Source organism: Taurulus bubalis, assembly GCF_910589615.1.
Source record: "Taurulus bubalis genome assembly, chromosome: 15".
NCBI classification, from domain to species: Eukaryota; Metazoa; Chordata; class Actinopteri; order Perciformes; family Cottidae; genus Taurulus; species Taurulus bubalis.
Genome location: NC_136603.1, coordinates 19,817,361 through 19,889,449, shown reverse-complemented (window position 1 = coordinate 19,889,449; position 72,089 = coordinate 19,817,361). Strand labels below are relative to the sequence as shown.

Genomic DNA, 72,089 nt, shown 5'->3' with positions numbered 1-72,089 from the left:
CGCTATGTTGGAGTTTTCCCCGGAGAACGAGAGGGTTGCCTCCCTGCGCCTACGGGTTGCAGGGAGTAAAGCTCTGACTGTTGTTTGTGCTTATGCACCGAACAGCAGTTCAGAGTATCCGGCCTTCTTGGAGTCGGTGGGAGGGGTCCTGGAAAGGGCGCCGCCTGCCGACTCTATAGTTCTCCTGGGAGACTTCAACGCTCACGTGGGCAATGACAGAGAAACCTGGCGGGGCGTGATTGGGAGGAACGGCTTGCCCGATCTGAACCCGAACGGTGTTTTGTTGTTGGACTTCTGTGCTAGCCACAGTTTGTCCATAACGAACACCATGTTCGAGCATAAGGTGGCTCATAAGTGTACCTGGTACCAGAACACCTTAGGCCGGAGATCAATGATCAACTTTGTAGTCGTATCATCTGATCTGCGGCCGTATGTCTTGGACACTCGGGTGAAGAGAGGAGCAGAGCTGTCAACTGATCACCACCTGGTGGTGAGTTGGATCAGATGGGAGTCGGCTAGAAAGACCTGGCAAGCCCAAACGTGTAGTGAGGGTGAACTGGGAACGTCTGGCGGAGGATCCTGTCCGGGAGATCTTCAACTCCCACCTCCGGAAGAACTTCTCACAAATCCCGAGGGAGGCTGGGGACATGGAACCCGAGTGGACCATGTTCAAAGCCTCTATTGTGGACGCGGCTGCTCGGAGCTGTGGCCGGAAGGTCATCGGTGCCTGTCGTGGCGGCAACCCGAGAACCCGGTGGTGGACACGGGGGGTGAGGGAAGCTGTCAAACTGAAGAAGGAGGCCTTTCGGGTCTGGCTGGCCCAGGGCTCTCCTGAAGCAGCTGACGGGTACCGGCAGGCCAGAAGGGCTGCAGCTGCGATGGTCGCGGATGCTAAAACTCGGGCATGGGAGGAGTTCGGGGAGGCCATGGAGAAGGACTTTCGGTTGGCCTCAAGGAAGTTCTGGCAAACCATCCGACGGCTCAGGAAGGGAAAGCAGGACCTACCCCAGGCTGTTCTCAGCAGGGGGGGGGGGACTGCTGACCCGGACTGGGGACATCGTCGGGCGGTGGAAAGAGCACTTTGAGGAACTCCTAAACCCGGCTAACATGTCCCCCGGAGAGGCGGCAGCGCCGGAAGTCTTTGGGGTGGTTTCTTCCTGGCAGAGGTCGCTAAGGTAGTCAAAAAGCTCCTTGGTGGCAAGGCGCCAGGGTTGGATGAGATCCGCCCTGAGATGCTGAAAGCGCTGGACATTGTTGGGCTGTCTTGGTCGACACGCCTTTTCAGTGTCGCATGGGGGTCGGGAACAGTGCCCATGGACTGGCAGACCGGGGTGGTGGTTCCCATCTTCAAGAAGGGCGACCGGAGAGTGTGCTCAAACTATCGTGGCATCACACTGCTCAGCCTCCCGGAAAAAGCTTATGCCAGGGTGCTGGAAAGGAGGCTCCGACCGCTTGTCGAACCTCAGATTCAAGACGAGCAGTGCGGATTCCGTCCCGGTCGTGGAACAGTGGACCAGCTCTTTACCCTTGCAAGACTACTGGAGGGGTCCTGGGAGTTTGCCCAACCAGTCTACATGTGCTTTGTGGACTTGGAGAAGGCTTTCGACCGGGTCCCTCAGGGGTTTTTGTGGGGGATGCTGCGGGAGTATGGGGTGCCGGACCCGTTGGCACGGGCTATCCGGTCTTTGTACGCCTGCAGTAGGAGCTGTGTTCGTATCCTCGGTAATCAGTCAGACACGTTCCCAGTGGGTGTTGGCCTCCGCCAGGGCTGCCCTTTATCACCGGTCCTGTTCGTGACCTTCATGGACAGGATATCTAGGCGCAGCCAGGGGGCGGAGAGGATCCGGTTCGGGAGTCTCGGGATCGCCTCTCTGCTGTTCGCGGATGATGTGGTCCTGTTTGCCTCCTCGGACTGTGACCTCCAGCATTCACTGCGGCGTTTTGCAGCCGAGTGTGAAGCGGCAGGGATGAGAGTTAGCGCCTCCAAATCTGAGGCCATGGTGCTCTGCCGGAAACCGGTGGATTGCTCCCTCCAGGTGGGGACAAACTGCCTACCCCAAGCGAAGGAGTTCAAGTATCTCGGGGTCTTGTTCACGAGTGAGGGTAAGGTGGAGCGGGAGATCGACAGACGGATCGGTGCGGCTGCAGCAATAAAACAGGCGCTGTACCGGTCCGTCCTGGTGAAGAGGGAGCTGAGCCGGAAGGCGAAGCTCTCCATTTACTGGTCGGTCTATGTTCCAACTCTCACCTATGGTCACGAACTCTGGGTCGTGACCGAAAGAACGAGATCTCGAATACAAGCGGCCGAAATGAGCTTCCTCCGCAGGGTGGCCGGGCTCACCCTTAGAGATAGGGTAAGGAGCTCGGACATCAGGAGGGAGCTTGGAGTCGAGTCGCTGCTCCTTCGTGTCGAAAGGAGTCAGCTGAGGTGGTTCGGGCATCTAGTCAGAATGCCTCCTGGACGCCTCCCATTAGAGGTTTTCCAGGCACGTCCAACTGGTAGGAGACCCCGGGGAAGACCGAGGACACGCTGGAGGGATTATATCTCCCGGCTGGCCTTGGAACGCCTCGGGATCCCCCAGAATGAGCTGGAAAGTGTTGCGGGTGAGAGGGAAGCCTGGGTCGGCCTGCTGAACCTGCTGCCACCGCGACCCGACCTCGGATAAGCGGCTGATAATGGATGGATGAATGATTATATGGTCTTGACTCCCTCATATGCGTTCATGATCATCTCCTGCTCCTCAGTGGAGAAAAATAGTCTGTTCCTCTGAGTTTATTTGCCATTGTAGCGTTAGAAGATCATGGAATCTGTGCTCGACCTTTCTCTCTTTTGAAGAGGAGCATGCATGTGCAATTATCCAGATGACTGAAGTCTAGTTCGAATTAACAAGACAGTTTGAGCGCGGATCAGCCTTTGAGAAACTGACATAGCCTGACGTCAATCATCGCTGTAATTTAAGGTGGATAATAGGACATTTGATCGACTTTGTTGAACCACGTACGAGGAATGGGGCCCAGATCAGCTGTTCAGTTTTACTCTGCGCAATGTGACAGACAACCATGCACTGGTAAAGAGTACACAGTACACACAGAGTACATGTGTTGTTCTTGTAAAAACGAAACTGAAACATGCACATTGTGTTAACATGGTAAATAGTTTGTTTTTCTTTTTAGTAAATATTTTGTTTGAAAACAAAAACCGTTGTAATATATTTTTTTCATTTGCACACACCCCATGAATCTGTAGTATGAAGTCATTCCTCAGTCCCATTTTATCTCAGTCCCTCTCTAATTTTGATGAAAGTAGTGACAGACAACACTTCTACTCAAAAAATGACATTTATTGAACTCAATTCAGTTTATTTTATATAGCCCAACATCACAAATACAAGTTTGCCTTGAAGGGCTTTACAATCTGTACACATGACATCCCTGTCCCGGGACGTCACATCGGATCAGGAAAAACTCCCAATAAAGATAGTAAAAACACTTTTACAGGGGAAAAAAGGGGAAGAAACCAGAGCAACAGAGGAGGATCCCTCTCCCCGGATGGACAGAAGCAATAGATGTCATGTGGCCAGAATGAATAACGTAACAGAGTTACAGCACATTCAATGAATATGACAGAAATTATTCATATAATGAGTAGTAGGCATGGTCCATGATCCAGATAACCACGATCCATTAAGCAGAAGGAGGTAGAGAGGAGGGGTCCTCCCCCCTGGTTCCAGGCAGCCACAAATCCATGGAAAAAGAAAGTAGAGTTAGTAATGTGCATTGAAGAGACAATCATTTATCCAGAAAGAGAGAAAGAAGAGGTGAAGAGGAGAGGAGGAGTGAAAGAGGAAGAGGAGGAGCTCAGTGTATCCTAAGATGTCCCCCAGCAGTCTATGCCTATAGCAGCATATCTAGGGGCTGGACCAGGGCAAACCTGAGCCAGCCCTAACTATAAGCCTGAAACAGCCCCAACTATAAGCACTATCAAAGAGGAAAGTCTACTCTCAAATGAGGTGACCGTGCCTGCCCCCCGGACTGAAAGTGGAAGCTGATTCCACAGAAGAGGAGCCCCCAACCTACTTTTTAACACTCTGGGAACCACACGTAACCCTGCATTCAGTGAACGTAATGCTCTAGTGGGGTAATATGGCACTATAAGCTCCTTAAGATATGATGGTGCATCATCAGTTAAGGCTTTGTAGGTAAGGAGAAGGATTTTATATATGATTCTCGATCTTACAGGAAGCCAGTGGAGAGCAGCTAGTACAGGAGTAATGTGATCTCTCTTCCACGTCCTCGTTAGTACACGAGCTGCAGCATTCTGGATCAACTGGAGAGATCCAAGGGATTTACCGGAGCAGCCTGATAGTACGGAGTTATAGTAATCCAGTCTTGAAGTAACAAATGCGTGGATCAACGTTTCTGCATCACTTTGAGACAGGATGTGCCGGATCTTTGAGATGTTCCGTAGGTGAAAAAAGGCTGTCCTTGAGATCTGTTTCACGTGGGAGCCAAATGACAGGTCCTGGTCAAAAATAACTCCAAGGTTCCTTACGGTGGTGGTAGATGCCAGAGCGATGCCATCCAGAGAAACCATGTCATCAGATACTTGATTTCTGAGGTGTTCTGGGCCGAGAAAAATAACTTCAGTCTTGTCCGAGTTCAGCAGCAGGAAGTTGCAGGTCATCCATGTTTTGATGTCTTTAAGACTTGCTTGAAGTTTACCGACCTGGTGGATTTCATCTGGCTTGATCGACAGATATAGTTGAGTATCATCGGCAAAACAGTGAAAGTTTATGGAGTGTTTTCTGATAATACTGCCTAAAGGAAGCATATATAAGGTGAATAAAATTGGTCCAAGCACAGAACATTGTGGAACTCCATGGCGAACGGCAGTGGTCATTGATGCCTCATCGTTTACAAATACAAACTGAGATCAATCTGATAAATACGACTTAAACTAGCTTAGTGCTGTACCTTTAATACCAATCAACTGGTCTAGTCTCTGTAATAAGATGTCATGGTCAATGGTGTCGAACGCTGCACTAAGGTCTAACAAAACAAGTACAGAGACAAGTCTCCTATCTGATGCAACTAGAAGGTCATTAGTAATTGTCACTAGTGCTGTCTCTGTGATATAATTCTTTCTAACTCCTGACTGAAACTCCTCAAATAAACTATTGTTATGTAAAAAGTCACACAACTGATTTGCGACTACCTTCTCCAGTATCTTAGAGAGGAAGGGAAAGTTAGAGATAGGTCTATAGTTAGCCAACACCTCTGGATCCAGAGTGGGCTTCTTAACCCTTTGGAGTCATGGGTCATTTTCTTGATTTTACATAATTTCTTAAATTCACTTTTTAAAGTCACTTGCATATGATAGATACCCATGTGTTTTACATCTAAAATTGCAGAACAATCTCAGCTCTCTATGTAATGAGGCACCATTGTCATAAGGCAAAAGTGTAAAGAGAAATATTACTCTAAAGCTGAAAAATGTAATCTAGATTTTGGAAAATCTTCATATCTCTTGTGAAAACATAGCTTTACTCAGGAGGTCGAACTGTTTTGGTGCTTGAAATTAGTTTACCAAAGGTCTTAGGTACGCAAAAGCAGTGGAATATATGAATACAAAAATGGTAGAAACATGTAAATAAATGTCTAAAATCAAATTTATTATTATATGGTGAGGTGATGAGCTGTGGCTGGCGTTGTGGCCTGCAGTGATGATTTGGCAGAGACGGACTGGAGGCTGCTAAAGCGATGCTGTATGTTGTCCTCTGAACCCTGGCAGCTGCTAATCCTCTCTGTAAAATACATTACTAATAGTTAGTATAAGTTCACTGAAAGAAAGTAACAGGATAGTGACAATATTTGATTATGACCAGTTCAGTCTCAGACCCATTTAGCTACTGCACCGCTACTTCCGGTTAGCGCGCAGCTAATCTAACAACATGGTCATTTCAGTCTCACAAACGCATAACAGAGATCCCACACTACTAAGCGTACTACGTTCACTGAACGAAAGTTAACAGGGATAATATTTGAACACCCACCGTTCAGTTTTTTATCCAACCTGTAGCCATATATAACCACATTAGCGATCATTTGCTCGCTCGGTAGCTCCGTGTGAGCAGCAGCTACGTAAACACTACGGCAGTAACGATTAACAGAGCTATAACACTACGAGCCCCGCGGGACACAGTGAAGGGTCCAGCCGTGTCACCCCTCTAGCCTCCAGCAGAACCTCCCTGGAGGAATATGACCTGGTGCTAAACTAGGAAGTCAGAATATGTTCCCAAAACCTCACAACCACAAAATAACTGAACAGTAAAATAAGTCACCAAGCAATACGAGATCCGACCTTAGTTATCTTATGCTTTCGGCTCGACTGTTCTCAAACTACCAACAATTAATACATTTATGATAAACTCTTACAAGGGGATTTAATACTTATTAAACCCGCTCTCTACCTGTAGACACCCAGCGGTGTCCAGCGGACAGTCAGAGGTCAACCAGTCACCGTAACTCTCTCTCTAATTCATTACAAATATGTGGCTGTTATGTAAGTGTGTCCTGTATCTTTATCAGTAAGTGTAGCCATGATGGATTAACCTCAGACAAACCTCGGGGGCTGCCGGGGCGGGTCAACGTGAAGCTCTGCCTCTGACTCTTTGATGGCTCGATGCCAAGAATTGAAGGAGATCAAAGAATGGGCTACGGACATGCAGACTTGATTTAAAGTTCGATATCAATCAATATTTATTTCACCAAAGATAGAAAAGGATTTACAAGTTACAAATGCAACCTCAAAAAATACTTAAAAGAAAACTCAGAAGATAAGAGAACGGAGGCTCTACCGAAAGGCCGCAAGGCTCACCGCAAGGCCTCACAGCTTGTTATTGGCGTCCGGAGTCTTGGTCTTCTACTCTGACACCATATAAGGACTCTTTGGGTTAAAGCTGACGGTGACAGGCCAGGGCTCCACGTTGATAAGAGATTCACATCAAAACAGCAGGCTGTCCAACACACTATACAGAAAGCTGAAATTGTTCTGCAGTGTTTGATGTAACACATGGGTGGAATTACCTTTAAAAGGTGAATTTAAGAAAGGATGTAAATCGAGAAAAAGGCCTAAGACCCTGAAGGGTTATGGTAGAAGCTAGAGCATTAACATTGATTAGGATATTGCGTTACACTTCAGCTTCCATTCTCTCCTGCTATCTTGCACTCATCTAGTCAGCTCATTCAGTGCACCTGTTAGTCACACCCACCTCATCAGCTCAATCATTCTCCCTTGTCCACTCTGCTGCACCTACTTCCTTTAGTATGTAAACCCCAATCTCACACACTAACTGGCAGATCGTTCTTCGCATTATGCCAGACTTTCACCGTTTACCGTCCGACTGTTTTCCCCGACCCTGCCTGTTTGGACTTCCCTGCCTTGCCTTGCCTTTGCCCCGGGAAACAGCCATAGCCTTCTGTCCCCGACCACGAGAATAGCCTCAGCTTCCGTCTGCCTTTCCCCTGACGGATTGGCGTTCCACCGAGTGGGTCTCCACGTGTACAGATGCAAGAATGTTTGTCTCTTGTAATCTCTGCCTGGAAAAACGCTTTGCTCAACGATTCACTGTGTCAGTTGTACTGCTTCTGGTTCCTTACCACATCAGTTACAATTTGAAATACTTACTGACTGTGCTTGGTTGGATTGTGGGGACAGGTTGGCCTCTTCACAGAAGGAGCAGGTATGGACAAATGGTCATCTGAGCTATTGCAAACCATCTGCCCTGGTAGAGGACCAGTATATCTCTCCTATCTACACCTTTTGAGGAGGGTTGAAGGTGGTCAGCTGGGTGGTGGCTGGTTTAGGGGTGATGGATGGTAAGGGGACTGGAGGAGCCGAGGTAAAAGGTTGTGTATGGTGGCCAGATTGGATGGTGCGCCACGAAGCTCACAATTCAGGGAAGAGCAAGCTGCGAAAATTCAATGGACTGCTGTAAGCGACCAGAAGCTAGTTCGCTTAAATAGCTAGCAACGGTTCTGCTGTAGTCAGGTTGCAGGGTGAGGTTCAAAATAATTGAGGAGACACAGAATTTTTATATCAAGTGAAAGGTAACAGAAATATAACCTTGGTCTCTGGGTTCAGGTCTCAAATACTGCAGTATCAGGCATATTTAGTCTGGTCGGGTCTGAAAGTTGGGTCAAATTCTGTTCTCGTTTTTAGGCCTTTGCAAGACCCTAGTTTGGACACGGCAACAGTAAGCTACAAAAAAAAAAGGTTGCCACTTTAGATGTCCAGTGCCTCGCTCTTGTTTGCGTACGAGATGCAGGTATGGTCGACGCTATTGCAAACATGTGTGTTCATATCAATGTTAAAACCTTAGGAACCCACCATCCAAACTTCATATAAAATGTATCTATCATGAATAATCAAATGACAAAAATAATTTCAATTGCAATGTTCTTTTAGGTTTTATGCATTGCTCACACAGTAGATTGCAGCACACTGAAACAAGGAGACATTGTATTTCTGAATGTTGATTGGCTGGTTTGAATTCCCAAAGCTCATGTGTGGCTGTAGTAAGAGAAGATATTAACAACTGTAAGATGAGGGAGCAAACACTGGTCAGGATGGACGTGCATAACACAGAGCAAACAGCATTGGTCTAACCATGATGCATAATGTTTCTTATATAAGTTTTTTCTTTCTTTCAGGTTTAAATGACACACTGAATTACAGAGTTGCTCTCTTCTCTCTCACTTTACTGTGCTACTGTTTCGTTGTGCTGGTAAATGTTGCTCTCATTGTGACCATCATCTTGGATAAGAACATGCATGAACCAATGTATATTCTAGTGTGCACTTTCTGCATGAATGGACTTTATGGGACAACAGGTTTCTATCCCAAGATGCTCTGGGATCTGCTGTCTCCTGTTCATGTAATCTCTTATTCTGGATGCCTTGTTCAAGCTTTCGTGTTTTTTTCATTTCTCTGCAGTGATCTGTCTATTCTTGCAGTCATGGCGTATGACAGATATGTGGCTATATGTCGACCCCTGGACTACCACTCTATTATGTCAAAGCAGAGAGTGTTACTGTTAGTCTGTTTCTTCTGGTTAATACCTCTTTGTATTTCTTCCATGAATATTATTCTAACATCTAGATTAAAGCTATGCAGCCAATATATTGACAGACTTTTTTGTGTGAATTGGGTTATTGTCAAACTTGCTTGTTTTCCAGCTGACACTATTGTTAACAACATAGTTGTATACATTACAATAATTATTTATGTATTTCATGGTTTTTTCATAGTTTGGTCCTACATGTATATCATCAAAACCTGTGTGAATTCTTTAGAAAACAGGGCAAAGTTCATGCAGACATGTGTGCCACATTTAACCTCCTTGCTCACTTTAATTGTGACCGTACTTTTTGATATCTCTAATATGCGGTTTGGTTCAAACTATTTGCCTCAAACACTTCAAAATTGTTTGGAAGTAGAATTTATTGTCCTATTTCCAATTATAAATCCTCTAATTTATGGTTTTAAATTTACAAGAATTCGGAACAGAATTCTGGGTGGTATTTCTTTTAAACTACTGAGGTGATGAATTCTAAAGCCGAAAATAATGCATTCTTTATATAAAAAAAAGATGACGTTTGTCTTAGTTAAAATATGCACTTTGCATCAGGCATATTACATGATCTGCTATTAGCTAATGGTTCTGGATACATTAACCGTTTTTGTTATTATTTGTGTGTACATCTCAGATAATCTTTGTAAATACAATAGTTTTCAATAAATATCCCTGCACTTTGATTTAAAGGCATTTTATTTTTTGCTTGTCGGCCAAGATTCTCTGGGATCTGCTGTCTCCTGTTCATGTAATCTCTTCTTCTTCTGGATGCCGTGTTCAGGCTTTAGTGATGTAAAGTGATCTGTCTATTCTTGCAGTCATGGCATATGACAGATATGTGGCTATATGTCGACCCCTGGTGTACATGTGTATGACTTATAAATTAATTGGGTTCTTGTAAAACTTCCCAGCTGAGACTTAACAACATAGTTTTATACATAACAATAATAATTTACTGATTTCATGTTTTTTTTATAGTTTGGTCCTACATGTATTTCATCAAAACTTTTGTGAATTCTTTAGAAAACAGCAAAGTTCATGCAGACATGTGTGCCACATTTAACCTCCTTGTTCATTTTTCTTGTGACCGTACTTTCTGGTGTCTATAATATGCGGTTTGGTTCAAAGCTCACTCCAACCGTTAACAATGTTATTGCAATAGAACTTCTCATCATACCTCCCATTATGAATCCTCTCGTTTATGGTTTCAAATTGACCTCAATTCAGAACAGAATTCTAGGGGGTATTACTTTTAAAATTAAACAATGAGGAAACTCAAAGGCATGTAATATTGCACTCATATTATTTTTGGAAATGAATTATTGTACTTTGAAATATGAAATTTGCATATGGTATACTTCTTTTTGCATATTTACATGTTCTGCCTTTAGCTCATGGTCTTGTTACATTTATAGATTTGTCCGAGAGGATCCTTGTGAATTAAATTGTTGGCCTTAAATATCTTTTGCTTTGCATTGAAAGCTTTTCGGATGTTCACTCGTCTCAAATGTCATTGCAGTTAGGAGTTAAATAAATGTAAATATAAAACCTGAAACTTGTCATTATATTTGTATGACACTTGTCAGTGGCTTTGCTTTGGAGACTGTATATATGTACAAAGGCCAAAAGATAGATATGCCAAAGTATAATAAATATGTAAATATATTATAATATTCAGTCTTTCAAACATGAAAGATTGTGATTGTCCATGATTGTCTGTCTGCCCTGTTCCCTGATTGTGCATTCCTTTCACCTGTGCTGCCCTCAGTGTTTCCAGCTGTTCCTCGTTACCCTCCTCTTGTATTTAAACCCTGTTTGTCTTCTGTCCCCCTGTCGGATTGTCTTTGTTCCTGTGTGTTTCATGTCATGTGCCACCCTGATCAAGTACTTAGTTTTGGAGTTTTTGCTAAGTAAAGCACATTCTGGATTTTTCCCACTCAAACCTGCCTCCAGTCTCTCCCTCCTGCACCTGGGTCTCTGCGCACCACACATCCTGCTGCCCCTTGACAAGAGAGAAAATACATTTCCACATGTTCCAATGCGCCTGCGAGAAAAGATGCAGTCATTTAATTGTCTGAAGTGGCGAGTCAGAAACACTACGTGATTCTTGACTTGCAGAAAGAGATGCAGCAGGTTGAGGAAGCAGCAGCCCAGGGGTCGGCAACTCTTTCGCACCTCTGTTGCGGCTCCCTGAGGCTTTGCCAAGTGGACAATCTCTTAAAGGGAACTGTTTAAATATTTTTTTAACTAAAATGTGTGTCACATTCTATTATGTCGCTGTCAAGCACCTTTCCCTGCAGCTGGCTACTCGTGATTCACAGAATCCGGCCCTCAGTAAACTGTCAACGGATAAATAAATAAAAAGATTAATTAGCTTTCACTGCCAACGATGCTGTCTGACCTGTATGCTTGATATGTGGCAAGAAGTTATCAAACAGCAAAACATTTAATGTTGAAAGACTCTTCCAGAACAAACACACAGCATCTGCTGAAAAGTATCAAGAGGCAGATGAGCGATTCCTCAACTGCTGCAGCAAAGTAAATATACTTTCAGGAAGTGGATCAAGTCTCCAATCTCAACTACTGCTGCTAGTTCTGTGGCAGCTCGTGAGACAGTGAGGCGTCCGTTAGTAAAGACGGATCCGTCCTCCGTTTGCGGTGCTCTAAAAGTCGAGCGGAGTGAGGACGCTCAGTGTAAACGTAGCAAAATATATGCGTTATAAAATGTAAATCTCACATGGGGATCAAACCTTTAATGGTGCAGTTCAAGGACAACCACCCCACTACATTAGTCACAAATATTGATAGGACTTTAGGTCTGCATAGTTGTGTGTAGTGCCATAGTCGACATATGACAGTATTTTTGTTCTCCTCTTCATAAGAGTTTGATAGTTATAAACAGGTTGAATAGCAATACAATGTCAATAATTGTCTTTATTCTTGTTCTATGAAACAAACTATAGTTTTTGTATATCTAATATGACTATATATACAACTTTATAAGCTGTGATATCAAATAGCTTTTGTGGCTCCAGACCCATTTTTGGGGTGGGGGGGGGGAGTCCCTACCAATGCTGAGACCAAACCTACACCCTTGGTTTCATAGCAACCAAATGTTTGCCAAAATTAGGCTTACTGGGATGGTCTAGGTCTGGACAGGTTTTTCCAAAGTCCAGTGAGCAAATCACAGCCCGAGGTCAGATTTTAATCGGCCCGTGCCATCTGTGTTAAAATGCATTTTTATGACATTCAATATGCAATTCCACTCTGTAACTGTTTGGCTGTTTGAAATGTGCTCTGACCCTTCAACTGTCTACAGCGAATGTGACGGGGCCTTAGGGGAGGAGGTGATGAAAGGGAACCGACAACGCCACCTTGGGACTTACACCCCAAGAAATATAAGTTTAACGACCCTAAGATATAGTTTTAGAATTGCTAAGGACACATTATTTACCAATATTTGGCTAGAGACCATGAAAAATAGAAGCCAAAACAAGCATAATGGAGGCAGCAAAACATCACCGTGTGTAATGAATATATAAAATATGAGTTTCACTTGTTTAATTGAAATACTGAAATACATTAACTTTGCGATGATATTCGAATTAATGGAGATGCGCCTGTACTTTGTGTTGTTCATCATTCCCTTCCTTAAATGTGAGTTTAATTTATCTCTCGACTACCACTCGAAATATAATTTATTTTACAGTGAACCGTAGGAACTTACTTGTACTATAAGAATTATGAACATTTCACCCCAAAAAAATATAAGTTTGTATGCATTGTTCATTGCTCATACAGAGTATCACAGGACGACAGCAAAAAGAGTTGGCTATTTCTGAAAGTTGATTGGTCGGTTTGAATTCCATTTCATGCGTTGCTAAACTCAGAAGATATTAATAACAGTGCATTGAGCAAACAGGACCTGTGTTAAGGATGGAGGTACACAACACAGGTAGAATTACAACGTGTTACCACGATGGCGAATGTCTCTCGAGTAACATCATTTGTGCTTTCAGGTTTAAATGTAACAAATAGCCACCAAGTTGCTCTTTTCTCTCTAACTTTAATATCTTACTGTTTCGTTGTGCTGGTAAATGTTGCTCTCATTGTGACCATCATCTTGGATAAGAACATGCATGAACCAATGTATATTCTACTGTGCACTTTCTGCATGAATGGACTTTATGGGACAACAGGTTTCTACCCCAAGATGCTCTGGGATCTGCTGTCTCCTGTTCATGTAATCTCTTATTCTGGATGCCTTGTTCAGGCTTTAGTGATGTACTCATTTCTCTGCAGTGATCTGTCTATTCTTGCAGTCATGGCGTATGACAGATATGTGGCTATATGTCGACCCCTGGAGTACCACTCTATTATGTCAAAGCAGAGAGTGTTACTGTTAGTCTGTTTCTTCTGGTTAACACCTTTTTGTATTTCTTCCATGAATATTATTCTAACATCTAGATTAAAGCTATGTAGCCCATATATTGACAGACTGTATTGCATGAATTGGGTTATTGTGAAACTTGCTTGTTTCCCTGCTGACACTACTGTTAACAATATAGTTTCATACATAACAATAATCATTTACTTATGTCATGGTTTTTTTATAGTTTGGTCCTACATGTATGTCCTCAAAACGTGTGTACATTCTTTAGAAAACAGAGCAAAGTTCATGCAGACATGTGTGCCACATTTAACCTCCTTGTTCATTTTTCTTGTGACCGTACTTTCTGGTGTCTATAATATGCGGTTTGGTTCAAATCTCACTCCAACCGTTAAAAATGTTATTGCAATAGAACTTCTCATCATACCTCCCATTATGAATCCTCTCATTTATGGTTTCAAATTGACCTCAATTCGGAACAGAATTACTAGTGGTATTACTTTTAAAATTAAACGATAAGGAAATACAAAGGCATGTAATAATGCACTTATAATATTTTTGTATATTAATTATTGTACTTTGAAATATTAACTTTGCCTATGATTTTTTTTTTTGTGTTAATTGGGTTATTGTCAAACTTGCTTGTTTTCCGACTGACAATATTGTTAACAACATGGTTTCATACATTACAATAATCATTTACGTTTTGATTTCTTTAATATGCGATTCGGTTCAAACTATTTGCCTCAAACACTTTAAAATTGTTTGGAAATATAATGTATTGTCAAACCTCCAATTATAAATCCTCTAATTTATGGTTTTAAATTGGCCAGAATTTGGAACAGAATTCTGGGTGGTATTTCTTTTAAAATTAAACTAGAGGTGATAAACTCTATAGCTGAAAATAATGCATTCTTTATATAATAAAAAGATGACGTTTGTCTTTGTTAAAATATCCACTTTGCATCAGGCATATTACATGATCTGCTTTTAGCTAATGGTTCTGGATAAATTAAGTGTTTTTTATTATTTGTGTGTACATCTCAGATAATCTTTGTAAATATAATAGTTTTCAATAAATACCCCTGCACTTTGATTTAAAGGCATTTTATTTTTTGCTTGTCGTCCAAGATTCTCTGGGCTCTGCTGTCTCCTGTTCATGTAATCTCTTCTTCTGGATGCCGTGTTCAGGCTTTAGTGATGTAAAGTGATCTGTCTATTCTTGCAGTCATGGCATATGACAGATATGTGGCTATATGTCGACCCCTGGTGTACATGTGTGTCATGACCCGGCTCTTAGGCCATAACAAATACGACAGCGGCAACAGTTTGAGGACAACAGAAGGTGTTTATTTACATAAAGAAATAGTTAACTGTATGGCGTGTAACATCAGTGATGTCAATGTGGGTGCATGAGTAATGGTGTATCGGTGTTTGCTAGTGGAACCCAAAACCAAAGATAAGACGGCAGCAACGCTGAGCAACACCAGTGCAGGGCTTTTATGCTGTTCCCCTTTCCGGACCAGGTGCTCTGCATCATGCAATCTGCCGAACCAAAGCACACCTGCTGTGATTAGGGCGGGGACCGTCACAATGTGTATGACTTATAAATGAATTGGGTTATTGTAAAACCTCCCAGGTGAGACTGTTAACAATATAGTTTCATAAATAACAATAATTGACTTATTTCATGTTTTTTTTCATAGTTTGGTCCTACATGTATTTCACTTAAACTTGTGTGAATTCTTTAGAAAACAGAGCAAAGTTCATGCAGACATGTGAGCCACATTTAACCTCCTTGCTCACTTTTCTTGTGACGATACTTTTTGTCTTTAATACGCGGTTTGGTTCAAATCTCCATCCAACCATTCAAAATGTTATTGCAATAGAACTTCTCATCATATCTCCCATTATAAATCCTCTCGTTTATGGTTTTAAATTGACTTTAATTCAGAACAGAATTCCAGGTGGTATTACCTAAATTAAATAATGTGGAAACTCCAAGGCATGTAATAATGCTCTAATATTATTTTTGTATATGAATTATTGTACTGTAACATATGAACTTTAGATATGGTATACTTTTTTTTGCCTTTAGCTCATGGACTTGTTAAATTTACAGATTTGTCTGAGATGATCCTTGTAAATGAAATTGTTTTCCTTCAACATCTTTTGCTTTGCATTAAAAGCTTTTCGGATGTTCAATGAAACTTTTCATCATATTTTAAGCACAGTTGTCAGTGGCTTTGCTTTGGAGACTGTGTGTATATATACAAAGGTCAAAAGACAGATATGCCAAAGTATGAAAATATGTAAATATATTATAATATTCAGCTTTTCAAACATGACACAGGTGAACTTGCTATCTGGAACAAAAAAGTATGTATATGACGTGAAGGCCAAAGGCAGAGGAGTAACCTGTACCTTACTCAGGCTGCAAGATAACATGCACAGTACATTATCTGCTGATAGCTAATGGTTAAATGTATAGTTTTACATTCTGTCTGTTCATACCTGATGATCCTTCTATGCAGGGAATCTGTTTACACTTTGCATTAAATGCATTTTGAATGGTTGCTTGCCTGTTTTGAAAGTTCTTAAGTGTATAATTTCATCAGTGAAACTCATGTCCTACTGAGTGGGACAATAAAGGAACAAAGGAAAGAGCATTTCGACCTTTGAAAATCAAAGCTGCCTTTTCTTTGTGATTTTTATTTTTTTTTTTTTTTTTAAGCTTCGTTGACTCACTTCATGTGGTAATTTTTCCATGTTGAAATTAATGTATTACATTAGCATTACTTAATTTCATCACAATTAAATGTAGCAACTGATTTAATTGTCTAATTTGCAAAACACATAAGCATATTATATATTCTATCTAGAATATTAACCATAACTCCCAAATATCTTTTAAAGCAATTTTTACTTTTAGTGATCTCAGAAGCTTTGTGTGACATAATTGTGGCACATGTACGACTCGAATATGTTGTCACAACATTGATAGACATATTTTGCTTTATTTCTTTAAAAAAAAAATGCAATATAAATCGTCAACAAAATTGATACATCCTTCTTTTGCTAACCACCCAACATTGCCTAGTTTTAAAGTATTTAAGTACAGTATTTCTACTTTGGTCTCGTATTTGCAGAAGAAAACTAAATTGTACTTTGGAGGTGAACGACCCCTCCTCCTCGTGGCAATGTTGGTAAACAAGGATCAAGGAGGTCACAAGGTATAATGTTGCACTATATCAGCAGCTACCACACATCATATCTAAAACTCTCTGAATCAGCCAACATTTTCTCTTCATACCCCTTAGTTGTGACATTCAGTAGTGTTTTAGCTGGTGCAATAATTCCTGCTGCGCTGCCAGGTGAAGTCTGTCCCTAGCACTTTCTTTTCAATCGCCTCTACTCGTTTGTCAGGATCCGGCAGAGTGCTTTGGAGAATCAATCGAAACATTTTGGGCTGCTTTTGCACCCGAAAGACAGACACACGGCAAAGTAACATGCACCCTTCCAAAGGAAACCGAAAAGGTACCGGTAGTCGGGTTGTATGGGAAGAACTTTGAAGGCATTGAATTGGCGTAATCGAATGTTATGCACTGCATAGTGTAGTTTGGGCTTGAAGTTAGACTATTGATGCTTGTGACAGTGGAGGCCTGGGGTGATGAAAGGTCTATGATAAGTCTCTTTCCCTTAATATTTCCTAGAAGCTACTCCGAATGGACTGCTTAAGAATAGGGGAAAGGTCAGCTAACGGGTGGACTGATTATGAATGCATTGTGGACTTACTGGGCCAGTAGTTTAGATACATAAATATAAACTTTATTCATGCCCAGGAGGAAATTTGTTTGCGGCAGCAGCAAGAAAAGTTACATAGGAGACATACAAATATTAAGTATGAAGAATACTCAATATATACAATAAAATAGTATTACATTTAAGAAAATAAAGTGCCAAAAATCCAAAGTATATACACTGCATATGAAGTGTATATACAGTTAAATAGAAGTATGTACAATGACTAACTAAACAACAAAAGCGGTGCTAGGGTTATTGATGTTGATTCAATTGAAGGAGGATCTGGACAGAGGTGATTTAATATAAAGTCTTATAGCAGTTGGCAGGAATGTGCTCCTGTATCGGTCCTGGTTACAGCAGAGCTGAATCGGTCTTTTGGAGAAAGTGCTCCGCTCTCCCTGCAGTCGTTGGTGGAGAGGGTGGTCCAGGTTATCCAATATGGACAATCATTTCTTCAGTGTCCTCTTCCCCACCACCTGTTCCGGATAGTCCTATTTGCTTGTGATGTTGATGTGTCCTTTCGTGTCGAGGCTTCGATGCGCGTGTCGAGTAATCCAGTAATCCAGATTTTGGTGAAGCGCGTATCGAGGCTTGTGTCGATGACGTATGTGGTGACGTTCGAAGCCTCGCGAGCCGGCCGTACCATGTGACTGATTCAGAAAATGGTTCATGGGTTTGCCGTGCGATTTGAAATATAAGGGGCAGCGAAACTCAATGGATTTCCCCCTTCCTCTCTGTGCCCAGCTTCATGTGTGCCTGTGAAAGGGTATTTTATAAAGCAGGCGAAATAGTCTCAAAAAGCCCAGCACTGTGGAAAAGTTCTTATTTTTACTTTAAAAAAAAATTGGACACATCAACATGGACTAGCGGAGCCGAGGCTCGAAACACCGATCCTCTACCTGAAAGTCGGATATTCTAACCACTGACCCACAGTCACATCACGACCCTCTCCCAATTTGTTTCGAGTTTTGATTTTGACCACACCATTATATCATGAAGATCGACACAATAATAATAAGTTAATAATTGATGTATTGGCGTCAAACATAATTTATTCAATTTAAAGCTTCACACACAAAAGCCATGGTGTCGTTATGATCACTCTGCCTGTTTTACATGCATTGTCCACTTGGTGGCGCAGTAGAGCAAATGAAGCTCCAGGAAGCTTCGGCCCATGAGTGAACCAATTGGATGGAAAGCTTCAATGCTTCAGAACGCTTCATCTCGCCATCACTACTGTTTGCAGGCAATGAGGCAAAAGAGTCGACTCATCCCTTTCTTGTACACAGCGTTGATGTTGGCCTTCCAGTTCAGTCTGCTGTTGATGGAGACACCCAGGTACCTGTACTCCTCCACCATGTCTACATCCTCTCCCATAACTCTTAGCGGTTGTGGAGCCGTCGTCTTCCTCCTGAAGTCCACCACCGTCTCTCTGGCCTTGGCCACGTTTAGAAGCAGGTGATTTCTACCGGCCCACTCCACAAAGTCATCCACTACTGCCCTGTACTCCTCCCGTCCATCCTTAATACACCGACCACTGAATTGAGAGAGAATTTCTGCAGATGGCCTGACCCCAACTTGTACTGGAAGTCAGTGGTGTACAAGGTGAACAGGAGGGGAGACAGAACAGTTCCCGGTGGGGCTCCAGTACACTTACCACCGTTTCAGACAGCACACGGTCCAGTCGGACAAACTGTGGTTCTGCCTGTGAGGTAGTCAGTGATCCAAGAGACGGTGGACGAGTCTACCCCCACCACTCGCAGCTTCTTCTTCTTCAGTGGTTTTTAATGGCAGCTTGCATCCTTTTGTTGCACTACTGCCACCTCTTGGTTCCCAAACTCCTACACCCTCCCCACCAGTCCCGTTGCTCGCAAAAAACCTATCAAGCACCTTCTTCCCACCTTACTTGTTCCCCACTCTATTACACTACCCAGCTCTCTTCCTTCCATCCCTTGTCCCCCCATCATGCCCCTCCTCTCTGCTCTGTACCTGCTGTACGCTTTCTGTTCCCTGGCAGTGTTTGCAGTTGGGTGCTTCCCTATCATATGCAGTGTGCCGTGCAGGTTACTGTGACCAATTCTCAGTCTTGCCACCAACACTTCCTCTCTCCTGTTTCCTCCCCTGTATCTAGCACTGATCACTTTCTTCTGAATTCCGTGTAGGTGTCTTCCCCTCGTCTCCTGGTCCCATTGCTGCTGCCCGTACTCCGACGATAAAAGTTATTTGCCAAACAACAGTAGGGATAAACTCAGACTCCCAAGCTTCTTGCTGCTGCTTCTCCTACCCATCCAAAACTAGTCTTTGGTACCGTTTGCCTTTCCCAACATGCTTATAGTACTTTTTTTGTTGGATGATTGTCTTCATGACCTCTCAGATTTACCCAATAATTAACTAACAGTTGTTTTCTGCGAAGACATAATGGCATTTCTCCTGTTTCTACTTGGATGGCGCACACCGGTGATGTGTGGGGCGACGTTGGATAAGTGGTTAGCATGCCCATCTTTCAATCAGAGGGTTGGTGATTCGCGCCCCGGCCTTGCTAGTCCCTGTCGTTGTGTCCTTGAGCAAGACACTTAACCCATAATTGCTCCCCGTTGCTGTGTGTATAGAGCAAACATGTAAGTCGCTTTGGATAAAAGCGTCAGCTAAATGAAATGTAATGATATTCTTACTGCACCTATACAAATTCTGAGGGCCCTGGTCTGGATACCAAGTGTAGTTTGTGATGCTGACCCATATGCTATCCTACCATAATCTAATTTGGCTTTGTATATGTGTATCAGGGACGCAACCTCTGCTCCCCAGTCCAACCCCACCAGATATCTCAGTACATTTATAACTTTTTTACACTTATCACCAAACTTTTAACGTGGGCTTTCCACGTTAATCTTCTGTCAAAGTGCACTCCTAAAAACCAAAATGACTATTTCTAATTTGTTTCCATAAAGATTCAACTGATAGTTTCCCCCAATTCTCCGTCTTGTAAAAAACATTACATTGTTTTTTTTCTATGAGAATTTAAATCCCCATTTCTTCCCCCTTAATTCAACTTGTTTTATCCCTTCTTGTAGTTTCCGAACAATATATTCCAAGTGTCTACCTTTTTTCCATAAGGCCCCATCATCCGCAAATAGCGACCTTCCCATATCTGGTGAGACTGCTCCAAAGATGTAATTTATTGCTATGGAAAATAATATAGGACTTACCATACTCCCTTGTGGTGTCCCATTTTCCACCTCATATCTCCTTGACCTTTCAGTTCCTACTTTTACCTGGATAGTTCTTTTATTTAAAAAGTCCCTTACCCAATTAAACAGTTTCCCCCTAATTCCCATTAAATGCATTTTTATCAAGAGACCTTCCCTCCATAGCATGTCATAAGCCTTTTCTACATAAAAAAGACACTGCTGCCACAGTTTCCTTATTAACCTGCGCCTTTCTTACCTCACCTTCTACGGTTCCCCTACTTTTCCTAAATCCACTCTGGCACCCTACAAGTAACTTGTTTCTGTACAAAATACATTCATCTTTCATTTACCATCCACTCCATAAGTTTACATATATGTGATATTAGGGCAATTGGTCTATAATTTGATGGGTCACTCGCATCTTTCCCTGGCTTTTTGATAGGGACAATAACAGCCTCCTTCCACCTTGCTGGTATGCTACCTTCTGCCCACACCTTATTATACGGTTAGTAACTTATTCAGCCCATCTCCACTTAATTGCTTTACCATAATTAAACAAATTTCATCGTTTCCTGGGGCAGTCATTCCAGCTTTATCCACTGCTCTTTTTAACTCCCCCATTGTAAATGGCACACTCACTTCATCTTCAGTATTCTCCTTCTTCCTCAAGGCCTCCCTATATTCACACCTTGCCTCTCTAGTTCGTTTCCCCACATCAGACAGATTGTTATTGCTGTGTATCTTTACAAATGTATTAGCCAATGTCTCAGCTATCTCTTTATTTGTCACCTTACCTCTGTTCCAGCTTTTAGCACAGGATAACTCCACTCTCTCCTATCCCCTCCCATCTTTCTGATCATTCCCCACACTTCTCTTATTGGAGTTGTATTTCCAACTGTGTCACAAAACTTCCTCCAGTGTGTCCTTTTTGCCTGTCTTATTGTCTTTCTATAGGCATCTCATCACTAACCTTACTCGGATGACCATCACTCTTCTATTCTATATGGAATCCTTTGTTATATAAACGTAACACAGCCTCCCCCCCCCCCCGTCCTTCTTTCTTATCTCGTCTAATTGCAACATATCCATACATTATAAAGTCCACGCTTGGCTTTAGCCATGACTCTTGTATGCACAGAACATCTGGTTTCTCCTTTCTGCTCTCTATACATTTCTTAAACTCCTGCCCATTGGAAATTAAACTTCTAGCATTCCATTGAAGTATTAATATGATTATCACCCAATTCATGAATGCTAGCTTGCCTGTACACTAAGACCGTCCCTTACGTCTTCCCATTTTAAACCTACCATATCAAGATGATTGCTGCTTTAACGATTATTTGAATTCTTTCGGTTTTTCGACTTAACCTCAGCAGTTGCATTTATCACCCCTGCTATGAAAGTCACCAGCTTCTCCTTCTCTGCCCATACCCTGATTTTATCTTTTCTTTCTGCCTCCACTGTCACTTCAGCTTTATTAATAAGCTCCTCTGACTGTTTCTCCTGCCTCACTAACTTAACTGCCTCTGCATAAGTTACATTTCCTTTCCTTCTTGTTTGTTGGACTTCCACCTCGTCTCTCGTCTCATTGCTTCACACCCCCAATATGCAACGCTATGTTTTTCCCCACAATTGCAGCACTTTGGCTGGACTCCTTCTTCACACTTTCCATATCAGGGCTCTCAAGTTTTTAAGACAGGTACGTTTTTCTGATTGGCTATTCGTGTGTAGCCCATTTCTTTTTTGATTGGCAGGGGATTCAGGGGAGACGTGATTGATTCCTCCATGGTGAGGGCAGCGCGACCAGGTCATGTTTGCGCGCTGTGGCACAATAAATAGCCTAGAGTTTTTTTTCAGCGTGAGAAATACGATGTGTGGCGGGAGGGCGTGACTTAAGACCGAAATGCGTGACACTTGAGAGCCCTGCATATTCATGTTCCCCTCCACACCTGGCACACCTTGTCTTTCCTTTGCACACTTTTGCCACATTCCCAAACTCTTGGCAGTTGAAACATCTCATTGGTTTTGGTGTAAACTCCCTCACTTTATATTTAATAAATCCAAAATATAGTTCAGTTGGAATGTCTTTTCCATCAAACTCTACCAGAATTGTTTCAGTTTCCTTTTTTTCCACTCCTCTTGTCATTCTCTTAGCACTCTTAATTGCTCTGCTACGTATTAAGTTCTCCACCAGATCCTTCATATTAACACTTAAGGTACTCCCAATATCACTCCCCTACCGTCATTTGGCCCACTTTAACAACTTTAAGCATTCTTATGTTTCCAACCTTGGACAGTGTCTTCGCTTTATCTATTTGTGCATCACTGATGCATCCAATTAAAGAGGTTCCCATCTCCCAAGATCCTTGCATACTTCACTTCTCCCAATTGTGCTCTAATTATTTTTGTCAGTTTTAATGGGTCCATTTTCTTAACTCCTCCTTCTCCTTCAAATCGTATCACTACGTTTAACATCTTGGTTTTTGGCTCTCCACCATCCTCTTCTTCACTCTCAGTTTCACCCAAACTTAATTCACAGCAAATTGAGAAGAGTTAATTTTTTGGTGTTGGTGAAATGTGAGCATATGTAGAGTTAATTTGACCATATATAGAGTCAAATCTCGTATATTTAACTCTGTTGACAAATAGTCAGTGTCAAAACCGAGTGTCTAAACAAACAGTCTGCTAAATAAATCTGTCAAAAAGTGTCACTTCAGTTTCGTTAACTCCGAATTTTTAAGTCTGAACTCCGAACCTGACTTGTGACACAGTAGGTGTTAATTCACCCCTCCCTCATGTACATTTAAGGTTATACACCGACTGAATCAAGCCAGTGAGTCTCCGAGTTCGACATGAAAGCAGAAACTTCGTCCATGACCTTGGTTTTTAAGCATAACATTTTCGGTAAGTACTTTTCTGTTAACTTATATGTTTGGAGATTGATATTTCTCTTCTGGCATGGTGAGCCACCTTTTGTACATACAATGGCTTCAGAAAGCACCTTAACACTGTGCATGAGCATCACCGTGATGAACAGGTCGATGCCAATCAGGGAGTGGCCACGCAAAGACATTTTGAGATGGAACATTCAAGTGATCAGCCAACAACGTCTCCATCCATATTTCAGGTTCCGCCTGCTACCACACAGAACTCGCTTAATTCAATGTGTGGATCAATAGTTGCTAACTTGCAGGCATCTGGTCTTTCTGAAAGCACTGTCCATACAATAGTTTGTTCAATGGAGGAAGTTGTGAATGATGTTCAAAGTAAAGCCCGAGAAGCAGTTCTCCAAACATTTTCTCCCGAAACTAAGGAGTCAGACCTTTATAAGAAAATAGAGGACAGTTTAAATCAGTTGGATAATTCTTTGTCAACATTAAACACTAAGACAAAAAGGGAAAAATATTATCAGGAAAAAATGGGACTTAGTTGAGCCTAAAGAATTCGTCCTTGGTGTGAGAATGGATACGCGTAGAAATAGAACTACAGGTGTCTATAGTCAGGTTCCTGTGACAGACAAGTACACGTATGTACGTATTTTAGGTACACTAAAATTCATTTTCAAAAACAGTGAGATACGAGAGGGCTTCTTGCAAGAGAAACACAGTGAAAAGGGGACATACAAAGACATTAATGACGGGTTATATTTCCAAAACCATCCTCTGTTCTCACAACATAAGCATGCTCTACAGATTTTGCTTTATTATGATGATTTTGAAACCGCTAACCCGCTAGGTTCTAAGAAGGGCATCCATAAACTCGGCTGTGTTTATTTTACTTTAAAGAACCTCACGAAGAGTTTTGTTTTTTTGGGGGTGGGAGGGTCAACTAGCCGCCCAGCGTTTCTGAGATTGGAGTGAGACATGGAAAAAAGCTGAGTTCGTCATCTTCGTAATAAAAGATCTTTGATATGGCGTGTTGAGTCTTGGCCAATCAGTGTTAAGGCTTCATTTCCCTCAAAACACTCCAAGTTGAAGTTACCGCCGATACTGGATCAGCAATGAATACTAGTTTTGAGGTAAGTCTTGTTTGCTAGGAACGATGTAATATGCTGTTTAACTAACTTAACGAAGGTAACTCGCCGTCCAAGTTGTGTGATCGTAATATTTTTGTCACGTTACCCCATTAAATCTTCCCCGACCTGTTTTTTAATCCAAAGCTAGTCAGCTTGATAGGACGTTAGCTAATGCTTTTGGGTCGTATGAAACTTGCTGTAACCCCGCCCGCCCGGTCACTTTTATAACTCAAAGTAGAATGAAGCAAATCACGTAGTTGGGCTTAGCCAACAACGTGATTTCGTGGTCATAAGAGGCCCAAATATTGATAAGATGTGGTCCATTTTTCAGAATGAAAGAGTTAAAGGAGGAGGACGCTCTGTATGTAGTGCAGCTTGATGCGGGGCTGAGATGCAGGTGGAGCTGGGCCTGGATGAAGTTGGAGGTCAAAACAGATGTGAGAGGAGAGCAGTACAGCTTCGCACTGTCCCAGTATTTTATAACAATTGATAAAGCAGGGTATACTAAATGCAGCCTCTGCTCCAAGGACATCAACTACAGTAAGAAGGGCTCACATGCCCTCTCTTCACACTGCCAGACAGAAGTGCACCGGCAAAGGTGTTAACTATAATGACCACAGCCAGTGTACTCCCGGTCACTACAGTCACAAGAACAGTTGCTCCCAAGGGCCCTGAAGGAATGAGAGAGAGAGTTAAGGTGCCGGTTCCTTCATTTCAGCGGATTGCAAATGCAGAGGTGTGTAGATTGGAAGCTTGCAGTTAAATCACAGCTGTTATTTTACTATTGATAAAGTACCTTAGTAGAGTAGATTATCATTTTAATTTAACTGGATTGAATGCATATTAATTGTGAATAGAAGATAGGTCACAATTCTAACAGCTGTACAGTAATAGTGGAAGTCCATTAATATTAAGCCATACAGTAACAGGGTTTTACCAATGAAAACTAATCACTCTTTTTTTTTGTTTAGGTGATGGTTCTCGCTACTCTTGCTGAACATTCGCTGCCGTTTACCTTCACACCTGTGATGGTGAAGCTGGCTCAGGCACTAGCTTCAGACAAGGTAGCTCTGAGTGGATTGAATCTGCCACGCACATCAGCAGCATACAACATGGTGCATGGATTGGGGTGCACGTTTTCGCAAAGGATCTCTGTTCCAATGGGAACAAAAAAGTGCTTTCCATCCTGGTTAGCTACTTCAACCCAGACAGCGACACCGTCGATGTGGAACATCTCGGCTCTTTAGAGGTTTAGAAAGCTAGCGCTCTCAAGTTGGAGAAGTTGCTGGTGAAGTTCTTTGAGGATAACAATATCCCATGGCCAACCTTTAGGGCAGTTGTAGCTCAGGGGGATGAGTGGTCGTCCCGCAACCACAAGGTAGCCGGCTTGATCCCCAGTCCCCCCATAGCTCACATGTCGAAGTGTCCCTGAGCAAGACACTGAATCCCCAACTGCTCCCCGGGCGCCTCACAGGGCAGCCCAATGCTACCTATCCAGGGATGGGTCAAACGAGTCCTTGAAGGACTTGTTCAGGCCAAAAGAAGAAAGTTGGTTCATGATTGATTGTATATACATTTTGTTATTATTGTTCTTACTATTCTATTCCTGTGGATGTGTTCAGGATTATACTGTGGTTTAGCCATTACCTCTAGGCCTACAGGGTGGGTATATTAAACCAATACTTTTTCTCCCCCCCCCCCCCCCAATGGTGTCACCTTTTTCACCCTTGCAGGTCTGATTTAGCAGCTCTTTTCTACACACAAGATTTAAAGACGTATGGTTTTGATGAAATACTTAAGCCTCTAATTGATGATTTAAGAATTTTGGAAACAAAAGGAATCCAACTTCCATTCATTGAAGAACCATTGTTTGGCTGTGTAATTCAAGTCACAGGCGATAATCTTGCTTTAAATGGCCTGCTAGGGTTTGTGGAATCTTTCAGTGCAACATACTGTTGTAGGTTCTGTCTGACAAATAAGAAATGCAGTCTGTATTTACCGAAAATAATTCTGGACTTATTCTGCGCTCTAGAGAGCTTCATAATGACGTACCTCAGTACGTCATTATTATACCTTCCATTTATGGTGTAAAAAAATCTTGTGTGCTCAATTCATTACAATATTTTCATAGCACTGACAACTATGTATGTTGATTATTGCATGATTTGTTGGAAGGTATTGTACAGTATGAGCTTAAGCAGTTTTTTCAGTACCTGATAAAAAGTTGTTACATCTCTATGAACACACTGTCAAACAGGATACAGAGTTTTAATTATGGCTACTTGGAATGTAAAAACAAGCCAAGTGGGTTAAAATTAGACGACAATAGCAAGAGCTTAGGTTTGAATGCCATTCAGTCATTGTGTATTCTCCGCAATACCCCACTCATCTTTGGTGATGTAGTTGAAAGGGACAATAATCACTGGAACTTTGTGCTCCTTTTGTTAAAAATTGTGAATATTGTGTTCTCCCCTATCCTTACTGATGGCATGATATGTTTCCTGAAACATTTGATCTGTGACCACCATAACATCTTCAAAACCTTGTACCCTGATAAGAAATTGATTCCCAAACACCACTTAATGATTCACTATCCGAGATGTATAAAACAAATTGGCCCTCTTATTCATGTATGGTGTATGCGGTTTGAAGCGAAACACAAATGTTTCAAAAATTCTGTAAACAAATTCAAAACATTCTAAATGTCTTGTAAAACAACAACAAAAACAATTGGCTTTTCACTTTGAAAATTATTGTTTTAAAAGGTTTGAGGTTGGCCCTTTAAAAATAAAAACAATTGATAGCTTGGAAGGTGGGGAATTATGTCAGATTCAATTTAGATGCCTGTTCAAATGTTTCAACCACAAGATGGGTCAGAAATTATGGCACTGAATATCAGATGGAACTATTCATATGTACAGGAACATCCAATGGCCTGCCTGTGTTCAAGAAAATCTGTAACATCATAATACATGAACAACGTGCTTTCATTATTGCTTGTACTATTGACACCCTATACTTTGATGACCATTTCCATGCATATTGTATAGAGGAGCAAAGCAGTGAACGTGTTCTGATTGGTCTTGACCAGGGGTCTCAGAGACGCGGCCCGCGGGCCAATTGCGGCCCTCGAGATGATATTTTGCGGCCCCCACCTTAATATGAAAGTATAATGTTAGTGCGGCCCGCGAGTTTTATATGAATGGCGCTTGACAGCGTTGTGTGCGGAGCTGAACGAACCTACCAATCACGGTGTGGTATATGGCTCTCGGGGGCCGGACATTGACCGTCACTTGCGTGATGCAAGCAGAGAAACGTTTATCAATGAGTGAAAGCGACAGAAACGTTGCCATGGAGACGAGAGTTTTCTTCCGTGCCTGGCTGCAGTCACACCGCGACACCTGTCCGTCAGTAATAACAGTCCCCGATAACCCGGACCAATTCACACCGTTATTTGAGGGTTATTATTGTTTTATTTGCATTTCCTCACACGATGAACACTACATATATTTCTATATGATGTATAATATACAGTTATCGGGGACTGTTATTACTGACGGACCATCAGTAATAACAGCGGAACGACAGTAATAACAGCGGAACGACACACATTGCGGAAATAACATTATTCTCCGTGCGTCGGCTAAACACAAATATATTCCACAACCCCAAACATGTCTTTTTCAAAGCCTGCAGTGAAGAGAAAGGTTAATGATGAGCACCGGGTTGCAAATCTTAAAACCAGTCTACTGAGGCAACAAGATTTCTTCAAGAAAGCAACCAAAACGAACGATGCAGCAGTCAAAGCTAGCTACATGGTGAGTGAGATGGTTGCTAAAGCGGGAAAGCCATTCACAGAAGGTGAATTCATTAAAAAGTGCATGTTACAGGCTGCAAGTATAGTTTGTCCGGAAAAGAAAGATCAGTTTAGCAACGTCAGCCTTTCTGCCAACACCGTGGCAGAGCGCATTTCTGACCTGTCAACTAACATTTATGATCAACTGTGCGAGAAAGCCAAATATTTCAGTTTATACTCGGTCGCTCTTGGTGAGACCACAGACATCACAGACACTGCCCAGCTCGCAATATATGTCCGTGGTATTGATGACAATTTTGAAGTGATAGAGGAGTTGCTCACAGTAGTTTCAATGCATGGCCAGACCACCGCTCAGGAGATATTTCACCAGCTGTGTGATGCCATTGAGAATGCCGGTTTGCCATGGAAGAGGTTAGTTGGAATAACAACCGATGGAGCGCCATCAATGACAGGGAGGAAAAATGGACTAGTGACACTTGTTCAAAAAAAACTGAAAGAGGAGGGTGCAGAGGAGGCCATTGCTTTGCACTGCATTATCCATCAGCAGGCCCTTTGCAGCAAATGCCTGAAGTTTCACCATGTGATGTCTGTTGTTGTCAAATGCATCAACCAAATCAGATCCAGGGGATTAAAGCCGAAGCCGAAGTTTCCGTGCTTTTTTAGAGGAAATGGAGTCTGAATATGGGGATGTGCTCTACTTCACTGAGGTACGTTGGCTCAGCAGGGGAAACGCGTTGAAGAGATTTTTTGAGTTGAGAGCAGAGGTGAAAGCCTTCATGGAGAAGGTTGGGGTGGCTGTTCCTGTGCTAAGTGATCCCAAATGGCTCATGGACTTAGCTTTTCTTGTTGACATCACACATGAGCTTAATGTACTGAACAAGAAGTTACAAGGCCAGGGGCAACTCGTCAGTGCTGCCTATGACAACGTGAGAGCGTTCTCCACAAAATGTCAGTTATGGAAAGCCCAGCTCTCTCAGACAAACCTTTGCCATTTCCCAGCATGCAAGGCACTCGTGGATGCAGGCACACCATTCAGTGCTGAGATGTATGTTGATGCCATTTTGAAGCTTCGGGAGGAATTTGATCACAGATTTGCAGACTTCAAGACACACAGAGCCACATTTCAAATTTTTGCAGACCCCTTCTCCATTGATGTGCAAGATGCCCCTCCTGTGCTTCAAATGGAGCTCATTGACCTGCAGTGCAACTCTGACCTCAAAGCCAAGTTCAGGGAGGTGAGTGGAAAAGCAGACAAACTTGGGCAATTTTTGAGAGAATTGCCTCCCAGCTTCCCTGAGCTTTCCCAAATGTTCAAGCGGACCATGTGCCTTTTTGGGAGCACATACTTGTGCGAAAAGCTCTTCTCCACCTTGAACTTCAATAAGTCCAAGTACAGGTCCAGACTTACTGATGATCATCTTCAAGCCATACTGAGGTTCTCAACTGCTTCCTCTCTCCAGCCAAATGTAGCTCAGCTATGCAAGAGGAAGCGCTGCCAGGTGTCTAGCAGCAAGAAGTAGGCAAGAGAAGCCATGTTCAAGCCATGTTCAGGTTCAAGGATTTATTTATTGTTACTTCTCATATAGTAAGTATGTGTATATAAGTATATAAGAGCAAAATTCTTTGGTTTAGAGCTCAACAACGTATCAGGAGAAACAGAAGACTGAAGAAACCACACATAGTTGCTGACTAGAGAAATCGAATTATTATTATTGTAATTATTTATGACTGATTTATTTACTTTATTCATTTTTTGATCTTATTTTGTGTTAATAATAAAAATAAAGACATTTTAAAAAATTGGAATTTTTTTAAGAAATCTTTTCTTGCGGCCCAGCCTCACCCAGACTCTGCATTCAGTGGCCCCCACGTAAATTGAGTTTGAGACCCCTGGTCTTGACCAACTGACATATGTTCGACCTTTTGATAAACAATACTCTAATGAGAGTGACAGAGCATACATTGGTCCATATTGTTGTATGTTTTGAAAACATTGTAAAATGTTTATGTGATGCACTGGTTTTAAATATGTTTTAAAACAAACATGTCCCTTTCCCTTTAACAAACTTTAATTTTCAAGTATTTCTAGTAAAAAAACACATTGACACCTTATAGAGTTAAAATGGGAGTGACACTTGTGTAGTTAACAAACCATCCCTTGAGAGTTATTTTTTAACACTACATACAAGTGTTAAAAAAAAACTAACACTGCTGAGTGTTACGAAGAGTTAAATTTAAACTCCCAAGAGTCAATAACAACACTAAATTGGTGTTAAAATACTAACTCTCCAAAAAGAGTGAAATTAACATTTTTATACACTCTTCAAAAGTGTTAAAATCAAATCTGAGTGTTAATTTGGCTCTGCTGATTCTTTTTCTCTTTTTTTTCCGATTCGCCGCCTTCTTCCCCGTCTCTTTCCACTCGCCCTCCCTCCCATTTCTTGACTCTTCCTCACTTAGCTCCATGCTATCACTCTCTCCCTCACCCCCTACCATCCTGACCGCCAGTAGCTGCGTGTAAGAATATTGTTCCTGGTTTATACAAGCCAGGTATTCTCATAGAGTTCCCCTCCAGACTAGTCAGCTGTCTGGAACTCCAAAGTCAAATAATCTTCCGTAAATGTTTGTCGCATGCGCTGGCTCCTACTCTCTCTGCGGTCCACCCTCGCTGATGTCACCGGCAGCGTTCCGTCGATCAACCTCAACCTCACCCGCAGCTTCTCCCTCAGCAGCAGTATTTGGATGGCGTTAAATGCACTGGGGAAGTCAAAGAAAGTGACTCTCACAGAGCTCACTCACCTTCTTCTATAAATTTGACTGGCGGATCGCAACCAATTTGCCTAGGTGGCGGAATGCACCGGAGTGTGCAGATTCAGGAATAACTGTTCTAACTAACTAAGAAACAAACAAAAGAATTTAAAATTTTTTTTAAAAAAAGAAACAGAACTCCCTCCAAACTCCACCTCTGTCCCAGCTGACACATTTTTGACTTCAAAAGTTCCCTTTCAGAGTTGTATTTCCGACACTTCATGATAACATGCTCCACATCCTCAGTCAGTCTCATTACAAAAATTACACTTATCTGTTCCCACCTTTGCCATTAAAAACAGAGTTGCATTCAGTCCTGTGTGTCTGAATCTTAGCCTTGATATGATTACCTCCTCTCTCCGACACTTCCCTTTGAAAAACTTAACATTTATGTATTTTTGTATATTGTGATAGTGCCTTCCTTTGCAGTTGTTGTCCCACTCCCTCTGCCATAATTTCCTCACTGCCTCTCCAATAGCAGCTTTCGCTTCCCCTTTTCCAAACGGAATACTCAGTATTTACTCCTTTTTGAGTTTAAGGGCTTTCTTAGTGATCCTGTCCGCTCTCTCATTTCCCTCCACACCTATATGAGCAGGAACCCAGCAAAAATGCACACTAGTACCCAGCCTTTGGAGTCTCAGCATTATCATAGATATTTCCAGCACGAAGTCTTCTCGTATAGATCGTTTGGACTTAATGCTGTTTAATGCTGCTGCAGAGTCTGAGCAGATGACCACTCTTTCCGGCCTGACCTCTTCCACCCATTGCAGCCCCAGGATTATGGCAGTAACTTTAGCCGTGAAGCAGTTATAATACGTGTTGTTCATGTATTCTTGTGTCTGATGTCCAATGTCAGTTTTTCCCCACCCATTTTTTCCTCTGCTCTATGAGTCCACATTGTTGGCTGGAAAAATCCACGGAGGAACATTTCCCCACATCACATTGGGACCATACTCATACTTATTTAATCCAAACTCATTGGCTATTGCATTGATGCTCCATCCAAACCCTTTCCCTTTATTGTGTGTGTATTCCCAACATTCCTGCAGCACATTGGTTGCAGGAAGTTAGCTCACTCATCTAGTCAGCTCATTCAGTGCACCTGTTAGTCACACCCACCTCATCAGCTCAATCATCACCTGCCCACTCTGCTGCACCTACATCCTTTAGTATGTAAACCCCAGTCTCACACACTAACTGGCAGATCGTTGTCTGCATTATGCCAGACTGTCACCGTTTAACCTCCGACTGTTTTCCCATTGTTTTTCCCCGACCCTGCCTGTTTGGACTTCCCTGCGTTGCCTTTGCCTCGGTAAACCGCCAAAGATATTAATCAAGGCTACAACGTTAGCCTTGAAAATAAATCGGTAAGCTTGGCACATTTGGCAGCATCCTCCTCCAATGCCTTTCTTTTTTTCAACCTGGCTTTTTCAGCCCCTCCTGCCCTCTTCCTCCCGTCCATCCTCCCTGACGCGTATCGTTGCGGTCGGGCCGGCCCAGCTATCGGTAGCCTATCTGAGAGAACTTTTTGGAAAAGACGGGCTACGGAAGGAACCAACTCTATTTGGGAGGGGTGAACATCCTCGCATGGTACAACCCATGCAGAGGCTGCGGTGTCAGAATGCGGAACATGTGTAGCCCACTTTAAGAGAAGATGGACTAACGTGACAAATGTCAACAAATAAAATTCTCGACTGGCCCAGAAGTAAAGCGGCCCACCAGGAACTGAAAATGAATATAAATATATTACCTGAAACTTTTAATCATATTTTAAGCACACTTGTCAGTGGCTTTGCTTTGGATACTGTATATATATATATATATATATATATATATATATATATATATATATATATATATATATATATATATACATATATACATACACACACAATGGTCAAAAGACAAATATGCCAAAGTAGAAAGAATGTGTAAATAGATTATAATATTCAGCCTTTCAAACATGACACAGGTGAACTTGCTATCTGGAACAACAAAAAAAGACAGTAACTGATTTAACTGTCTACTTTACAAAACGCATGCATAAGCATATCATTATATTATATATTTTATCTAGAGTATTTACCATACTTCCCAAATATCTTTTAATGTAATTTAACATTTTCAAAAACGGTTCTGGTACACGCCTTCCTTGCGTATTTGGGACCTTGTTAAATTCAACTTTCAGTTATCTCAGAAGGTTTGTGTGACATAATTGTGAAACATGTACAACTTTATAATGTTGTCACAACATTGATAGTGACATCTTTTAAATAAAAATCCAACAATATAAATAAATGAATATATCCTTTTGCTAACCACCCAACATTGCATAGTTTTAAAGTTCTTTTACAGAAAACTGAAACAACTGAGTCTGCCGAATTTGTCATGAGACTCAATGTTGCACAATATCAGACGTTACCACACATAATATCTAAAACTCTCTGAATCAGCTGACATGGTGTCTTCATACCCATTAGTTGTGAAATAACTGGGTCAACAGCGAGACCTCAGTAGGTGGGGGCTTCGGTGCGGTGGCGTTTGGCAGTTTATGATTCCCTGATTGGCTGAGCGGTGGATTTGTGATTATTCGCGTCATTGGCTTAATTCGCGCTAGACGCACCGGATTGGAGAGGTGGCATATCTCCATGTAAACAGTTATCATTTGCTCCATCCACCATGGAAGAAATAACCACTATTTCTCCAGGAACTGCGTCTGGATGATGACAAAGCTAAGAAGAAAAAGTCCAAATTTGCCACCTCACATTGCAGCTGAAGCTCCAGATTCCCCGCGATGTCCTCGATCCTTCTTGTCACGTTTCGCCTGGACAGCACAATTTTCTCAAATGCTTTTTTTTTTTTTTCGGGGCATATTTGACTCCGGTTTCACTTAGCTCTTCGTACTTATACACAATATAAAATAATAATCTTGTGACAAGATAATGTCAGGTAACGTCAATCACTTGTCTCATCACACAATGATTTACAACACGTATTGCGTCATTAGGTACACTTAAAAAACGTATAAATAAAAAAAATTATACAAGCAACAAAGTTTTAGTCCACGCGTGAAAATACTATAATGCCGTGTTCACACCGCTTACAGCTTCAGTTTACTCGCGCGAGTGACACGAGGGCGTTCACACCAAACGTGAAAGATCGCGCCCGCGAAGGCTTATCGCCGTCACTTGTCTCTGTGCAACGGAGCTTTCATTCCGCTATCAACCATGGAATAAATAACCACTAGTTCTTCTTTATACTTGTTGTGGAAGTCCCAAAAACGTCGGAACATGAACCGCCCTCGTGTTTGGGTTCATAACATCATCCGTAGCTGCACACAGCTCGGTGAATTTCACCGACTCCTCGAGGAACTGCGTCTCGCTTATCTTCGTAAAACGATACAGATTCCTTCATCCACCATGGAAATAACCACCAGTTCTGCGCTATACTTGTGTAAATTCCACATACGTCAGAACATCAAACTCCATGGTGTCTGGGTTCATAATATTATCCATAGTCCCACAACAGTGTCTGAATGACGGCCGCTAGCGCTGGTTCTGGCGGAGCAGAAGCAGTTTCATTCAGGAACGGCAAGACGGCGGTGATGACGTGCGGAGCTTCTCAACGCTGATTCTCAACGCTGATTGGCTGACGCAACTTTGCGTCACGCGATTTCTCCGCCGGAGTTGGGATAATTCTAGCAGAAGTGGACGGTGTCATATTATTACATTATATACAGACACAATATTCAATACATAAGGAGTGAGAACGGTTTGTAATATTATTGATAGATTTACCATTTATGTTTTGTAAATTGTGAGATCTCACAACAGTTTTTTGTCTGTTTCTACCAGGCTGCAACCTCCGGATTATTTTTTTTTTTTGGACGTGAAGCCATGATGCCGGAGTGACGGTGGTCTTTTTTTGTTCAGTTAGAGTTCTATTTTTTATTTTATTTAATTTGACCCTGTGTGCATTCAGTTAATAAAAATGTACTGTAACATTTTGGTCTACGTGTCTTATTTTAGCGTATTGTTATATTATAATAATTAATTCAACTGGACCCGACACAAATCGGTAACCGGACTCAAGCAGAGTTGGCAGCTGGACCCGGGCCGACGTGTTTCTTCTGGTGTCCGGCTTTGGGCCGATGCTGGCCCCGGTTAGTTTTGATTTTGGCCCAGTGACGGCAGTGTCGGACGCCGGAATCGGGCCAGTGTATTCGGCCCGATTCTGGGGGGCCATTCATGCTGAGTCTCAGCAGAGTCGGCAGCCGGATCCGGGCCAACGCGTTTCTTCCGGCGTGCCGAGCTTAAGCCGGATCTGGGCCAGGTCATTTAGGTTACCTGGGTTCTTTCAACGTCCTGTCGGATGCTACAATATGTGTATTTTCTAATTTCCATTTAACCTTACAGGGGCCGGTCAACGTCAGCCGTGCTATGCCCAGGTCTGTGGTAGGAGAATGAGAGGGCGGGGGGAATGATACTCAGCTAAAAAGATACTCAAAGCATCGAGGGGGGATTACTGTTTCGGACATGGCCTGACGCTCAATGGAGGGCATTATCCAGTACAAGCATTAGAAGGACTCTGCTCACGGCTCTAAGGATAGCAATCGTGGGCAGGGATTGGCAGACAGAGGTTCACACAGTCCCCCCCCCCCGCCCCCCCCCCTGCTGAAACTACAATGATTGAAAGGATTCTGTTTTCTGTGACTGTATGGAGTTTTGAGGATTTCAGACAGATTTCTATTCCTAACAGGAGGAGCCCAGACCGGACGGCTCACCGGACCCAACTACCACCAAAAGACTCTTCCATCCAGCCTCGGCTCAGTAGGCAACTTGTGTTTTGATCAAGCTGTAACGTAATCAAATGAAGTAGATAATTAAGCTGTTGCTATGCCCCTGAATGGTTATCCTAGTTCCTAGTCCAAAAGAGACCCTTAGAGCTTATTCCTAACTATTTAAACCTATCCTGGCACCTTACCAAGCGCCAAGGTCCATTAACTGACACAACCGAAAGCTACCAAGAGGGCCTCCCGGTTGAGTGGAGTTGTCAGTGGAAGTGGGGTAGGCGTCAGGATGGACGGCAGCCAGGCGAGTTTCCTCGACACCAGTTTAAATATATCTCCAACCATCTAGGGCGATCCAGACCCATTGAACGGAGAGCTGGCAAATTAGATAGCCCTGTGTAAGGGGCTTATCTCCCAGATCTAACAGGGACCACTATGGATGTATTGTTTGAGGAGGAGATTTACAAACTGAATTATTCATTCCTTTGTTTGTTTGGGGATTGGAATATAGCTCCATGTAAGGTTTAAAGAGGTGGTATTATCTATGCCTTGGCTGGGGAGCTCTTTACCTGGCTGGACCCCTGATTCTCTGCCTGCTTCGCATCCTGCTGAACCCCAAGGGAAACTTGTAGTTCACAGTCAACTATCCATGAGCCGGTAAGACTCCCGTCCAACTCAAGAACAAAGCGTGGTCAAAGGAGAGGTCAATAACACAAGCTGCCCAGCGAGCCACGGTCTCAGCTGATCTGCTGCATGGGCAGACGTCTCTCCAGGTCCAGAGCTGGGGGCCCGAGCCAATGTGTTTCCAGTTCCTGCGTCAGCGCCCGGAGCGTCACCATTTCCTGTATTGGCATCCCAAGCTGATGTGTCTCCGGTTCTGGGGAATTCCAGTCCCCAGAGCCTCAGGCCTTATAGCCTCAGGTCTCAGCGCCGCAGTCCCCAGAGACCCATTTGCAAGTGTCTGGTCCAGAAAACAGCAGCCAGGCCCCTTTCTGGAGACAAATCTTTTGGTACCAGCCAAACTTCTACACCAAGCAGCCAGAGGGCCGCTGCCCTTGTCATCAGCCTCTTTAAAGGTCCTGCTTTTCTTTCCAGCATTTTGGTTGTCCTCATACCCGTCCTCCGGAGCAACTCCGTCAGCTTGGTCTCCCTCCTTTCCATCCTCCGGATTGGTTCTTCTTGTTTAGTCGTCCTCCTGCTCGCCCTCTGAAACTGTTCTGCCAGTTTGGTAGTTTTTCAGCAGCAAAAAATCTCATCCTAAAATGTGCAGACAATGTTATGGACAAGGATTTTTTACATTTTACATTGTTTTTGGCAACTTGATATATAGCCGTATTAAACCGGCGAGAGACTGCAGCTGTGGCTAGGAGGATATGGCCAGGGACAAAGGGATTTGTACAGTGTTTTGGCTGACTTTGATATTCCATCCGTATTCAGCTGGAGAGATGCTGCTTGGGGCTGATCGACGCCGCTTTAGGCTGCAGCTGCAGTGGGGAGGATATGACCGGCAGGGGACCCTCCAGATGGGACCCTACCGCTCTGATGCAAGGAATGAATTGGGCACTTTTCGTTGGATGCTGTCGCTGACGACAACTCCAAGTCAGGGCGCCGTCTGTCTGTTACTATGCATGGATGTTTTCTTCCGCACTTAGGTGTGCTGGAGAGAGACCTTCCTTCCGAAGATGAATTAAAAAAGACAACCAAAACCAGCAGTGCGATTTTGGGGAATGTTAGCTATTGAAATTTGCTAATTTAACGGTCTGCCTCTTCAACAAATGAGTGCACGTCATTTTCTGGATGCTCAACAATTTTTTTTTAATTTTTCATACAGCTTATGAGGTGCAACGCAAAAACGTTGGCACTGTGTTGTTATGGATGACTATTATAGATAACCCAGAGAATTGTGGAGAGTAAAATGTAGAAGTGCCAATACAGTGTACTGGTGCATACCAACCAGACAGCAACCTCCGTTTCTGCCGAGTGAAGCTGATGCGGAAGAGTCTCAAAACTTGCATTCATTCTAATGACCAGCAGGGGACAACTCCTCTGGTTGAAAAATTAAGTTAGATTGTATGGAATGCTATGAGAAAATAGCCAGCTTGAAGCCGCTCTTCTTCCATAGAGACATAGGAGATGAAATCTGATTGGATGAAAGCTCTCCTTAAAAGATGCTAGGCTGGAAGCAAAGCAACAGAGGAAGAGCTGTGCAATGAGAAAATATACTACTAGGGTAAAATTATTATAATACATGTAGTGTATTTGTGAAAAACAATAAATGATACGATAGCTAAAACTTTGATTTGTTAGGCCAGCAGAGAAGACTACTTCTACTTATGACTATATTATAATTGTCCCGCACAGCAGCTGGAGATGTCTCTACTGCAGCTCCTGGTTCAGGTGTATGGCAAACCACAACAGACGATGTTGCTGGTAAGTTAACTAGAATCTGAATCAGAACTGTTTATTGCCAAGTAGATTACACACAAGGAATTTGGCTCTGTGAATATGAGGTCAATGTTAAATTATTGATATGCCGTTGCTTACATTCAATTGATCTTATGTATGTTATAACGATTAAGATAATGCCATAAAGTAATCACAAGAAATGTTGCTGTTTTTATTTCATACAAGGCCCATCGTCATACCCAGTTGATACCTCTTTGTTCTCGATGGCTGGTTCCAGTGATAGAGTTGCTGAGTTCCCTGTTTGCTTTCACAATGTCTTTATCTCTGTTAGAACATATAATTGTGTGAACAAGTAGCTAAAAATGTTTTGACTAATTTAACCCCACAGCTCCAATAGACCTTTGACAACCAACGTCTTCAACCAACTCTGCTCCCCCGTCCACCAATTGATCCTGCAGAGTAGACATCAAATCTGACCAAGTAACGACTGACTCGGTTTGCACTGGTATAGAGAGACTTTGAATTCCCCAGGTCCCATTTAAATAGAAGCGTTCACTCCCATTACATATTTAGAAACCTTACAAATGGTGAAAAAGTGAGACGTCATTTCTGCAGTGGCGTGCGGTGGATTTGGCAACTACGCCTGCTGTCTGTTTAGTTTAAGAAAAAAGTGTCCTGTGAGTTACTGTCACGGACCAACCCGCTCAATACACGGTGCGTTCATACAGTCCACCATGTGTGGACAGCAGACACCCACTCCGCCACACGGCACCACCACGAGCATGGACGGAGATGTGGGGACAGACCCGCGGAGCCACTCCGCTTTGAGAGGAAAAGAAGAAACAGCCGACGCTCCGGTTCAGCAATGCCCTTTTACGGAGCGCGATTCTGGGCTCGGGGAGAGCTCACGGGTCTGCTGGTGGACCACCAGTGGACCCGTGATCTCTATCCGGGGACCGACCCACGAAGCCACTTCAACCACCAGCGGACACCCCGCCAAGCAACGCACAGTTACACAGCAGAGCCTCTCGGTCAGACGCCTCCCACCTCGCCTCGGCAATGTGCGTCCTGACTGACAAAACCTGACCAGCCCAACCCCTTAAAACCGCACCATAGACACATCAACACAACGCCACCGCAGATGAAAACACACAAAAAGCAGAAAACGTACCAGATGCTGTTCATTAAAGACAAAGTCCATCCGCTCTCCTTAAAAAAAAAAAGGACAGTTTATCTGTGTGCTTCATTTCCAGGGTGTGTACTGACACACTGACCAATCACAGCGCACGTTAATGGTTACATGGTCCGTGTGGCAAAACAGATTCTAGAATGCCTTCTCATATGGTTTAATCAGCTCTCGAGTCCATAGAGAAACAGAAGTGAAATGTGATTGGATGAGCGCTGTTAAACAGCGGCCTCACAGCGCCATGCAGGGGGCTCAAGACAAGAGGAACACAGGAGGTGTGCAATGAGAAAATAAGCTAATAGGGAAAAATAATTATAATACATGTAGTGTATTTGTGAAAAACAATTACATTATAAAATAGATATAACTTAATTTTTTTTTTTTTTTATTGAATTATAAAATAGCTAGAACTTTGTGATTATGTTTAGGCCACCAGAGAAGGCTTATGCCGTGTTCACACCAAAACAGTTGCGAAATATTCGCGCGTCCAGATTACATGTTAAGTCAATGCACAGACGCGTTAGGTTGCGAAAAAGCGGATTTTTCGCCGGGCGTCGCGAATATTTGCAAATCCGCTTTTCCGCTTTTTCGGCGGCGTTGAAATATTTCAACTCCAGCCAATCAGCGTTGAGAAGCTCCGCCCGGCATCACCGTCGTTACTGAATAAAACTGCTGGTCCGCTGAAGGAGCGCTGGAAACGGCTTCATTCAGACACTCGTCCTGGAGGAGTCGGAGCTGTGTGTGACTACGGATAATGTTATGAACCCAGACACGGGGCGGTTGATGTTCCGACGTGTGTGGGACTTCCTCAACAAGTATAAAGCAGAACTACAGGTTATTTACCTGGTGGATGAAGGAAATAGTAAATGTTTTCAAGACACAGAGATAAGCCCCGCCCCCTTTCCCCAGTGATGGTTGCGAAAAAACGGATTAACCACATAGAGCGAATTTTTCACCTGCGGCGCGATATAGGCGAAGTGGAGTTGCGAAAATTCGCAACTGTTTTGGTGTGAACACGGCATTAGAAGGCCCTGGAGGCCCGCCACTGCATTTCTGAAATATTTAAAGCAGAATGTTATAATGCGTTCGGTCTCTGTTCAGGGAAAATGAGAATTAGGTAAAGATATATTATAGTGTTATCGTTATATGTTCACACGCAATTTCGTTAAATGTAGTATTAACTGTAGTATTCACAACAACCTAAATAAATAATGAAGAGGGAATTATGACTTGTTTACACAAACTCTAAGCAACTTATAATAAAGAATTCAACTACTAATATTCAAACTAATAACTAACTGCTGAGATTTGTTTAAATTACATTTCGTTAACATTTGAAATTTTTTATGAAGTATACCATTATACATGCCTATTTAATTCATGGTTTACACTGACTTCAGAGCAGATGAGATGATTTGGCAAAAGTCTGGAGCCGTGTGGACCAGCGTGTTAATGCGTGCTAATTTATATTATCAATCCCTCTTTTTACATAATGTATTATGTAAACTAAACAATAATATAAATCTACAACAATGAACTATATCAGTTCATAACTATGTGTGTTAATTATTTAACAGAGTGGAAATCTCTAACAAGCGGTATAACGAGATCTGTCAAGAGTAGATGTTTTAATTCTGCAGGTTTGGTGCCGCCTAGTGGACAAATACAATTAATGCCATTTTCAAACCACAAAAAAAAGAGAGGGAGAAAATGTGCAGTCAGTTTTGCTTTGAGTGTTTCAGTGAGTGTATTTAATTAGCAATAGCATCATCAAATTATCTTTATACCTGTACCAAAACACTGTATTGGTATTACAATGACTGCTGAATAAAAAGGGCACGAGCAAGGCCCCCCAACCATATCCTGCTTCGGACCCCCAGACTCACAGGGTTGGCCCTGGGTGTATACTTTAAACTTTGAAAAACTCATGGTGCTGTTGTAAAGTACCCTCCTGCCATCGGATGGATCTTATTTTTGTTGTTAAACAGGTATTGTTACAACTTATCAAATGGATTATTACATTTAACCACATAGTGTGTTACATTAATTTAGTAAAGAAGAGTTGTCATTGCATGAAACCAATTATCTGTTGAGCTTAATGCATCACAACTCCATTATCTTACGATGCTGTTGCCAGAATCGAAAGTCAATTGGAATTGTGAATTTGGTGATATTGTGACCCTCCTTTTTATAGTTTTTAAAGTTGATAGTAATCTGCAGTTATTCCTGCTAACTACATTTGTGTGAGTGGAGTATATAATGCAAATGGTTTATATACATCATGTCCAACATGGAATTGTTGGAGTCATGAAGGTAAAAGTCAGTGCAGGTGAAGCAACGAGGAAAGGTTCAGGTGTTACAATACTTACTCAAAGCATGTCTCAATGTTGCAACCGAAATACATATTTAATGATTAATGACAACATGCAACAGTCACCTAACTCAGTGATTTTCAACCATTGTGCCGTGGGAAAATGTCCAATTTCACTTAAATCGGTCCAAAAAAGAATATTATTTAGTTGCAAATCATTTTCCATTGTTGAGCATCTGAGCCTGCAATATAGTGGCTGGCCTAGTAATGAAATACTCTTCCATGCCAGTAGGTAGCGCAATAAATACCTACCATATATGCTGTATTATGCTACAATGTGACATTTTGTAACTTTTTTTTTTTTTTTTTTTTAAATTGTAGAAAATGTGCCGCGGCTCAAAAAAGGTTAAAAAACACTGATATAACTAGTTTGAAATTGTGTATATACATATATTCTTTGTGTATTTTACATGAACTGTATATAAGAAGGTCCCCGTTTCATTATGTTTTGGATTCATATAAAAAAAAAAGAAGCCCTGAGTACATTTACCTGGCGATTGACGCTCCCGCCCTTGGCCACTCCGCGCCGCATGGCGGCGCTAGTGCACCACCCCCTTCACCGACCGCGAGGAAACACCGCGACGAAGGAGAACGCCGACAGCAGGCTGTGAACACTGCAGTACATGCGACCGTACAACAGCCCTCTGTTCATTTGTTCCCCCCTTCTTCTTCTTCTTCTCCTCCAACGCCAGCGACGACACGGAGGAAAACGGCCACCTTTGTTTTGAAGTGAAGTGGCGGAGAAGAGCCCCAACGTGTCCGGAAATCCTGAACTTTCCGTTGCAGCACAAAAACCGTGAGTAGGCTGCTGCCGTGTTATTTCGGGGCTGCGGAGGATGAGGCGAACGGGGCTGCTGATATGATTTGGGTTCCGGTTGTGTTTATGTAATATTAGGCTGCGCGGACGCAGCTACTCGCCGGTCAGGATTACAACAGCGGTTCACCATAACGTGTACTTCTACCCCTGTGAGCGTTGCGATATTACCCCGCGTGTGTGAACGTGTGCGCGCGCGCCCCTGTGTGTGTGTGTGTGTGTGTGTGTGTGTGTGTGTGTGTGTCTGTGTTTGTGCAGCGCGACAGTGGGATTCACGGCTGTCATCTTACCTCGGCTTTGCCCTGTCAGTGGAAGGTCTAGCCGGGAGAGCGCATCATGTCCGCGGCATGGATGCGGTCATGTGGATGCTATGCTAGCTGCTGCTGCAACATGTCGAAGTGCGGATGCAGGTGCGCGGATCCGCCGCACACGTTTGCATAAGCACCGCCGATTGCACGACGGCGGGCTGACGTGACGTGTATGCGCACACACGCGCACACACGCAGTGCGGTGCAAAACCTGCAAGGTATTTTAGAAGCGCCTCCTTGCCTGTCCAGAAAGTGTCACAACTGGATTATACAAAAAAAAAGTCAGCAACACTTTAACGGATTCCCCTGTTGCTTGGACTCACAAGCTGAAATGTGATTTACATTTATTTAAATGTGTTGCTGTACCTGTAACACTCCTGCAAGTGATGAATCCAGAGGGCGAAGTTTCCCCACGATGCCCCAAGTCCTGCAAAAGATCTGACTGTTGCATGTCCGGGTCACGTGGGCAGAAGTGGTCAGTCACCTGACACCAGTTTTTTTTTTTTTTTTTTTAAAGCATGGTGGTAAAGGGCGTGTTAGCATGCTAACTAGCCAGCCACTGAATGGGTGAAAAGGTTGCAATTTTTTTCACCGATGCCTGACCTGGCTCCGCCTCGCCGCAGGAGTGACACGGCTACGCTTTGTCTCATTGGCTGTAACCGGCGTGGCGTGAGAGCGCGGTGGCATTAGCAGGCTAGCCTGCAAAGGACGAGTTGACACTCCGTTTGGTTGTTTTTTCATTCATGTTTTGTTTTATGAAAGTTACCCGATTGCTTCTTTTAAGCATGGAGGGTTAAACTAAGTGGCGCCCTCCGATTGCTGTGAAATGAAGCCAACACGGAAGTGCCAAAAACACCAGTTCACTCAAATGGCCACTAGAGGCTGGTCCAAAAGCGAGTCAAACACCAAAGACCCCCGTATTAAGACATCAAACCTTACAGCATAATGAAACCGCTTTGAAGCAGCGGTTTTGGTCTCTAATGTCTGTTTTCTACAAGATTTGCATTTTTCAGCAATTGGTTGGTGCACACTTCATTGTCAGTATACCTAGGGAAGCCATACATCCTTGAACAGCCCCCAGGTCTGTACTTTGTGGTTGTGAAGTTTGGCTGAGGCTGGGATTATTTTAGAGGTCACAACAGGTCATTTTATGCATCAACATCAAGTTTAAGAAGGAAAAAAATGGTTTCACTTTCCCCTCTGACCGATAGCCCGTCGACAGACGCATGCGGCCAGGTTCCCAGTAAATCTTTCCACCTCTACTCTCTGCTGCGTGCGCCGCAGAGCTCCGTCTGTGTGGATATCTTTTTCCTCTTGCTTATCGGCTGACACGATATGTATCCAGGGGGGGAGAGAAAAATTCTTCTCTGTGATTGGTGTCACAAAAGCAACTGCACCTCTGGTGTCACACCGGGGTACCGGAGGCTGCTGGCGGCAATCAATTCAAAGGCAGATATACGAATTGAACTCTGCACGTTGACGGTGCTGCTTGTTTTCCTTTTCCTTGAAAAAGGGAAAATCCTTTACTAGTATTGTGGCAGCAACAATTTCATCGTATTGTGGCCATGAACGATGAATAAAGTTATGGCAATAAAATGCAACCACTGATTGATGACCTTAACATGACCTCCAAAACTCATCTACCTTCCCAGAAGGGCCACATTTTATATGTCGGTATGTGTAACTTTGCTTTTCCTTCTCGGCGATGAGAGCACCTAGTTTATGGTTTTGGTCAGGAATTAATTTTTTTCTTCTTTTTTTGCCGTAACAAATGAATACCGGCCAAGCACCAAATTTGGGCAAATAGAGACGTGGTGTAGATCACGTCACTTTTCAATGAGAATGGCGAGTATTTGTCTTTACCTCAACAGGCTTTTTAGGCTTTCACATATTACAAAAGGCAGCCTCACCTCACCCTCCTGGTCTTGGAGTTCGAGTCCCATTTCATGCAGCATTTAACGGTTGTTTGGATGATTCTCAGGAGTTAAATCAAATGCACGCGGATATTTTTGAAGCAGAAGTGGACCTCATTATGTGTACAAAACCGTCATGGCAAACCCATCAGAGCCCGGTTCAACGGAAGTTTGTCAAACGTCATATCTGATTACTCAGTCGAATATTCGTTAAAAGCCTCGGTTTTGCCTGTCCCTGATGCGCTTCTCATCACTCTGGCTAATTACTCTAACTAACCAGTATGTGACTTGTTAACCAGCTGGCCTTCACGCCAACCTCTCACAGTTTCACATGGGGTTGTTTCACAGAGTCATGTCAGTCAGAGAAAAGCCAGAAAAAAATGGTTGTGTGTGGTTTGTTTGGTGTCATCATTTCCTTGAAGAAAGACCGTTTGAAATAATAATGAATGAGTGTAACGTGACGATATCAAAGTTTGCTCTCGAGCCCAGTGGTGTCCTTCTAAGTTAGCGACAAGTCAACAAAGACTCACGTTTTCTTTTGCTTTTTTTTTAAAACAATGCAGCATAGTAGGATTCTTTTGTTGTTGCAGAAAAGCAATGCAAAGGAGAAGCATTTGGCCGACAAACTCTTAAAGAAATAATGCGGAGTGATTGAATCCACTCGCAGCTGTGCGGGAAAAGCAATTTGGCTGATGTGCCGAGTTAAAGGGAGTAATTGAGGTTTTTCGCAAAATCCGGTTGCGAGTAGTCAGCTAAAACTAAACACTGTTGGAGGGGAGGGTGGGGTTGGGCTTAGCAAATACTGATCAAAACTAAGTCAAAGGGGCCGGCTATAAACCAAGCCTTACCGCGTATATTTTACAGAAGCTGCTGCAGAACGCCCTCTTACTGAGGTGACAAGTTTAAAGAGGGGGGGAAAACACAGCTTAGACCAGGCACTGTGTGTGTGTGTGTGTGTGTGTGTGTGTGTGTGTGTGAGAGAGAGCAAAGTTCACCCAGCTTTGCTGCGTCGTGCCTTCCCAAGAAAGCCGTTTGCAGCTGAGGTGCTGCACTGGCTCTGTGTCCGCTGAGAGGCTGCTGCTGCTACACTGTTGCTATCCGTGCTGATGAATAGATGCTGCCTGTCAGAGGACTCCCTCCCCCTTTTTTTATGAAAGAACTAGGGCTGCAACTAACGATTATTTTAGTAATCGATTAATCGGTTGATTATTTTTTTCGATTAATCGATGAATCGGATAAAACATTTTTTTTTTATCAAAAAAGCATTCATTTCCAACCCTTTATTCAAAAACAGAAGTGACAGTGCAAAACATCTTCAGAAAGTGCACAAACAGGTTGCTCCTTGAACATCCCTGAGCTGTTAATTAAAACAATAAAATGGACTAACACTAAAAACATACACATGTATGCTTTACATCTGCCAAATGTGAGCCCTTTTTACTGTAATTGATCCCTCCAGAGGCTGCATTTACATACCCTGCTTTATCAATATGTATGAAATACTGGGACAGAGGGAAGCTGTACTGCTCCATATAGAGCGTCCTCTTCCTTAAACTCTTTCATTCTGGGACTCTTATGACCACGACGTCACGTTGTTGGCTAAGCCCAACGACGTGATTTGCTTCATTCTACTTTGAGTAAAAAAAAAAAAAAAAAAACCTGCAGCCAGATCCGCCGGTGTGCCGGTTTAACGTTAACGAGTGACAGCGTGAACTGAACCAGACCGGGGGGTGACGCCATGTTTCATCACGTTACGTTTTTTACAAGCAAGACTGAACTGTAACGGAACATAACGTAACTTTGACGCAAACACTACCCAAACACGTGAGCTAACGTGATGGCGAGCTGACTAGCTTCCATTAAAAACAAGTTTGAGGATCATGAAGACGCTGATTGGCCAAGACTCGACTTGTCAAAGATCTTCTATTTTTGAGAACATCACAACCTCAGCTTTTCTCGTGTCTCACTCCAATCTCAGAAACGCTGGCCGGCCAGTTGCTCTGCTCCGCTCTTTTTTTTTTTCTTCTCCGCGACTTATTGCCCGGCGGAATAATCGCGCGACACAACGAATCGATAATGAAATTCGTTGCCAACACTTTTGATAATCGATTTTTATCGATTCGTTGTTGCAGCTCTAAAAAGAACAAAAAAAAAATCTCCTGTTACGCATAACTGGAGGCAACCAAAACTGGTCGCCGTCACCTTCGCGCAGCCCTGATGAACACATCACGGGGGTAAGGCGCTATGAAGCGACGGCTGATGGGTATGATGAGCAAAACGCACTCGAAGAAGACCACTGCTGGCGCAGTTGTCGTGTGGGATAAGGTGCTGGGTACTTTAATGTATTTTAGCTCGCTTTATGCCAATGTAGGCCTACAAAGACCCATGATTGATGACCTTAACATGACCCCCAAGACTCATAATCAACCTTCCCAGAAGGGGCACGTTTTCTATGTCGGTTTGTGTAATTTCGCTTTTCCTTCTCGGCAACGAGAGCACCTAGTTTAGGGTTTTTGTCAGGGATTCATTTTTTTCTTTTTTTGCCGGACCAAATGAAAACATGCCAAGCACCAAATTTGGCCAAGCTAGACTGGCCAACACGTTTGTTTGCAAGCCAAAAATATTTGAACGCGCAGGTAGCCCAGAATGAAGTCTCTCCCAGCTGCCTCCACAACCGGGGGCCTTCCTGAACATATTTGCGTTCCCCTGCCGTGCCACTTAAAAAAAACAACCCACGCCTACAGTGTTCTCTTAAGGTCGGTTGACTTGCACTTCGCTCATACGAGGCGTCAGGAACAGTTCCTTGAACGCTGATGTGGATGGAAAACAAGCCGGCCATCTTCAAGGACGTGTATATCGTTTTTTTTTAGTTTTTTTTTATGGAGCTAAACAATGTTATAATTACAGGCGGAAGTCCCGCTTTTTTCGTCTGACTGCACTTGGAAAAGAAAACATTTCCCTGGGGGAAGTCAAACTGACCAAACTCTTGACTTCCCGTGCGCTCGTTATCAGCGGCCACTCGCGTGCCAGCTGCTCATCCTTTGTGCTGTGTGCTTTTTCCTGAAACGCACATCCTGTTTTCTTCGCCCTCACTTGGCTATCGTTAGATCTGAGCAAACGGACGCTTTTTAAGAGAAGGTTTAAAGAGAGGACAGGATGCACATGAGGCGGGGGGGGGGGGGGGCGCCCATGACCTGTTATCAGTGTAGACCTTCAAAAAGTGGCTTCCGCTCAAAACGAGAGGCATGTCGGCTTGTCGACGCGCCCCAGTTCCTGTGAGAAGACGCGTCGGCTCTGATGCGGAGGAGACGCAGGGTGGTCGCTGACCGTGGTTGCGTTTGTCCCTTTTCTAAGTCAACTTTCATGGCCCCTATACTGTCAAGACCCCAGGCTCCGAGGTTCGGGCCTCGCTCGCGTTGGGGTCCTCAAGCTCGACCACATGCTGCGGGTGAGCTCCCTCCTGCACTGAGTTCAGATCAGAGTTCAGGTGTGGACAGCATGTGGGCACAATCTGGACCCGCAAACAACACACACACACACACACACACACACACACACACACACGAGAATACACTTCCTCTCAAGGGAAGAGAGGACGTAAAGCGGGCCTGGAGCACAGCTGAGACCCGCTGCCTGAGTCGTGTTGAGTGACGTACCTTAATGTGGTCGGACCAACTGTAGAGTTATTTAAAATCTGTTCTGAAAGTAAAGTAGAAGAAGATGAATACAAAATAATTTTGCTTTGATCACATTTGAACTTATTATTGTTCATTTATGCAAGTTCTGAAGTGACAGCTGTGTGTGTGCGTGGGCGATTTGAGAGGCTTTGTAAAGCGCTTTGTTCTACTCTGCTTGAAAAGCACTAAGTACAGGCCATGTGCCGTCTTTCACACGTCACACGTCTTTCGTGTGCGTCGCGGAACCTCTTGCTTTTATTTTTTGATCTCGGCGTCAGCATTAACCGGTCAGAGCAGCCGGCGGCGCGGCTCAGGTGCGAGACTCGAGACTCAAAGTGTTGCCTTGTTTACATTTTTTATTTTTCCCCGTGTCGCACGTTGAAAATGAGCTTTAGACTGTATATTAACATCACATCGGCAGCATTACGACGGTTTCAATGTCTGTATCTGTTGGGTATAAACACTGAAATGTTCTCAGTGCGTCGTTTTAGAAAATGCTGTGGCTTGCTCGGCTCCATGAATGATTTGATTACTAATTTATATTATTTACACGTGAGCGCACTCTTCCTAACCTTCGGAAGGGGGGGGGGACCCATAAACGTGATAATTGACATTAAAATGAAATGAAACGGTCTGTAACTGACGGCAGCTTCTGCAAGCGGAGGGGCCCGGGAGTTACAATTCCTTTACACCCCGTAGTTCAAATTAGTATGTTTTACACAGACGGATTGAAACTGGCCACACTTGTAAAATGAAGTCAAATATCTGTTCCGTCACAGACGATGTTTGCTCAAGGCTTCTGTTACTAACTACAAGCTACGGGACCAGTGTCGAAGACTCGGAGAGGCAGGGTGGTGTTGGATATCAGTCTATGTATGTTAGCGTCATAGCATGTACCCACAGTTGTGAACAGGATATTGAAGATGCACATCATCATTTTGTATTATTATTAAGACGGTTAGGCAGCCGTGGTTGCCTTTTTTATTCATTTGAATAAAACTGTTCCACATAACCACTGGGGAAGTAAAGGGTCAAGGGCATGGATTTATCTACGGTGTATTGCACAGATATAATGATGGCTCGAACAAAGTAGCTTGTGGAGATTGTGTTTGACCATCCAACAGAGCAGCGATGTATAATGTATTTCTCTGTATGTCCGCTTACACTTCCCCTACTGCGACGGAAACCGTTTCAGAAGCCAAATAATAGGAATACCTTTAAAAAAAGAAATGACACCAAGCTTTTTTTAAGTTTTCATCACCAAATTTAGGAAATTCTTGTTTTGGAGGAAAGGGGACATCCGGGCACCGTCTGCTGAGAACAATTTTTTGCATTTTGTAGCGAGCCTCATTTTCTGCGATGGTGCTATTTGTCGGTACAAAGTGAACCAAAAGCAACTCCTTTCTTCTTCTGAGTTCTCGATGTCCTGCAAGGCATGCCATATTTTAAGTGCACCAACAAAAAAACAAAAAGAAACGAAAATAAAGGACTCGGCATTTGTGGATCATATGGAAATCAGACCTTCATGTCGCGCTAAGCAGAGTTGGCTCCGGCTTTCTGTTTAAGCAATCTTTTCACTGTAAGATACAGGATCAGAGGCCCGAGTGAAGGGGTCTTGCATGTCAGACATGATAAACATAATTCAGTGGAGGACAAAAGGCTGCAACTTTGGACAATGAAATGAGGATGGTGCGGATAAAGCAGCATGACCCAGGCTTGCGTGGCTAAGACATTCTGGACTTCCCTAATAGGGTGAAGGCACATCAATGCCGCTCCATCACCCCCGCCACCGAATTGCGAGGCAGGTTGTGGCCGTTATTCATGCAGTATGTACGTTGAACTTGTGACACACTCCTGAATGTATAGTATATCACTCTTTGCTTTGGGGATAACAACAACAACAGTCTTTTGCTTAGTTTTTTGTGTGTTTTTTTTTTTTTTGAGGAATTTTATAACCTCTTTTCACTTTCACTTAAGGAAATGGGGGAAGGGGCTAATGCATATGCCAGACCAGGTTAGCATCAGTGCGTGAATGCAACGGTACAGTCAATGCTGCACACACACCCTCGCGTATTTAACAGTGCAAAGGGCAGGACGAGGCCTCCGTGAAGCCGCCAGGACGAGGCCTCTCTCAGTTGATTAGACAACTCATCGGTAGAAATGCTACGCTTTGCTGCTGGTTATTGACATTTACATTTTTTTTTTTCATCCTGTCATAATTCTCTCTATCTGTTTTTATATTGCTGTGAAAACACATCTCCTTTAAACTGTATTTATTCAAGTTTCTCAACAAAACCTACGTTTTACAAGATTGCATTTGAACACATCGTGATGACGCTATACTTTTCGCCCAATACTCTAATGTTTTGAAATTACGTTTGAACACACTATAATGCAAATTAAATGGAACCTCTGGACGTTAGCTCCCTTGTTTAGCGAAGCAGGACTGTGCTGCCCATCGGCTGCTAATGGCTAGCGTTAATTAGCTGTCCACCTGCCGGTATCGACACAGGTTTGATGTTCACAGTGTGGCATTATCAGGGAAAGAAGCGCGTTTTAACTACAGGGGTGTAGGACTAGTTTGCATATGTGCAGTACCGATCAGGCAGGATGTACGGATTAGCAAGCGTTGTGTTGTTCCTGTGTAACATGAATGAGCTTAAGAATTATATGATATCGGGATGTCAGATCGGTGCATAGACTCGAGCATGTTAGGCTGTATCAGAGGCTATTAACCCCTACCTTTTTTTAAATTGACTGTCAAATATAAATCATAGATACTTCGATACTATTGTTACATTCTCACATTATGAATGTCTTATTTTTACGTTACATACGGATAACAACTTGAGTTGTATTGATACTGTTTCGAACAACTGTTTGGCTCTTCCACGCCACACAGCATGTTCCAGACCAGCCTCTCCAGAGGTCTTTTATCTTGCATCTCGCATTCCAGTTATATTAAAGTTGAAATACAACGTTTGGAAAGCATGCGCACAGCACATCCCTGTCAAGCTGCGGGAGGTTACCGCTGCTGCACTCAGACGTATGCACTCAAACAAATTTCCACATGGCCGTGGAGTGTGGCTGTAGTCTGCTGCCACGGTGCTCAGTATAGCCACAGTGTGTTTTCCCCCAACATCATCTCAGGCAGGCTTGGCAAACGTATGCATAGGAACAGACTGCCGCACAAAGGTTTCACGTCATCGCTGCTCACCGTGTGTGTATCACCCCCGAAAACATGGATTGTGTCATGATGTGGCTGTACATGTATTCGCAGCGGATTAGGCTAAGCCCATCAATAATGCAGGCCACATGGAGTAGCTGTGGAAACAGTTCTTTTCTTGTTTTATAAGCGCCACTCTGCTCCGAGGCCTTGTGCTTCTACAGCAAATCCTCTGCCCGCTAACGGGATTGAATTATCACCCAGATAATTCAATATTATCATTTATTGTCTTTCAATGGAACCGTAACTCGACGAATTCCTGGAGATATCGCATACTAACAAAAATGTCTCAAAGTCTGATCAAACTGACTTAAATCGAACCATTTCCTTCATCAGATTGCTAATTGTGTGCATGTAAACCAAGAAGATGCTGTAAATATTTAGTTATGTTAGTTTTGCACAAAAGTTACTACAGTGAACTTTCATTTTGTGCTTTGGCGGCCCCTGTGGATGAAAGCGGTAGTGTTACCTTTGCAAAAACCTCCAGATTTGACTGCAGCATCCGGCTGACGGTCTGCTACGCTCAGTCCTGGTTCGGTTCTCCCGCGCCATCCTTTCCCTCCATTGGGCTCGGCAATACGGCCTGGGTCCCTAGCGGCGTGGTGTCGGTGTTTGGCTCCCAGTGGGCACGTCGGAGCAGCGAGGCGAAGCTAGAGGAGGCCCTGCTCCCACTGGACTCTGATTCAACAGAGTTTCTGGTGAACCTGCATTATTTCATCTGACTTTGCGCGGAATCCAACCCGGTGGCACCGATGACGAGCTTTAGGACTCGATCTTCTCTCTGATTGTCTTGTTTGATTGTCATTCTGCCCTACCCTTGAACAACGTACTTTTCTTTGAACTTTTGAATGTCTGAAAAGATTCGGTGCTATACGAATGAAGCCCCCCCCTTCTCCTCCGCTTGCGTTGCCCTTGTCATACTCATCAACCTTCTCTGTTTCCTTCTCGCCCTCCATATTCTATGTAGCTGTGCACGGAGCCCTTGGTGATATGGCTATATATAGAAGGAAAAGGAGGAGCAAGATTAGAAAACAGAGTGCTTCTTAGTGCGCCGTCCAGGGCGAGCTTCCAGGCTCCATGAAAGGGTTAACGGTGCTCAGATTTGGCCCGTAGATTGCGTTTCGTCTATGCTGGGGGGACTGAGGGCGAAGAGGTCAAGCTTCCGACGTCTGAAATATTTTCGACTATACCTTTTTTTGAATAAAGAAAAGTAGCACCGTAGTAGCACTTCAGTAGCACTTAAATGTCACTCACTTATATCACTTTGTAGTTTTACTTTCTTGAAGAAATTGTACTTTCTTAATTCTTGCTCTTCTGAGTTTGAATGCACTTATTGTAAGTCGCTTTGGATAAAAGCGTCAGCTAAAGGTAATGCAATGTAATGAGAGACTTCCTCAATTAACCACCAGACATGAAAATCCCTTACCTTTCGGCAAAATTCGCCGTTTTGAAACCAAAATATGTCATCCACGTGAATCGCGTAGATCCGAAGAGTTTTTGTTTTTGGGAGAGAGGAGGGGTCAACTGTCCGCCGTTTCTAGCTAGCACGCTAGCTAGCGTTATTGGCGAGACAGCGAGTGAGATTACTGGCAGCGGAGAGTCCGTGGCAGCGTGTAACGTATGACATATGGTCAAATAAAAAGGCTGGTACATTATACATATTATGGCATATAAGTGTAATATTATGAAGTGAAATGTAGTAGTAGCAAAACAATATTCAGTATAGTACAGCAGTATTGCATATTGTAAGTATAAAGTCTACAAAATATATATACACAGTTTGGGGTCACTTAGAAATGTCCTTATTTTTCAAAGAAGAGCACTGTTTCAATGAAGATTACATTAAATTAATCAGAAATACACTCTACATTGTTAATGTGGTATATGACTATTCTAAGTGAAAACGTCTGGTGTTTAATGAAATATCTAGATATGTGTATAGAGGCCATTTCCAGCAACTATCACTCAGTGTTCTAATGGTACATTGTGTTTACTCATCGCATAGAAGACTAACGGAGGATTAGAAAACCCTTGTGCAATTATGTTAGCACAACTTAAAACAGTTATGGTGGTGAGAGAAGCTTTACAACTGGCCTTCCTATGCATAGCATCACATGTGTGGGTTCCTTTATATTATCAATATGGCCAGAAAAAGAGAACTTTCATGTGAAACTCGCCAGTCTGTTCTTAGAGATGAAGGCTATTCCATGCGAGAAATTGCTGAACATTTGTCTGGGTGACCCCAAACTTTTGAACGGTAGTGTATGTATGTATATGTGTGTGTGTATAAAATGTACACTTGGGTATTGACAAAAGAAGAAATAAAACCCATAATGATCATAGTTTGTCAACTTCTCGACGAGTGACGCTGTTCGGCACTGACTCCGCCCCGCTGGTGTCACCTTTTCACCCCTCATGAGTTTGCAGGTCTGACTGTAAATGTTAGACTCAGTGACAGGCTGGCCTGAAATGGCTTGCATAATACTTAGTAAGACATAACAATTTTTGACTCATGGCTGAAGTTAAGTTTCTCCAGCTCTCCCTAGGTTGGCAAAAAAAAGCATCTCAAAATGCATCAGATTGCTTTAAAATATGGAATATTTAAATTTTTCTTACGGGGGAGCATGCCCCCGGACCCCCCTAGAGGGGTAATATCCTTCTCACCTTTTTCACCCCTGACCCGTTTTCATGCCTGAATCACAATACCTTCTGCCTAAATGCCCTTTGTGAAAGGACAGCCCTTCCATCCCCTCGCTTCCTTTTGTCATTATGACTGATGTTTGAGAATTGAGCGAAACCTGTTTAGTTGTAGACCCGATTATTGGTATTGATAAGCTAAGAGTCTTATGGTGTTTTCTGGTCTCTGTCGGGGCTCGTAGAGGACTCCCTCAAGGCCCATTTGAAGTCCCTGAATGAACACTGTTAGTAAAGTACACACCACGCTCATGTCGGATCGAACATCTGCTCGGATCTACTGCCAAGAACCGCTTTGAGAACGGGGCTTTCATAACGTAACCCCACAAACTAGGGATGCGTTCTAACTCTTTCAGTCCCCGCATCCTTAGCGATACCCGGGCTTTGGGTATTGGGCCGATACCGAGCTCCGGTCCAATACCGGTGTTTAATTAACAAGCTGTGTGCATCGTTGTCAAGACTTGACTGACAACATTGCTTTACTTACTTTGTAAAACAAAATGTATCAAAGAAATACATAGAAGTAGATGGACTGACGTGTCTTTTGTTATTAAAATAATAAATTGTAACATCTTTGTAAAAGAATCTTTGAAAATGGCAAGTGGATACCTGATGTAGCAACAGATTGGTAAAGTTAAACAGGAAGTGTATAATGCACTGGTGTCAAACTCAAGGCTTTTATTTCTAAGAGGATTTTTTATATGCTTTTATTTTGAAGGAGATTTTTCTATGCAGCGGACTGCTATCTATTCACACTCCGCAATGCTGCGTTCACAACACGCTTTACTTGCGTGAGTTTACACGTTGGACTATTTGTGATCGTTAAGCTTCATTACCGACTTTTTTATTCCATGTTTGTGCATGAAAACACTGAGTCTGTTAAAAAAGGCTGAAGTTATAAAAATATTATGTGTGTTGTATTACCTCATGTCCTTAAGATGCACCTTTGGGTTTTTAATTGAGTATAAAAGGGAATATTTCAAACAATTTTTTTGTGTTGGCATACTGTGATATTGTGTACTGTCTCAGGTTTAAACTGCACCATATCATTAAATCAATTTGAGAAGTTGAAAATGTTCCTCGCTTGTCATTAAGGGGTCAAGGTGGGTCCTGCAGCCAGACCAGTTCAGAACCACTGCCCCAGACCAGTTGAACCACTGCCCCAGACCAGTTGAACCACTGCCCCAGACCACAAGCATGTCTTTATTTGCTCACAATTATTTGTTGGACCAGTTATGTCCTTCTCAACTGTGACAAAAAAGCTTTGAAGAAAGTTAATATAATAACGTGCGTTTGATCTTTGTCTTTGTTATTTTCTTCTATTTTAGGTTTGATCTTTTATAATTGTATATTTATTATAATTTAGTAATGTGGGTTTCTTAACCCTAAATTAAATGGACTTCTGTCATAGTAGCAGAGACATTTGCTTATATATATATATATATATATATATATATATATATATATATATACACATACATATATTTTTACATTTATATAAATGCATGTACATTATTTGTACACTTGAAAAAACAATAATCTAATACAAAGACAGTTAACATTATGTTCGGGAGGAGTTCAATTTATACAGTGTTACAGTTACAAGCGGCCCTTTGAGGACGACCATGATGCTGATGTGGCCCGGGGTGAAAATGAGTTTGACACCCCTGGTATAATGTATCCAGTTTGAACAGATCGGCCTTTATTGTCACCGATACCCGATCCATCTGTTGGAGTCGCTATCGGCCCGGTATCGCTCTCCGGTCATCCCGACCACAAACTTGTTAGTTAACAAGACATTCCTTTGAAAGTTACACTTGTAACACCGTAGGTTAGAACAGATAAACACACGCTGCTTTTAAATCTCTTGCCAAGAGTTTTTTTTTATAGAGCTGATAGAAATGCTACAAACCCGATTCAGAGAAAAGGGGCGGTTGCTGGGAGCCGAGCGTAGCAGGTGCTGCCGGCCCATGGGGGCATATTTGTGTACTCTGCTCACTCAGTGGGAACATTTTAATTTGATCCCTTTTTGTTTCTATAAAACAGGTCAGGATTTGTTCTGGCCCTGAGCAATTTGTGTCGGTGCTCGTGGAGAAGTTGCAGCACCGACGCAGGAGCGCCGCGCCGCCGCGTGCTTTCAGAAACGATCCTATAAAACACACCCACGCTGCGTTTTTAAGGTTTTCAGGAAATCTTTTGACAAAATGCTCCGTATAATCGGAAAAGGTTTAGCCACCTGGGAGACGCTTAAGATCGCACACTGTAAGTCACTGGCAGGAAATAAGGAGATCGGTCCCAGCTGGAGTACTCAAAAAAAAAAAAGAGAAAAGAAATGACACCATGCCATGCAAAATAAATACTTGCTGTCCTGGCCACAGTATTCATTTTAATACATGTACCATTCATTCCGAGAAATGCTTTGGACAAGTCTTTCAATTTCTGGAATTTTTTTCTCAGCCTGCATTTACGACAGATAGCGACCGTGTTGTTTTCTTTTTCAGGAGTGGAAAGTCTGTGTGCGCCACAGTGGAATGTTCTCTGTTGTCTGACTCTACGCGCCTAAAGTTGCAAGTCATTTGCTCTGCAAAAAACAAATCATGAAAATGGGCCCCTTTTTTTTTTTGCTCCTCAGAAACCGCACTATGTACCAAGTAAAGAAAAACTGAGGTTTGCATGGCTTCTGACAGAACTGTATAGGTTTTCCACAAAAAAAAAAAATATATATATATTTGTAAATGTGGTTGTGCAGACGGTTCTCTTGGTATTTCCTCTCAGCGACAGTGGCTGTGAGGGTTTCCCTCTAGTTAATAGACCACAGCAGTAAGGATGCTCTCAGGAAATCCCTCTGACAGGAGCTGATCTTGACGACTGGATGTAACGTCTTTACGATCAGCTGATTCTTTTTTTATTATAAAGAGTTCTCACAGAACGCCCATGTGGAACCTGCAAAAAGCTTCCGCACAGCATTTTTAGTTTTATCCATATTTTGGAATGTTTTGTCGAGCTTCTCTAAGAGTACATCTCCTCACACTAGCGATGACTAATTATAATAATAATAATAATAATGGTTGTGTTCATTTTGGACTGCTCTTGTTTTGGTGTCATTTGTTCAAATATATACAGCATACCTTTCTGTTTTAGATGTTGAGAGTAATATATTTCTAGCTACACCATTGCAGGTATCCAAATCAGCGCCTCATTTCTAATTGGTTGATCTAATCAAGTATTTTAAGTATCATTTTTCATTCAATGATTTAATCTAGCGACTAATTTATCAATTGCACATAAACTCATCTAATCCCTGTACGTCACAGCAACGCTTTCCCTGAACTATAGAATCTGTATTCTTTCTTTTAATTACGCACTTCACTTTAAATGCTCACTCTGACATGGATCGACGTCATCGCTGCAGTAGCCGGCAGTGACCACCGACCGTCTGTAACGTCCGTTAAAGCCTCTCGCTCACTCGAGCCCATGAGAGGAACCGGTAAATGCATTTAACGGCTGAATCACGACGTCGGGTGTCGCATGGGGTAAGAGGAAGTTACCATAGCAGCGGCCATTACCGCCTTCAGCTGGTACAAAAGCCGTCTTACCGGCGTGATGAGACACTTCCAATTTTTGGGCCCTCACTTCTGTCTCAAAATACTTTCTAAAGGATCACAGGCAAGTCTTTTTAGCTGCTTCGGCCACTTCCTGTGACGTTCTAATGCGCGTTATGCGTCGATTACGAGACTCCTCGTAAAGATCTAATTGCAGTGTGTTAGACTCCTAGTGTGGCTTTTGAGCTTTTGGGGGGGCTTGTCAGTAAAACTCTGACTCGTCATCTGGACAAGCGTACCGGTCATGGGATCCCCATCGAAGTTCGTCGCCAGCAGTCAAATGGGCCTCTTTCCCTGTCGCGGCCCTCACTTCGACAAAAGCTTGTTGTCGGTGGGGAAAATAAAAATGCTATTATTTGTAAATTGCTCCAATCATCTCGTGTTTTCATTTTTTTGTTTCTCCGTTCGGAGGCTTCTGTAAATGTCACTTCGGCTTCTGTCAGTTTGTCTGCGTGCGTTCGCCCGTGACGCATCCCTCCACGGGCGAACGCACGCACTCGCAGAATCACATGCTCCTCGTTACGGCCGTGGTTGAGAACTTCTCCCTCCCCAGGCTGCGCAACCTCTCACTCCGACCGAGCGGTGGTGAAAGATGTGCCTAAATTAGGACGCGCGAGTTCTCAGCATCGCCCGAATCTTACACTTTTCCAACGTGCGTTGCGTGGCGCCGAACTTCATTAGCAGCTTTTCTTTCTTTTAAGAGGCTTACATTTCCATCAACACCTTGACGTGCAGCATGCGATTAAGCCAGCCAGCCAGCCAGCGAGCGTGTGTGTCCTTTTGTGTGCGTCTTGCACACAGCGTTTGTTTTTCTTAAGTGAAAATCGGGAGTCTCCTGGAGAGTATTAGTGAATATTAAATTAAACTCCTTTCCCACGGGCTCCAAGCACAGAGTCGGTGCTGTTTATTGATGTCCCCAAGTGCATAGGGGTAGACTAACAAGGGTTTGGATACTCTACAGTTTCAGCTTGATTGTAGCTGTATGTGGCTCTTGAAAAATTAAGAAAAAAAAAATCCAGTGCAAAACAAAAAAGACATACCGTTAATTCTCAAATGTCTTTATTTACCTCAATGGCAGAGACAACCCGGCTTTTAGTTCAAATGTATATTAAAGACAGGATTTTAGTGCTATATATAAATATATTGTTAATGCGCAACACTGCCTTAATGTGTATCTGTTGTCGTGATAAGTTCAGACGTGTATTTCCGCACCACTAATCCTTCAGTGCAAGTTGTCATGTTTCCGTTTCTCTTCACATAAATATTCTAACCTTCCTTTAGGTCGGCTTTTATTGTGAAATATCTACAGGAAGTGTTCACTTTAATTTTTTAACGCGGATCGAAGAAAAAACTAAAAGGTGAAAATAGTGAAAGATATAAGGTCAATGAAACATTTATTTCTGTTAAAACTCAGCGCTGCACTGATGTGGACCACAATGATGACTTCATCATGCGAGCCTTTCTACTGGCTTGTCCTGGCCACCTCTGGCTATTATTTAAGTCGGCCATTTTTGGAATACCAGCTTTAAATGAAAATTCCACGACATTTCACCACTTATGATGACTTGAAGTTATACATCTTAAGTCTTTCATCTTTGTGAAAGGGAAAAATGATCAAAGTTAGAGAGTATATCCTTATTTGTATGGCATGACTAATAGAGTGCAAAAGACCTCTGGGCTAAATACAGTGGCCACTGCAGACGAATTGCGTTTACCAGGGTGATTGTCTATCAATTAAGTAGAACTATTGAGCTGTGTCGTAACACAACCCGATGACCTAAATGGACAGTGCAGAGTGTGCTGTCAGGCAGACGAGGCCCACACACACACACACACACACACACACACACACGGAAGAAGTGTTGTGCTGCCCTTTTTTTTTAAATGACAGTGCAACGGCGAGGACCATTTGAAAGTCTGGGATCAACACTTTCAGTAACACTCCAGTTTGTTTGGGATCTGAAGGGGCAGATCGGCTGCTTCTCTTAACACTTCGATTTAAATTACAGTTTTGGCAGCTTGCTGAGCCGCTTGTCTCGGTAGTATTATAAACAGCTATTACTTAAGCGAGCACGGGTCAAAGCCGTAGCGGGGAGTTTCTGTTGCGGATATTCCTCTGTTGCTTAAATGGTTTCGTAAAAAAAGAGAAAGGCGGCAGAATTAGTATGCAAAACTCCCAAATGCCATAGCAGGGCGCTCTAATGTGACATCAACAGAACATTTTTGTAACCATACTTTCACCGATACGAACATAGGTCCTGACGTCTTCAATTTATGTTTGGTCTATTAGATAGATATATACTTTATTGATCCCCAATTTGTTGTCATCAGTAGCGCCTTACAACTTGAAGATACAAAAGATCAAATATATAAAGAAGCAACAGTGATGAAAGAGATATATATATATATATATACACACAATAAAATAGAATACAACTAACTGGAATGAAATATATTTGTATATATTTCCAGCCACAGAGTGTATTCATTAAGCAAATTAGATAAACAATAGATAGTGCAAAGTATGTATGTGAAGTGTAATAAGCATCCAGGTGTACAGTGATGAATTAATCCACAGAGTAACTAGCAAGCGGTGACTTATTATAAAGCCTTATTAGAAGATAAATATAGAATTAATTGACAAAGATATTGTTATTATTCTTTTTTTTTTTTAAAGCAAAGATTTCTGTAAATACACTGACTCCGGTTTTGTCAAATGTAATTATATGCACTGGTTTTCTCGGTCTTTGGTAATTTGTGAATACGCTATAAAAAGTAGTCCATATTGCGGTAATTGATCTATTTTAAGGTATCAACCGAAATAACCCCGTAACGCGTAGCTTTGATCCTTCTCAGTCTAAAGATGCCTGCAATTGATCCTTTTTGTGCCCCAGATCTGGAAATACTTTTGACCAATTGAACGTTTTTTTGCTTTAAAACCAATCACCTGTGACGCCTGGTTGGCACCACGACAGCAGCAGCCCATGCGGCCGGGACTTCCCTGAGCGGCAGCTAGCGGCTAATTGTGCTAACATTGGCGAGGCGGTTGACGGAGAGGACAGTTCTAACCTGGGTGTGTGCGTTCTGTAACGCGGTCCCGGCACGTGGGTAAAAACAGACCTTTTATTATTCATCCAAAGCCGCGTGGCACAAGTCCGCTTGCCGGCCCAGATCTGAAGGAGGCGTTCGTGTCCCCCACGCGAGAGGCTTTGCGTTCTAACAGTTTCGCCACAGGCTGCAGAACGAGAGAGCTGCAGACTCCAGCGGTATGCGTCAGCAGGCAGACGGCAGCGCTAGTGCTTTTTGGAGAGGAAGACGTAGCAGGCCTATTACTCACCTCTGTAGCAGTGATAGTGCTGTGCTGTGCCTCCCAGGGGTTCTGTCCAATCATTGGCGCACACTTCATTACCTTGTTCTGTGGAGGTGTGTGTACTCTGTACTCTTGCTGCAGAGCCCTCCACTTTGTGTATACTGCACAGGGATTTGCTGTCTGTATTTACAGTAGGGTTTGTGCTGCTTGAGCTGCTTTTTTGTTGTTGTTCTTATCGACCTTAAAAACACAACAGCAAATAAAGAGGCTCCTATGTGTTTTAAAGAAAAATAGCTGTGTTTGCCAAAGGGTCATATCAGGCTTCATCCCTCTCTCCTCCTCTTCCTCCTCCTCCAGCACCAGCGTCGCGATGATCCCGCTGCAGCTTTTTCGTGCTGCATTCGACTCAGATGTTTAATTTTTTTTATGACCCTGGTGGACAAAGCAGGTTTTCCCTTAATCATTTGAACAACATCTGGGGAGGGAAGGAAGGAGGGAGGGAGGGAGGGAGGAGGTCTTCCGTCCTGGAGGGCGGTCGGGCCAGAATCGAACCGTAAATAAGACGTGGCTCAGAGGATGTGGGATGCTTGTGCAAGCGAGCGTGGGTCTGTGTGTGTGTGTGGGAGAGGCCATTTCAATAGAGTGCGCAGCAGGGCAGGGGGAGGGGAAGAGGTGGAATCTGCCATATGGATGAGAGAGAAAGACAAAAGGGAAATATGGAAAGGAAGGAGACGAGGGAGGAGACGAGGGAGGAGACGAGGCGTCCCACGTCAACTCACTTGACGCTCCCTGCTGGCCCTGGGGATGCTGACGGCACAGTTTTTGTTGATTCCCTCTCTCTTCACCCCCCCCCCCCCCTCCCCTCTTTTGTCAGTCTCCATTCCCGTTGCCCTCGCATCGCTCTGTTCGTGATCCTCCCCGATCTCTCTCTCTCTCCTCGTCCTCCAGCGTGACCTTGCGAGTGTGGAGTTCCTCCCTGTCACACTGTCAGGTCTGCTGATGCATATGGCCGATGCCAGGGAGCGTCTTCGTCCTCCGAGTCAAAACTATCTTTCTCACTGGGTGTATGAGTTGAAGGGTAAAGTCAGTGTGCCACAGGGACGGCGTTGCAGAAAGAAAAAGAAAAAGCTGAGGGGTTCCAAAAGAAAAAAGCTGATGGATGCGATTGCTCCAAGTATGAAGTGTTCCTTCTCGCGGGCGGTGCTCCCTCATTTAATGCCGCCACTGGCTGGATTATGCACATGCCCCCCACACACAGACTACGGCCATGTGTGTATGAACGTCGGGAGTCTTGGCACTGCTCTACGATCTGAGTGTGTGTGTGTGTGTGTGTGTGTGTGTGTGTGTGGTGACAGGTTTATGGAGAGGTGTCGGTATGCAAGTTGTGGCGTCTGTATGTAAGCTATTTTCATATTTGCACACCCTGTTTTTTCGTCTTCACATGATATAAATATGCCGAGTAACAGTGTTTTATAAAGTTGATATTTAAAAACCGTGTGTTGGAAAATAGACATTGGCGGGCCGCCACTGTCTATGTAATTAATGGAAAACACTGATAAACAAATACTTTTTGTTTGTTTTGATCTATGAAATATTGATTATTTCATAAATGCTGGTTTCATTTCTAATATCTCGGACCCTTATGAAACGTAAGCTGCCAGTGCTTTGACGACGTGTCGGTCGAGTGTTCGTCCAAAGCGACAATGGCGGCTCCCAAGGAGGTTGGCGTAGAGATGCAACAGTAGCATCGCTTCTGTTGGAACTGGAGTGTGTTTCTTAAGCAAAAAGAACGGCACTGCAGGCTTTTTTTTTTCTCGGTGGAATATGTGTTTCAGCTCTCCTCCCGACTGGCTTTTGGCAATAGTTTGATTGACAGATGGTTGATGTCTTGAATAAAAGATAAGAACACATATTTTCACCATATGTCCACACAGGGTAATGGGAAGAGAGAACACGGAACCAAAAAAAACAGGCTCAGATTGGCCCCATACACACCAGAACGGAGATAATTATTACTCACAAATAAGTGGATTTGGGAATAAGTAAACCTCCAACACGGAAAGAGTGGCAGGGGAGCTCAACCTTGTCCTAAACCTTTAAAAAAAAATGGCTAATTTGTGAGGAAGTAAAGTGACTGTTGCGCAACACAACTGACGCTGTGATGTGCAGAAGCCATGCATGCATGGAGACAAACATGTTGACCCCCATGGCAGTTTCATGTGCAATTTTCTAACACCGTGATGGAACGGCAGAGGCAGTGAGCGGCACCTTGAAGCTTTTATGGAAGCTTCCTCCTTTTAAGGACCATGAAATTCCCAGGTTGGGTCACCAGCTTTACCCGCTACTATAACTTGGTAATTTGACGAGTGCACTTGTATTTCATTCAATGGGTGTGTGAGGAGGAGTAGCAAAAACAAGAAGCAGACATGTTGCATTCTGGAGGGCTCCAGACGAATGGATGCAGTCAGCACAACCAAAAGGCAGAACATATATGACATACGTCTTGCTTGTTTCTTTATACTCAAACTAGCTATTAGGATATGCCAGCGCAGGGGGAAATCCCCCTTCAAGGTTATATTAAAAAGGAAAAAAAAGCTTTTGATCCAGTTGTAGATGGATGATGGCGTGCAAAGACAGACAGCCCCTCACCAACATCGTAATTTAAAGGCACGCTTCTCTTTTTTTTCTGTTGACAACCTCACCCTGTCATTTCAGTTTTCATTCCTTTTTATGTTGTTGTTTTGTACAGGTCGTAAATCAAGACGGATGATCTATAAAGTCAAGGGGACACTATGCAGAGGTGTTTTTTCTTTTCTTTTTTCTTTCTGGGTCATCAAACCAATTGCCACCCCGGGTCAGTTAATCCGGCGGTCACCCCCCCCCCCTCAAACGCTGTAACATTTCTCCTCTTCGGCAAACATAATGTGCACCTCGACGCTCGAACAGGGTGCCCACGTAAAACACATAAAAAATGCAGATGCTTCGCAGGTACGTTCATAAATCATGTATGCTTTGCTTCTGCGTATATTTCTCCCCTTCACTCGAAACACAAAATGATTGGCTTCCCAAGCGACTTTGTTTATGGAAGTCACACAGGAACTGAATCCGTGTTTGTACGTGTTTCATTTAGTTTAATTAAGAAAGAAGAAGAAGAAGAAGCTCGGCGGAGGTCAGGAAGCGGGCAGACGCACATCTGTGACAAACTAGCAAGGGTTCACAATATCAAGCATGTTTTATGTATGTTTTCCGAGGGTTCGTACATTTGAAACCCACCGATGTCATTCGACTGTACGACTGCCCACCAGCCTTTCAGTGATTTTGAAGTCTAGAAAAAATAAATAAAAGGAATGGCATTTTCAAGGGGCTTGGTTTGTGTCATTAAGTATCAAGTGTTGTTGCTGCTGCAGCTTCTCTCAGGGCTGTGAGAACCGCAAATTATGGTTCTTGCTACGAGGAAATCAGAGCTAGCTTTGGCAATTAAGAGTCTGCATGAGGCAAACAAGCACTTGAGATTTTTCCAAACGCTGGTTGGGACTAACTGCTACTGAGGGGAGAGAGAGCAGCTTTGATTTACTGTATATTACTGATAGGGGTTTGGTTCTGAATAGCTACAATGCTTACAAATGACGTATTGAACCCTTTTCTTTTCTTTTTTTATCTCTTTGTTTTGCCAAAGACCAACATTGAGAACATGCAGGTAACGGTGGCAGCTTCTTGCAAAAGGTTCACGTAGTAAAGGCAAAACATTTCTGTCTTAGGCCCCTCACCAAACAAGCAGTACACAATACACATAAACTGATCATTTCAAGAATCTTCAAGGTAGACAACACATCCAAGTAAAGCAAAAAAAATAATAATAAAAGGGAATGTTTTCAATCACATCCCCGGTGCTCACGCTGGCTGCGTGCGAGCTCTCAGACGTAGAACTTGATCTGCAGAGGATACCGTCCTGTTCCCCCGCCTGCAGTTCCCCGGCATGCTTGACTGTCTGGAGTTGGCTGGGCCAAGAACGGGTAATCCCTCCAGAATTTTGGAATTAATCTGTAGCTGATATCCAGCTCATCCACCGCTGCATGCAGAGAGTCGAGCTCCTCACAGTCTCCTTCGCTGCCGGCTGCTTCATTTTGTGTGTTAGAAACGCTGGTAGCCGCCAGAGGACGGCTGACGCTAACGGCCTTTTCATGCAATTCAGATTTTTGTTTTGTTGCTGATGGTATAAGTAGAGTATAAAATGAATATTTTCAATGTAGTAACAATTGTGTAGTGTAATCGTTGCTTATTAAAGGTCCAGAAATAATAGCCTGATAATCAGATTGGATATCCATTTAATCTTTATCAGTTGGGTCTCTCGCCTATGTTGTTTCTGTTGTGGAGGGTTTGTTATTTTGCTTACCAATCAGTAGGGAGGGACTGGTCTATCTTGCCTTCTGCTTTTTTTTCCATTTTGCTTCTAAGATCCGTAACATTTTTCACGTGCACATTTTGTGACCATTTTTCTGTCACTATTTTCCATTGATGTACATCTGACTAGCTTGAGTTGGGGAAAAAATAAAACGGACCCACTTCAATTGCTATAATAAATCAGATCACCGCAGTGATTCAGAGGTCTGGAACAAGGGTGAATTGCCCAAACCCAACACTGGCTTGTGTGAGGGCTACTGAAGTCTCCTTTTCCTTTTAACAAGCTCTTTATCCAAGTTACGTTATACATTTTGGCTTTGACAACAATGCCTTCTCTGTGCTCTGTAGTTTGCAAATAAAACACACACAAAAACTAGCCCTCCCATTCTGCCCAGAAGTTAAAACTACCCTCCACAAACCATGAATCAAATGAAATGAACAGGAGATAGTTGGCCCATTTCAGCGTCTTCTACCACCTGCATCTGTCCCAACATTGCGTACAGTAGCGATTGTCCCTGTAAAAACAGCTTGGGTCAGCTAAAATCTGCCCACGGATGCAAAGACAAGTCGTCCCCAAAAGAAAACCAGCGCTTGTAGTTTCCCCGACGGTGTGATGATGCGGTCGGCGCGGGTGGAAAATTAATTTGGATCTCAGTGCTCATTAATTCCCAACTTTAGTTAGTCTTTACTTTAGTCGGGAGTTTCACCGTTTCATGTTCGCCTCCGACGGACTGAATGGCTGCTGCTGCATATCATCTGTAGGAGAGGCAGAGTAAATAAGGATCCTTTAACTCAAGTTGAAATGATAGACCGAAGCTGTTCTCCCCTGCCTGAAAAGTTGCAGACATTTGGATGAATAACAGCCTTTTTGGTTGTTTAAGGAGTAATGTTTCAATTTTGATTTTTTTCCTCCCTCAACCCAGTATTAATTACTTGTTGGTGGTTATAGTGCTAACTCCAACGTTTTGAATCCTTATTGGTATTCTGATCAGTAAATAACATTACAATGTTATATTGATTCTTTGAACAACAATACAATATTTGCTGATATCAGTCTATCACAATACGATAGCTTTCTCATCCATATGAGACTTTTGTACGTCTATTAACCACAATTGGTCGCATTTATATCAACTTACAAACAGCAGCTGAAATATTTTTCAGAATTGTATTACTGGGCTCATCCAGACATTTAAGTGAAAAAAACAAACGTGTATTATTTTTTAGTAATAAAGCTCGTCTCTGAATCATGTACAGCTGGTCCACCTTAAAGGTCAGTCTACCGAAGTGATCCTGAGCTGAAGTTGCGTCTATCTTCATCTTAAAAATGAACTAGAAAAACAAAACAATCCCTGTTGATTACGGCGCCGAGGGGAAAGACAATTTAAATAGGCTTGGATGGACATGCCATGGGAATTAATAAAGGCACATCTTAAAAAAAATGCTGATGTTTATCGTTTTCACTTTTCATCGATGGGTTGATTGGATCGATACGCCGATCCATACCGAAGGATCTTTACACCCCTAATAGATGTGTAGTTTGTGTTTTATAGACTGTATACAAAAATTAGACTTAAGGAATATTCTATGGCACCCGTTACACTGGCATCCGTTTGAATGACGTTTTTAGCTACAGTTGAGCAAAAGCCATACGTCCTCTATTTGACCTCGTCTTCATGGCTCAACTCGAACCCACTGAGGGGTTCGAGTGACCTTTTCACAAGGAGGATGACTCCTAATACGGATCTCAAGGGCACGGCGCTGGAGCTTAATCTGCGCCTCGGGCCGGCCTCACTCATCGTATTTCTTCCCATCTCTTCCGTGCGTCACCGCTTCAATAGTTCAACATTGTGACGTCACGCAAGGACGGACCTTGCTCATAAAATAAAAGTATTATCCTCCTTCTGAGTCCAAACCATCTACTTTACGTCGGAACATGGCAAAGAAATGACTAATTTGTGTTCAGTGGCGGGATAGCACCGCCTCCAGGACAAGCTTGAGTAAGTTGCGAAGGAAAAGGTCATGTTTGTGTCCGTGGCTCGGTCGAGGGCGAACGGCCTCCTTTCAGTGGAGACGGTGGAAAGTGGCGTGTGAACGTGTCATGGACGCATTGACTAATTCCAAGATTAATTAGATATTGAAATTCTGGAAGTTTCTGATCAATAAACATTGATCGCCCCCCCCTTTCCACAAAGTCAATACACAGAGTTCTGTATTTGCACTTTAGACCTTCGCCATGTCGGTCCAGACCTCTGACGCGTGTCCGTACGGAGTAAAGCTCTGCCGTATCGGTGAAACGACCACAAAGGATGAAATATGTATCGCGGATGACGCTGGCTGAGGTTGGACTCGTGCCCGCAGCCCAATGACTCTTATAATATTCATTTCCCTTCCGCTCGTTTTTTGTCTTGTGGGCCGCTAACAGGAGTCTCGGACAATGACGGCTTTTATGATTTATGAGGCCACCGTTTGATCGCTCTATGGCAGAGACAAATGGGATTGTGGTTAGTCAGCCAGTGAGCTGGGCCCTCGTGTGCACACGTTCCTATATGTGTATCTGTGTGCAACCCCCACTAACACCCCCTTCTGCAGTCAGTCATGACCCTTTCAGCAGAGCCATCATAAACTCTAAGACAAAAGCTTTTGATTGATTACATAGTGACAGTTATATGTCCTGTGTCATCAGTGAGATGGCTATTGCCTGGTGATTGATTATTTTTATTTCACGGATTGAAACCCGGGTGAGAATAGTCACACGGCAGCTGTTCTGGTTATAGCCCCACCCCCATGTTGCATACATGGTTGCACATCACTTCATTTCACATGACACAAGTCGAGAGCTAGCTAGGTGCATAAAACGGCTGCTTTAAAAGGCTGGGTGCATTAAACACAATGTATAACCTGTTCAACAGTGCTGTTTTCTTGCCGTTTGTATAATTCAAATGAGTTGAGAGGAATAACAACAAGGAGCTGTACTTTGTTACTAATCCAGGTCAGTCCTTGATTCTGTCTAGCTGCTAGAAAGGATTGATTTTACTCATTCTCATCCCAGGATGCAAAGCAGACCTGGTTATGGGAGCCTGGAGCCCAACCAAGACCACCTCCTCTAAAGCAGGGGTTTCAAAGTCTGACACATCTGGGCCTCACATCAAACCAAATAAGACAGTTCAGAGTAATGGATTTTGTCACTCCTGTTTTTATTGTTTGTTTTTCCTCTTATATAAGGGATAATTTAATCTAGATAGTTTTGAAACTACAGTTTCCATAATTTTGTGGGGATATGACAGGAAGTAATATGCTGCCATGGAGTCAGTTGGTTAGCTTAGTTTGAGCTGTTTACATTCATCCAATTTGCACCATTAAAAATGTAATGCAAAAAGGAAATGCAATTAGCATTTCCTTTTTGCTATCACTGGATTACTTTGATCCTCAAGGAAATGCTGATTCTGAGGTGCTGTAGTTATGAGGGTTCAGATGTGATAAAGGTTTCACCGAGTTATGAATTAGAGGAGGAGGCTCTAAGGTCTCAGCTGATCAGGTCTGCAACGAGCATCATTGCTTTGCTCGGATTCGCCCAAACAAATCGTACCACGAGTGGCAGTCCAACGGGCTCGACAACGTACGGTTTAAAAACGCCACGCGGCTCTGCTGCATCGTGGGATGTAAAGGAAGGACTCGTGCACCTTCAGTGTTGCAATAAAGAAGCTCGTCAGGCAAGTGAAAAAGATGCGAGGGGGGTTGATTCTGCAATCACAAATCACCGCCAAGGCTGCAATATTTCATGCCGCCACGTCTCCAGTTCAGCGGGGTATTTATAGTTGTAGGACTGATGATGTAAATAAGCACAGCTGCAGTTCACTTAATTTGTATGCAGCGCTGCTAATTAAAACCGAATACAGGACTGTATTAAATGTGTCCCAAAAGGAGGCGTGTTTTTCTGCCACAGAACAAGTATTAGTTGAAGAAACCAATAAATATGTTTGGATGCGCCTACGGTTTCACCAATTAAGTACTGCAGTACTCATTTCACACGTCTCTTAATTTGCTACAGTGATTCTGTTTTGATCACAGAAGTAGTTTTAAGTGTGTGTGTGTGTGTGGCTTCCTTTGCCGCAGTGGTCAAGCTGCAGTTATGAGTCTGGTTCGGTGGCCATTCTAATTATTATTCCTCACTGTCGCAAAGGAGCGACGTTATTAGCAATATGTCTTTATTTAGCCTGCACAAAAACCTGTGTGTGTGTGTGTGTGTGTGTGTGTGTGTGTGTGTGTGTGTGTGTGTGTGTGTGTGGCCGCATAGTTTATACAGGCCAACAAAGCGTAACCTTGATGCTCCTAAAAGAAAAAAGCATACTTATATATTTGTGAACTTATAAGGAAATGGTCTGCATTACATAAAGTGGAACACACGCCGCCCGGAGTGCGGAGTGATGTGTAATGTGACTCATGAGAAGTGATGCGCATAGCACACTCTGAATGCATCATGCGGACAGAAGAAGTGGCCAAGGTACACTAGCCGGGATGTGCTGAATGTGATGCGGTTGCTCTTCTTACACCAGTCAGATGTCCGTTTGGAATATCCAACCCATTCCAGTATACACAAATCCAAAGTGCGTAAGAGCATTGCTTCAGAAAATGTGGAGAGAGTAGTCAAACAACAATTGAAAATGTACCTGAAGCCATTCCTGCATTTCCGTTGGTTCGGTGTTATTTTGGTGTCTCAACATAGACGAGTATTGTAAGTCTTTAATACAGCATTACGTTCATTTATTAAGTTATGTTCCCATAAGCTGCCGCCACCAGAGCCGCCTCTACGTCACTCCTCCGCATTCCAAATATGGTCACTTTCGTTCACTGGTTGCAAAAAAAATCCAAGATGGCGACGGCTAAAATGCGTTGGTCCACAAACCAAATGGGTCACAGTGACTACGGCCACTTCTAATATACAGTCTATTTTGGGGGGGAGAGAGGGGTATTCTCTTTCTGAAAACAGGAAGCAGAATTGCTCCAATGCTCTGCCCGTTGGATTATCGCAGAAGAAAAATATTTTTAAAGCAAACTCGTAAATTATTTGCATTAACCTTTGGAATACTCTTAAATATGTAATACCGCTTGTAATGGCTCGGCAATAGTCATCCAAGGGTAGCTTCGTTTGAGTTGTCCTCTGAGAGTCTCACTTACCCAGACATAGCCCATAGACTTAGCTTGTGCAGCAGCCCAGTCCAACTAGCTGCAGCCTATTGATACGGTTAACGGGCACGTTAAACACATCCTGTCATGCTGCGAGCCGGCTTGTTGCCGTGAGGCTACAAAAAATAAAGTTGTATATGTGATTGACTCCTGGCTGAGGGTGTGCTGTGCATTTCACTAATTGATATTAATTGATTTAATCAGCACGTTTGTGTCTGCACTCAAGGCGCTGCAGCGTTAGTGGCAAGTGATTCAGATCGGCTGGTTGGCGGCTCGTGGATGCGCCTCGGCGGCGGCCGCTGGACGTGGCGGGCGGCTCTCGGAGCTGCAAGTGGTGCGCTTGGTCCTCGGAGGGCTCAGTCACTTGCGGGTGTCATTTTTTTTCTCTTGTGTATCACATTATTCTCCCTCCTCCTCCAGTAGTTTGGTTGCAACGCAGTCACGCCACAGCATGCTGCCGTGACACGGCAGTTGTGAAGTTTAAACGCAGTTGAACGAAACAAAATCCTGTTCCTTTTTGTTCCAACTCATCGTCTTTATCGATTTAATGTTTTAATTAAGAACCGCTGGAGACGGATTCTTTTCCAACACTCCGTCCTGGCATTTTTTGCAATTATGCCAGTCGCCCCAAGGGTGCTCTCCATTGTTTGTCGATGTGTCACAAGTGATATCTCAGACATGGCCGACTGGACTTTGAAAAAGCACTTGGAGGAATGATGCGTTTTATCGTTGCATGTCAGGGACTTATAAAAGCCCGTGGCCATAACAGAAGAGGGCTTTGAAACGTTCTTATGCCACGTGCATGCTCTTTCCCAGCAACTCATGCAATTATGAAATGGTACTGCTGTACTTGGCTCTAAAGGCTCCCCTGCAGCAGTAAGTGTGAAGTGTTTTATTGGAGGGCACCAACTCATTGCTGATTAACCTTTCTAATCTGGAGATTCCCTGCTGGTCTTGAGACCTCTACCCACTTGTTATGTGCCCGCTTTACTCGGATGTGCCGCTGCTCACTCTTTCACCGAGACCGACGGAGTGTTGCAATTACACAG

The 72,089-nt window shown here is 43.1% G+C and overlaps 2 protein-coding genes across 2 annotated transcripts; both read left to right on the top strand.

Annotated features, from left to right (window-relative positions):
- Nucleotides 1-8,669: 8,669 nt before the first annotated feature.
- On the top strand, nt 8,670-9,605 carry LOC306747856 (olfactory receptor 2A7-like; the record flags this gene model as incomplete). The annotated part of the gene is made up of 1 exon (XM_079230956.1): nt 8,670-9,605. The coding sequence occupies one exon, from the start codon at nt 8,670-8,672 to the stop codon at nt 9,603-9,605; it is 936 nt and encodes a 311-aa protein (XP_079087082.1).
- Nucleotides 9,606-13,113: 3,508 nt separating this feature from the next.
- LOC306747855 (olfactory receptor 4B13-like) lies at nt 13,114-52,568 on the top strand (the record flags this gene model as incomplete). Its single annotated transcript, XM_079230955.1, has 4 exons — nt 13,114-14,017; nt 29,486-29,583; nt 29,809-29,864; nt 52,334-52,568. The coding sequence occupies 4 exons, from the start codon at nt 13,114-13,116 to the stop codon at nt 52,566-52,568; spliced, it is 1,293 nt and encodes a 430-aa protein (XP_079087081.1).
- Nucleotides 52,569-72,089: the final 19,521 nt, after the last annotated feature.